The sequence below is a fragment of the Stegostoma tigrinum genome, chromosome 38 (genome assembly GCF_030684315.1).
Source record: "Stegostoma tigrinum isolate sSteTig4 chromosome 38, sSteTig4.hap1, whole genome shotgun sequence".
Lineage (NCBI taxonomy): Eukaryota > Metazoa > Chordata > Chondrichthyes > Orectolobiformes > Stegostomatidae > Stegostoma > Stegostoma tigrinum.
The window spans coordinates 21,912,971-21,980,529 of NC_081391.1; the positions used below are offsets into that span (position 1 = coordinate 21,912,971).

A 67,559-nucleotide genomic window follows, 5' to 3' on the forward strand; every position below is an offset into this window, starting at 1 on the left:
GAGTTTGATGGGGACAGTGCAGAGGGAGCTTTTCTCTGTATCTAACCCCATGCTGTCCCTGCCCTAAGAGAGTTTGATGGGGACAGTGCAGAGTGAGCTTTACTCTGTATCTAACTCTTGACTATCGCACTGTTTTTTTCATCTTGAAAAATATCAGAGAAGGCCAATGTATAGTTGGAGAGACCTGGTCATCTGATGAACCCTCCAGGTATTCCTCTAACCCAAGTGACCTTACTTCTAAAGGTAAAAAATTTCCTCTCAAAGTTTCAAAGCGAGGAATTACTGGACAAAGAACTTTTAAGCAAACTTTTATTCTTCATGTCTGCAAGTTCCCAGAGCTCCTGATCCAAGCAGAACAATTCCTGGCAGGGATGTTTCTGTCTCTGATAACAATTCCACCTTGTCAGCATTTGGAAAGGAGGAAACTGTGAAAGAAAGAAGCTGCGACGACCTGGGGACAAGATTCAGCAAATCGCCTTTCTCCTTGTCAAGATGTCAGCAAAGACCAGCTTCACCTCTTCCCGAGTCATCACATTTGACAGAGATTGTTTCAAAAACTGATCACTCCCAAGTGACACTGAGAAAATGGTGCATATCATACTGACTGCACCCTCTTCTCTTATGTGCATTAATAAAACAGACAAGAACAACAATCCTTGCATGAATATTTGTCCTTCTAGTAAACACAATAACCTTGCCCTTCTTAAGATAGTAATTGAAACGGTTTGGAAATCTGAGGCTACAGAACCAAATTTTGCAATTACTTTCATTTAGATTAGGAAATATGCCCATACCCATTCACACGTGCTGCAGAAATTGCACTAAAATCCAACAACCTTTTTCCCCTTGATTAAGAAAGAAAGGAACATGCCTGATAGTTTTTTGCCAAGGAACTGGATGGTGTAGTGAGTAAGACATTGATTTTTACATTCTGCTCCCTGGTCAGTGATGTGTCGCCTCAGTTCCTTCCTCCTTCTTCTTCCTCCTTAGGCAGCCCCTCATGATCAGGGTAACATCCTTGCAATCTGGTTCTACAGTTGATACATACAATGCATAGTTGGGCAAATGGCAATTGTAATATACAAAGCATATGCATGTCATACAGTCATAGAGCTGTACATCATGGAAACAGACCCTTTAGTCCAACTCATCCACGCTAACTTGATGTGCTAACTTAACCCATTTGCCAGCATTTGGCCCATATCCCTCTAAATTCTTCCTATTCATGTACCCACCCAGATGCCTTTTAAATTTATTTGTGCCAGCCTCCTCCACTTCCTCTGGCAGCTCATTCCAAGCACGTACCACCCTCTGCATGAAAAAAAGTTGCCCCTCAGGTCTCTTTCTCTCCCCCTCACCTTAAAACTATACCCTCTAGTTTTAGACTCCCCTACTCTGGGAAAAAGACCTTGGCTATTCTCCCTATTCATGTCCTCATGATTTTATACACCACTCTAAGGACACCCCTCAGCCTCCGATGCTTCAGGGAAAATAACCCCAGCTTATTCACCCTCTCCCTGTAGCTCAAACTCTCCATTCCCAGGAACATCCTTGTGCATCTTTTCTGAAACCTCTCAAGTTTCACAACACCTTTCCTATAGCAGGGAGAATTGAAAGCAGTATTCCAAAAGTGGCCTGATCAATGTGCAAGTGTAACACTAGTGTTTTAAAAATGGGGAAAGAAGGAAGAAAACAGGGAATTGCAAACAAGTTAGTGTCATCTCAGATGTGGGGAAGATGCTGGACTCTAGACTAAAGGATGCAATAACAGACCACTTAAAAACTACCAAGAAAGCCAACATTAATTATTGAAAGGGAAATCATACTTGACAAACCTGTTTGAAGGAAATCCATTGGATTTTCAGAAAACACTCAGTCAGGTCCCACATATGAGTTTATTGTGCGAAATCAAAGCACAAAGGATTGAGGGTAATATATTGAGAACGGATTGAGAACTGGTTAGCAAACAGGGAACAGAGAATAGGAATAAATGGATCCTTTTCAGGCTGGAAGCAGCATACTGCTCGGATCAGTGCTTTTGGCCCTAGCTAATCTCAAAAATACATCAACAATTTTGACAAGAGAATCAAGTGTTAATTTTGTTGATGATAATGTGGGAGTGTCACTGTTGAGGAGGATTTAAAGTGACTTCAGGGCAATTGATTCCAGTTGATCGAGTGGACAAATACATGGCAAGTGCAGTATGATATAGATAAATATGATATTGTCCATTTCAGTAAGAAAAAACTCAATAGTGGAGCAATATTTCACATGATAGATTGGATAATGTTGATGTACAAAGGAACTTGGGTGTCCTTGTACACTGGTCACTGCTAGCAAGCAAACACAGAGTTCACTGGAGAAACTCTGGTAGCATCTGTGGGGAGAGAAACAGAATTAATGTTTCGGATCCAGAGACCCTTCTTCAGATCAAAGCTTGAATTCTGGAGGAAGTTAATGTATGTAGTACTACAGTAGAGAATGATGACCTAATTTCAGGAAGCCAGGATGTGGAAACAGTTTGGTTAGAGATGAGAATTGATAAAGGCTGGAAGTCAATTGTGGGTGTGATATACAAGCCGCCTAACAGTAACCACACAAAAGAAAGGAGCATTGAGGAATAAATAATGGGAGCTTGTCAGAAAAGCAGGCCGATAATAACTTAATGTACACAAAACCCGGAAACATCGGATCAGCAAAGACAGCCAAGATGAAGAGTTCATAAAATGTTTTTGGGATTGTTTCACGGAGCAACACATCCTGGAGCTGAACAGAGAGGAGGCAATACTGGATCTTATTCTTCTGTAATGCATTCAAGGGGTATAGGTTGTGCTGTCTCAGCCAGCATTCATTGCCCACCCCTAATTACTCTTGACAAGTTCATGTTTGTGAGATGCCTTCTTGAATAACTGTGGTCCATTTAGTGTAGATGCATGCACCATGCTGTTAGGGAAGAAGTTCCAGGATCTTGATCCAATGATAACGAAGATACTTTCCAATGGGATGTGATTAATTAATTAATGGTCTCATGGCAAACAAGCCCCTAGATAACAGCAACCATTTTAACATTCACTATGAGGGAGAGAAGATTGGGTCCAAGACTATTTTATTAAAATTAAATAAGTTTTATTATGAGGGAATGAGACGGTAAGGTAGCAAGATATAGGAACAGTCATTCATCCCATCGGGCTCGCTCCACCATTCAATAGGATCATGACTAATCTGATATTCCTCAAGTCCACCTTTCTACCCTTGATTGCCCGACTGATCATAATAAGAATGGAAACAGAGCCTGGCAGAAGTGAATTGTCAAATTCAATTAAAGGATTGATCAATAGAGATTCAGTAGTAAACATTTAAAGAAGTATTTCAGAATCCACAGAATAGAACAGTCCAAATAAAAAACAACCAAAGAGATGGGCCCATTACCTGTGGCTGCAAAAATAACATGAAACTTAAAGAAAAGTAATATAATTTTATGGATATGTGGCACGTAAGAAGATTCGGTAATATTGAAAAAAGAGCAAAGCTGAGAGAAAGCTCATCAGTAATATAAAAACAAATAGTAAGAGTCTTTATGAATGCCTGAACAAAAGTAATATGTTAACAGAGTGAACATTGGTCCTATAGAAAGTGGATGTATAGAACGAATAATCAAAAATAATGAATGATGAGTTGAACATCAGCCTTCACTATAAAGGATGGAAGTAACGTTCCCGAAGGAGCAATAAATCAAGAAATGGAAGGGCAGGAGAAGCTCAAAAAAAATTGCAGCCACAGAAGAAGTGGCACTAAGCAAATTGTTATCATTGCAGGCTAATAAGTCCCTGGGTCCTAGTGGGCTTCATCCTAGGGTCTTAAAGAAGTGGATTGCGAAACAGTCAATGTATTGGTTTTGTTGTTTTGTTCCCTTAATTTGAGGAACATCCTGTTAGATTGGACACTAGTATACATAACATCTCTATTCTAGAATGGATGGACACAGAAAGGGGGAAACTGCAGATCCATTAGCTTCATACTTGGCAGCAAGTCAAGTTGCTATAGTCTTACCAGACCATAGGACTGCTCTTTCATTAGAGAGACAGGTAGAGGTAATTTAACCTGAGAACCACTACACCACCTGAGGCAAGGGGAGAGGCTGAGAAAGAGAGCCCCTTATAGTAACCTCGGCTATTGAGGGAATTGAACCTATGCTGTTAGCATCACAATGCTTCACATACCAACCATCCAGCTAACTGAACTAAACCAACTTCCTCACAGCAGCTATCACAGGGATGTAGTTAGAAGCATATTATTAACAACATTATACACTTGGGGCAGAAGGTGGTCACGGGAAAGGGGAGGGGGACGTGAGGTGCTGGTGTGGCAAGGTGCTCCTTTCTCTGTTTTTACCCGGCTTCCGCTTTTTCCTTATGACAAGTCTCAAGATGTTTGTTGCCTTCCCAGATGCTCTAAGTTATAAAGAGAACATAAGGATGTTAGAAAGGGATGTAGATAGGTTATGTAAGTGAGGAAAGATTTACCAAATGGAGTATGTGATGGTAAAACATGAAGTCGTCCATTTTGGCCGGAAGAATGAATAAAGATGCAGGTTATCTAAATGATGAGAAACAGCAGAACTCTGAGATGCAGAGAGGCCTGAATGCCCTTGTGCTTAAATCACAAAAGGATAGTTGTGCATGGAGCAAACAATTAGGAAAACTAACAGAACATCTGACTCAACAAAGTGTGAAGCTGGATGAACACAGCAGGCCAAGCAGCATCTCAGTAGCACAAAAGCTGACGTTTCAGGCCGAGACCCTTCATCACTCTGATGAAGGGTCTCGGCCTGAAACGTCAGCTTTTGTGCTCCTGAGATGCTGCTTAGCCTGCTGTGTTCATCCAACTTCACACTTTGTTGTCTTGGATTCTCCAGCATCTGCAGTTCCCATTATCACAGAACATCTGACACTCCTGTTTCTATCTGTCAGCCAGGGCTCCCTGATTGGACCAGGTTAACAGCCCCAATCAGGGAACTTATATTCTATAAGGTCCATCTGGCTGACCTCATTACAATCACTATAGTGACAATCTTACATTTCAGGCCTTTAGTTCTGATCTTACCTACAAGCCAAAACCTCTTTACATAAACCATCGACCCCTTCATAATTCTTTGGTCTTTGTTACAGATTCCATTAAAGTCACAAGTGGTCCAGTCAGCTCACTGATAGATATTATCAGTTAGATTTCACTATAAGAAAAGGAATGGTGGTTGGACTTATAAAACAAAACTTCTGTAATGTGTGTGTGCAAAAATAGTGGCTTTTCAAGATGTGTGGATGAATATTCATTTAGTTCCAAAGGAGAGGTATCTTGGGCTTGAAATGTCAACTCTGATTCTCTGTCCACAGGCACCGCCAGACCTGCTGAGTTTCTGTTTTTATTTAATCTTCTAGCTTCCACAGCATTTCTGATAAGGCTCAACTCAGCCTCTTTTCTAGAGAAAAAAAGCCTCGATTCTGACAATTGCATTCTGAAACAATTGGAAAAATGTTTGAAAATAAGAAAAATTCAGAACTATGAGGAGAAGGCAGGTATATTGGACTAGTTGGATAGTTCTGGCAAACAGCTGAGACAGTTAGGGGTAGGATTTATACAGTTAATGGGGACAGAAGGACTTAGGAATTCAAGTAAATAATTCTTTTGAAGTTTGCAGCATGTATAGTCGGGGTGGTTAAAACAACATCCAGCACAAACGCCATCATTGGTCAGTCCTTTGAGTGTAGGAGCTGGGTCATCATGTTCTCTGGCTATCCACCCGATCTCTGCCTCTCAAATGAGAGGCAAAGAGAGGGTGGACAGCCACAGACTTTTTGCCAGGGCTGAAATGACTATTACAAAGGAGCATAATTTTAAGGTGATTGGAGGAAGGTATAGGGGAGATGTCAGAGGTAGGTTCTTCACACAGAGAGTGGTGGGTGTGTGGAATGCGCGCCTGGCAATGGGAGTGAAGTCAGATAAGTTGAGGACATTTAAGTGACTCTTGGATAGGCGCACGGATGATGGTTTAAAAAGTAAGGCGTGCAGAGTAGTTTGATATTCGGCAAAACATCGTGGGCCAAAAAGACTGTACTGTGCTGCCCCATTTGATGTTCTATGTTGAGGTTGTACAGGACATTGGTTAGGCCTCTTCTAGAATACTGTATTCAGTTCTGGTCACCCTGTTATAAGAAGGATATTATTAGTTGGAGAGGGTTCAGAAGAGTTCACCAGGATGTTGCGTGTATGGAGGGTTTGAGTTCTAAAGAAATACTGGATAGGCTGGGACTTCTTTACACAGGAGCGTAGGAAGTTGACAGGTGATCTTTAAGAGAGTTATGATATCATGAGGAGAGTCGATAGGGTTAATGGTAGGCATCTTTTCCATAGGAAAGAAAGATTTCAAGACTAGGGGGCATGTTCTTAAAGTGAGAGGACAGAAATTTTAGAAAGAAATGAGCAGCAATCTTTGTTACACAGAGGATGGTTCATGTGTAGAATGAACTTCCAGAGGAAGTGGTGGATGCGGGCACCATTGCAATGTTCAAAAGACGTTTGGATAAGTACATGAACAGGAAAGGTTTGGAGGGATATGGGCCAGGAACAGGCAAGTGGGACTAGTTTAGTTTGGGATTATGATCAGCATGGACAGTTTGGACCGAACAGTCTGTTTCTGTGCTGCGTGACTCTATGACTGAATGGCCTTCTTCCCTGCTGAGTAGTCCCATGATGTTATAATACCATCTTAGTATGGTCTTTAAAAAGATTACGCATTTTACCCAAAGATTGAACACAGAACATAGAAAAATACAGCACAGGAACAGGCCCTTTGGCCCATCGTGTCTGTGCTGATCATGATGCCATTCTAAACTAATCTGATATGCCTGCTTATAGACCATATCCCTCTATTCCCTGCCAATTCATGTCCCTGTCTAAATGCCTCTTACAGTGGCAGCATGTTCCAGCCTCCGTCTGTGTAAAACAGTTTCCTTGCACATCTCCTTTAAACTTTTTCTCTCTCTCAGCTTAATCTTAAGTCCCCCAGTATTTGACATTTCTATCCTGGGGAAAATGACTCCAACTATTTGTCCTATCCATGCCTATCGCAATTTTATATACTTCTATCAGACTGTACCTCAGCCTCTGATGTTCTATTGAAAACATCCAAGTTTGTACTTCTGTTACATTTCAGTTCCATCGCAGAGAATTATATTCAGATTAAGAACCTGAAGAATACTTCCACATATGCACTGAGATAGGTCCTGTCATCACCGATACACCTTCAAAAACCTCAGTGCTCATCTTACGAAACAAATCAGTCCCATGGGGTTAATGCCGCATGATTAATCTCCTCTCTCCTGGATGCAATCAATACCAATCATTCCAGCAGTTTATGCAGCTATCAATGAAGTCAACAACTTTCGCTCATAAAAATAGGAGCACAGCTACCTCCGAGTCTGTGGGAAAGGGTGGGGTTGGAGTGCTCTGGGTCTCTTGGCTGGGTAGGGGAGAGAGGACACAGGAGAGGAAATGAGCATTAAGCAAGAAAACAGCGGCAGAGTGGGCTGCATTCAGGCTCTTGTGTCCAGGTTTGTCCTCTTCATCTGCCTTCTTTTCTTTCCCTTTTTCCTCCTTCTCTTTCCTTTTTTCTCAAACTTAGGTGATAAAGAGGTAGGAGGCAGGTTCGATGGGCTCCAGACCAGCATCAATGTCTTCAGAGACAGCGTGGCTACAGAGTTGCTTGGCCAATTAAGCCTGAAGTGACACTCTCGTTTCCGCACGGAGTGGGCCCCTTATGCTGGCATGGCATGGGCTGGGAATCCTGGAGTGGGACACTCTGCGTGGCATGGGCTGGGAATCCAGGAGAGGGACACTCTGAGTGGCGTGTGCTGGGAATCCTGGAGTGGGACACTCTGGGTGGCATGGGCTGGGAATCCAGGAGTGGGACACTCTGGGTGGCGTGGGCTGGGAATCCAGGAGTGGGACACTCTGGGTGGCATGGTCTGGGAATCCAGGAGTGGGACACTCTGAGTGGCGTGGGCTGGGAATCCTGGAGTGGGACACTCTGGGTGGCATGGGCTGGGAAGGCTGGAGTGGGGGAATCTGGGTGGTGTGGGCTAGGAAGGCTGGAGCAGAACACTCTGGGTGGCGTGGGCTGGGAATCCTGGAGTGGGACACTCTGGGTGGCATGGGCTGGGAAGGCTGGAGTGGGGGAACCTGAGTGGAGTGGGCTGGGAATCCTGGAGTGGGACACTCTGGGTGGCATGGGCTGGGAAGGCTGGAGTGGGGGGATCTGGGTGGTGTGGGCTGGGAAGATTGGAGCAGAACATTGGGTGGCGTGGGCTGGGAATCCTGGAGTGGGACACTCTGGGTGGCGTCGGCTGGGAAGGCTGGAAGGGGACACTCTGGGTGGCATGGGCTGAGAAAGCCTGGAGTGGGACTGTGGTGGCTGCACACTGTAGCACCATGGAAGGAAAGGTTGGACTCCCTTTAAGTCATTTTTCTTTTGTTTTATTCTTAGTGAATGTGAATGGCACCAATGTACAGAGACAGTACACAACGTCTCACTGTGTTTTCTATTGAAAACACATGGCAATAAAGGATATTCAATTCAAACAATTGGAGATTGTTACAATACAATTAAATTCTATATTAATGGATGACACATTGCAGTCCCAATCATGAATCTTAAGCTTAAGCAAAGCTGATTGTGAGGGTGGAGCTGGGACTGTTAACTGGTCAATAGAGCCGGCTCATTTTGAACAAAAAAACTGGCATGGAATGATGGGTCTGATGGCCTCTTTCTGCACTGTAATGATTTTGTGAATCTGTGAGTCACTCAAAGTCCACTAGTATGGGCAGTGAGTAAACAGTGGGAGATGTTTAAAGAAACAATTCAAAATGTTCAGCAGACATTAATTAGATTCCATTAAAAACATAAAGTCTGGAAGAAAGATCCATCCGTGGCTTATTACCAAAGATAAGGATAATGTGAAACTAGAATAACAAGGTCACAGTGAATATCAGTAAGCCTGAGCATTGTGAGTATTTTAGAAACCAGCAAGATATTGCACAGATCTCAGAGGGACATTCTGCCTTTAAGGCAGCTGAGTGACATCACAACAAATAGGGTCCTCAGCTTTACTCATAGGGTCATAGAGCACAAGAGCTAGGGAGTTATGTTGAATATGCTCAAGACACTTATTAGATCTCAAGTAGAGTATTGTGTACAATTATGGGTGCCACGTTATAGGAGAGATACGAATACATTGGACAGGGTGCAGAAACAATTTACAGGAAATGTTCCAGGGACGAGAAGGTTGGGACTGTTATCTCTGAAAAGAAAAAGACTGTGAGAAGATTTAATAGAAGTTTTCAAAATCATGATCAGGCTGAATAGAGAGGAAAAGAAAAGGGTCTAGGCCCGAAACGTCAGCTTTTGTGCTGCTAAGATGCTGCTTGGCCTGCTGTGTTCATCCAGCTCCACACTTTGTTATCTCGGTTTCTCCAGCATCTGCATTTCCCCTTATCTCTGAATAGAGAGAAGTTGTTTCTACTTTCAATCATAGAAAGCCTTCAGTATGGGAGCAGGCCATTTGGCCCATCAGGTCCACACCAACCCTCCAAAGAGCATCCCACCCAGACCCAATCCACCTAGTCTGCATGTCCCTGGGCACTATGGCCAATCCACCTAACCTGCACATCTTTGGACTGTGGGAGGAAACTGGGCCACCCAGAGGAAACCCACACAGACACGGGGAGAATGTGCAAACTCAACAGTCACCTGAGAGAGGAATCAATGTCAGGTCCCTGGTGTTGCGAGGCAGCTGTGCTAACCACTGTGTCACCCCTTGGGGAAGGAAAAAGAACAGGAGGGCATACGTTTAAAGTGGTGTGCGAATGAAGGAAGGATGATGTTGAGAAAAAACTTTCTCACACAGTGTATGGTTAGGGTATGGAATGCACTGGCTAGAAATGTGGTGGACAGAGGCTCTATAGAAGCATTCACAAGGGCCATTGGATACTTATTTGGATAGTAGGGATATGGGGAAGAGGCAAGGGAAAATGGCACAAGGTAGTTGAACAGGTGCAGGTACAAAGGGCCAAATGGCCTGCTCCAGTACCATAACAGTAATTCGGCGATGAAGCACTCGCATATATGAGGTTTCCATATTGCACTCTGTACCTTCAGGCAGCTGCTCCAACATAGAAAGGAAAACTTCCACCTTCATTTTCAGAATACAAAGTTTCCACAATTACCTATTTGGCAGGCATTTCATTGTTCATACTAATTACAAGCCAGTAGGAATATTGTATAGAAAATCTTTCACAAGTGCACCTCCACAAATGCAATATCTACTTGGGCAGATCCACGACATGATGTTGATATAGAATATAAACCAGGCTTGGTAGATGACTATTCATGATGCTCTTAGTGAGCTTGTAAATCCAACTAAGAACAAAAATATTCCTGTACACTTACATGTTGATATTTTCACATTGGAGGATTGTCTCTAAATGGAACTCAATCATTTTGTTCACAGCTATACAGAACAGATTATGTCTGATGATGTCCTGCTCAATAAGATCATTATCAGCACCTGGCTAGAACACATTCAATGTGTTCCTGAGCATGTACGTTCTTCCTGGTTGTTCAGAGATGAACTAGGACTCTCTGGAAATATAGTTTACTAATGCAATGAAGTGATTATTCTACCAGCTTTACATCGAGATATAATTCTCTTATACACACAAAGGTCACACAGACATAGAACAGAAGCCCTAAGAGGTTTTCACATGGATTGATACATTGGCCTGGCATTGATGAGGACATCGGTCAACCAATCAAGCTGGTTGAACTTCATTGCCTTCTATAATCAAGGGAACCTCTAAGTCCATTGAAAATTGTTCTGACCCATGGTGCAAATTGTGACTCTGATTTGCCATGTCCATGGATATGGCCACATTCTAGTGACTATTTCACCAAATTGCTTTTTGTGAGACAAATCAAAGATGAAAATATGGAGAGCGATCCGAAGAGATTTACCAGGCTGTTGCTGAGAATGGAAGGTTTGAGTTATAACGAGAGGCTGGATAGGCTGGGACTTTTATTCCACCGGACCATAGGAGGTTGAGCGGTGACACTATGGAGGCTTATAAAATCATGAGCGGTATAGACAGGGTTAATGGTACTTTTCTTTTCCCTGGAATGGGAGATTTCAAAACTAGAAGGCACATTTCTAAGATGAGAGGAGAAAGATTCAAAAAAAGACACGAGAGGTTACTTCTTTTTTTCCACAGAAGGTCATTCACTCGTGGATAGCCATGTTAAACCTCACAAGGTAATGGCTTACCCTGAGCAGCTGTTTTCATGTTCTGGAGGCTGATCCACACAGCTCCTCAACTTCAATTTGTCCCCATGTACCACATTCCATTCAATGTGTGTAATTGACAATAGTTACAAAGTGCAGTCCATGTCAAGAATGCAGCCCAAGGGTGGAAATAATTAAAATTGGAAATTACTGGCAGTGCAAAGAATGTAATTTCTTTTCCTCCACATACATTGCTACAGTCCGATGTGCCTCCAATTATATTTTCAATGCTCCTGTTTTACAATGTGCATTCTTTGTAAGGCACACAACCCAAGGGATTCTACAGTTCACTGCCTCACAGTGTTTATAGCCAAAAGGCCTTCGATATTTCAAATGACATAGGCCTTCCCCCACTGTGACTCTGTACTGACTGCCCCCTCCCCAGGTGCTTAGCTTAAATCAGTGTTTCTCTGCTTTCTGACCAGTGGAAACAGCTTCTCCTTATCCACCTGTAATAAACCAGAATCTTGAATACCTCAATCCTATGTTGGAAACCCACGTCCAGATCTAGGTGCCATACATTAGGAAGGATCTGAAGGCACTGGAGAAACTTCAGGAATGTTTATCAGAATAACATCATTAGAGATTGGAACAGAAGTAGGCCGTTCAGCCCATTGAGTTTGTTCTGTCAATCAATGAGATCATGATCTGATAATCCTCAATAACAAGGTGTAGAGCTGGATGAACACAGCAGGCCAAGCAGTGTCTTAGGAGCGGGAAAGCTGACCCAAGAAGGGTCTAGGCCCGAAACATCAGCTTTCCTGCTCCTAAGATGCTGCTTGGCCTGCTGTGTTCATTCAGCTCTTCATCTTGTTTTCTCAGATTCTCCAGCATCTGCAGTTCCTATTATCTATGATAATCCTCAACTCCACTTTCCTGCCTTTTCCACATAACTCTCAATTTGCTAACTAACTGAAAATCTCTCTATCTCAAAATTGAATGTATTCAGTGACTTAGCCTCCACGACCCTCTGTGGCAAAGTGTTCATGACTGTCTAAGAGAAGAAATTCTTCCTCAGCTCTGTGGGCAACCCCTTATTCTGAGAAATTGTCCTCTGGCATTAGACTCTCCCACAAGGGGAAACAAACTTTCTTCATCTCCCCTATCAAGCCCCTTGAGAATCTTATACTTTTTAGTGAGGTCTCCTCTCAGTTTTCTAAACTCCATTGAGTGCAGACCCAATCCTTTCAAACTCTCTCATAAGAAAATCCCCCAATACCTGGATCAGCCGAGTCAAACTTCTATGAACTGCCCTATGGCTGTTTGTCTTTACTTAGGTAAGGGGCCCAAAACTGTTCTAAGTATTCCAGCTGTGATCCAACTAGTGCCTTGTTCAGTTTTAGCAAGACCTCCTTATTTTTATTCTCCATTCCCTTAGAAACAACACTTCCAGGGATGAAGAACTTTAGCAATAAAGATGGAATGGAGAAGTCTACCTTGTTGGAAAGAAGACTGAGATGAGGTTCTTCTAGAGCTGTTCAAAATCCTGAGGGGTCTGGAGAGAGTAGGAAGTGAAAAACTGTAATGACTCATAAAAGAATCAGGAATAGAAGATCATGGATTTGGTGAAAAAAGCAAAAGTGATACAAGAAAGAATTTTCTCACGTAGAGATAGCAGGAACTGCATTTGCTGGAGAATCTGAAATAACAAGGTGTAGAGCTGGATGAACCCAGCAGGCCAAGCAGCATCAGAGTAGCAGGAAGGCTGACGTTTCAGGCCTAGACCTGAAGAAGGGTCTAGGCCTGAAACATCAGCCTTCCCGCTCCTCTGATGCTGCTTGGCCTTCTCACGTAGAGATTATTTAAGATCCTGAATGCACATCCTGAAAGCATCCTGGGGACAGGATCATTCAGAAGGGACTGGGCTGTTCCCTGAAAAGGAATAAAGTACAGAGTCACAGACAGAAGGCTGGAGAATGGCATGAAGTGAATTGCTCATCTGAAGAGTCAACACAACCGGCCAAGTGGCTTCATTCTGATCTGCATCAATCCTGTATTTCTGTGAAGTAAATCTCTCCTTAACCTTCTCTGTAAGTAGCACCACCTCAGCCTCACTAGTCTTCCTTCGTAACTGAAACCCCTCATCCATTGTTCCATGTTAGTAAAATGTGTCTGTGGCCTCTTTCACGGCCTGATGTCTTTCCGAAAGTGTGTTGCTCAGAACTGGGTGCAAGGTTTTTACTAATCTATCATTTCCTGCTTTAGGACCTACCTCTCTATCAAGACAGAGGAATCATTCTAAAGAAGGGTCATAATGTTAACTCTGTTTCTCTCTCCACTGATGTTGCCAGACCTGTTGAGTTTTTCCAACATTTTCTGCTTTTATTTCAGATTTACACTACCTTAATAATTTACTATTATTGTATATGCATTAGACAGTGTTTAAAACTATTAAGTGAACAGTATTCATCTAGTTCCAATATTCATGTGCTCCAAGCTTCAGCTCAGACTCCTCGCTCTTTCTACAATGCATTTATTTTCCTTGGAATCCACATCCAGGCCAAATACTCAAGCACAGCGGGCCTACATTAGCCATAGAGTCAAAGAGATGTACAGCATGGAAACAGACCCTTTGGTTCAACCCATCCACATTGACCAGATACCCTAAATTAATCCAGCCCCATTTTCCAGCATTTGGCCCAAATCCCTCTAAACCCTTCCTATTCATGTATCCTTCCAGATTCCTTTTAAATGTTGTAACTGTACCAGCCTCCACCACTTCCTCTGGCAGCTCATTCCATACACACACCACCCTCTGCATAAAAAAGTTGCCCTTAGGTCCTTTTTAAATCTTTCCCCCTCACCTTAAATCTATGCCGTCTAGTTTTGGACTCCACTACCCTGGGTTAAGACATTGGCTACTCACCCTATCTATGCTCCTCATGATTTTATAAACTTCTATAAGGTCACTCCTCATCCTCTGGCACTCCAGGGAAATAATGTCCCAGTCTATCACCTCTCCCTGTTGCTCAAAGTCTCCAGTCACAGCAACATCCTTGTAAATATTTTCTGAACCCTTTCAAGTTTAACAACATCCTTCCTATAGCAAGGACAACAGATACAGTTCAATTAAACACTAAGAGCAGCAGGAACGTGCAAATCTCACCCTCCCCAGTTTGAGGCCCTGTTATAAAGCAACTTCATAACTTTTGCACATTGTCTAAATGGACTTGAGCAAGGCCTTGGAGAAGGTCCCAAATGGTCAACTGGTTAGTAAGGTTAGATCACATGGGATTCAGAGAGAATTTTTCTTTTATTTATTCATGGGATGTGGGCATCATTGATTGTACCAGCATTTATTGCCCATCCACAATTGCCCAGAGGGCAGTTAAGAGTCAACCACATTGCTGTGGGTCTGGAGTCACATGTAGGCCAGATCAGGTAAGGATGGCAGATTTCCTGTCATAAAGGACATTACTGAGCCAGGTGGTTTTTTTTCTGACGATTGATCAAGGTTTCTTGGTTATCATTAAACTGTTAATTCCAGGTTATTATTGGAATTCAAATTTCACCACCTGCTGTGGCAGGATTCAAACCCAGATCCCCAGAACATTACCTCGGTCTCTGGATTAATAGTCTAGCAACAACACCACTGGGACATCACCTACACAATTGGATACAAAATTGGCTTGATGGTAGAAGAAAGAGGGTGGAGGTAGAGGGTTGGTATTTGGGCTGGAGAGCTGTGACCAGCAGTGTGCCACAAGAATCGGTGCTGGGCTCCCTGTTGTTTGTTATTTATATAAATGATTTGGATGAGAATGTAGGAGGAATGATTAGGAAGTTTGTGGATGACGCCAAAATTGGTGGTGCAATGGTCTATGAAGAAGGTTGCTAAGAGTACAATGGGACGTTGATCAGATGGGCCAATGGGCAGAGAAGTGGCAGATGGAGTTTAATTTAGATAAAAATGAGGTGTTACGTTATGGTGAGGCTTACATAGGTAATGGTATGGCCTTGGGGAGTGTTGTTGAACGATGGAATCAAGGGATGCAGATTAGAAGTTCCTGGAAAATGGCATCACAGGTGGACAGGGTGGTGAAGAAGACATTTGACACACTTGCTTTCATTGGTCAGAGCATTGAAGTTAGGAGTTGAGAAGAGAAATTGTGGCTGTACAAGACGTTGGTGAGGCCTCTTTTGGAATGTGACGTACAATTCTGGTCACCATCCTATAAGAACGAAGTTGTTAAAAATAAAGGCCACAGAAAATAATTAGGAGGATGTTACTGGGTTTAGAGGGCATGATTTAGACTAGGGGGCATAGGTTAAAGGTGAGTGGAGAAAGATTTAAAAAGGACCTGAGGAGCAACTTTCTCACACAGATGTGGTACATATATGGAACGAACTGACAGAGGAAGTTGTAGAACCAGGTACAATTACAACATTGGAAAGACATTTGGACTGGTATTTTTTTAGAAAAGGTTCAGAGGGATATGGATCAAACTCGGGCAATTGGGACTAGTTCAGTTTTGGAAACCTGATCGATATGGATGAGTTGGGCCGAAGGGTCTGTTTCCATGCTGTATGACTCTATGACACTATAACTCTGTGCATTACCCTTCCTACTCTAAAACCCGCCTCTATCCTAACAGAGAGCAGCTCATTCAACAGGCACCTGTAGGGAGCTGATATAACAAGGTGTGGAGCTGGATGAACACAGCAGGCAAAGCAGCATCAGAGGAGCAGGAAGGCTGGCCTTTTGGGCTTCGACTGAAACATCAGCTTTCCTGCTCCTCTGATGCTGCTTGGCCTGCTGTGTTCATCCAGCTCTACACCTTGTTATCTCAGATTCTCCAGCATCTGCAGTTCCTACTATCTCTGTAGGGAGTTACTGGGATTTGTACCTTCACTAACTCTCCTGATAGTTACCAAACTGCAGTCTCTGTCAGATCTACAGACTCAAAAAGGAAAACAAACCTTATTTGGAGAGCAGCCAGAAGGTTTGATCATTTGACAATTAATGATTTATTTGCGCCTCTGCTGGAAACCAAACTGAATCAGCACTTCGGAGATCCAGAGATTAGAAAGCAGTTACGTTGGGATCCATGTTGAACACATACCAGTAATTAATTCTACATTCACTTTGTGTCTAAGTTCAGAAGAAACGAGAGCTAGAGTAAGCTATTCCACCCAGGAAGCCTGTGCTGTCATTCAGTGAGATCAAGGTTGATGCAATTGTAGCCTCATCTCCATTTTGTTGCCAATCCCTTAAAACTTGTGAGTTATTGCTTCAAGCATGAGGGAGAGAAGTTGCATTCATATATTTCTTGTGGACATTTAATGGAACAGATTGGAGAAAGCAGTTAAAAGACCAGAAGAGGCTTTACTCTGTATCTAACCCCATGCAGTCCCTGTCCATGTGAGTGCTGACGGGGACAGTGTAGAGCAAGCTTTACTCTGTATCTAACCCTATGCTTGCAATGTTTGATGAATCTTTGTTTGGGATGCTCATTTCCAGTAATCAGGGGGTTAATGGTGCTTGGTGAGTAATTTGGTTGGTGCTAACCTTGTCACACATGAACCAGGATTCTGCAGCAGAAGAAGGCAATTAATATTCAATAAACATAAAAACGATTTTCTGTTCAGTGGGAGCAGCTTTGGATTGCTCTGCAGACGCACGGCATTGCAGCTGATTGCCGTGGGTCTTTGTACCATGAGTTAGCATCCCTCCACCGCCAACCTCGCCTTCTCTATTCCCCAAGTTATTGCAGAATTCAGCCCTGACTCTAAACCACCTCTTATTGTCAACCAGCTACTTATCATGTTGTTACTGCACCTGAGAGTGCAGTGTGTAAGGCAGTAAGCTGAGTCATTATTAACAAACAAGAAACTTAGCAGATGAAGGCTTTCCAGATAGACTGTATGTAGAGAGATGCAGTTCTGCTGCAGCGTAGAGGTGTTCGAGCGAGCCAGTGCAGACAGGTTAGAAATGCTACATTTCAGATATACAGCCACCACCAACAGTGTGTAGTCTTAAAGGGGCCCCACATCTTGCTAGGACAATGACAGCTCCCATGGAAAGACTTCTTCCACCTGACTTCCACACCAACCCTGCATTTTGTGGACACAGCAACCCGAGACAAGAAACTCCAGTACCCAGCCTTGGTTGGCACTGCCAGCTCACAGTACAGAGTGCTGCATTGCCAAAGGTGCCATCATTTGGACCAGCCATTGGGTTCTATTGTTCTCTTGGATGGTCAGAAAGGATTGCACTCTAAAGTCTACCTACCAGACTACCCAGTCCAACGTCTCTGAGGGTGGTATGGTGGCTCAGTGGTTAGCCCTGCTGTCTCACAGTGCCAGGGGCCCATGTTCAATCCCAGCTTTGGGCAACTGTCTGTGGTCGAGTTTGCACATTCCACCCAGACTTCCTCCTTGTGCTCTGGTTTCCTTCCCCCTAAAGATGTGCAGGTTAGGGTGGATTGGCCATGTTAAATTACCCACAGCATCCAGTGATGTGCCAGCTAAGTGGATTAGCTGCAGGGTAATAGGGATAGCTGGGGAAAAGGCCTGAGTAAGATGTTCTTCAAAGAGCAGGTGTGGACATGATGGGCTGAATAGCCTGCTTCCAAGCTGTAGGAATTCTATAACTTTTCACTGCTGTTTGTGGGAGCCTGTTGTGCTCATATTGACTGCTACACTTCCTGCAGTACAACAGTGAGTACACTTCAAAAGTACTTGATTGGCTGTAAAGTTCATCAGGACATCTTGAGTTCTCCATGGAAATTTATTTTTGCCGCTGCATTCCTCTACACCATCCCTTCCTGGCTCAATTTCCAACACATTCCCCTTTCTCGGCCAGACCGTGGTAAATCTGTGGAACTCCTTGTCGCAGAGGACTGTGGAGGTCAAGTCATTGAGTGCATTCAAGACAGAGGTAGGTAGGTTCTTGATTAGTAAAAGGATCAATGGTTACAAGGAGAAGGTAGGATAATGGGGTTGAGAAATATATCAGCCATAATGGAATGGCAGAGCTGTGTCAATGGGCTGAACGGTCTAATTCTGCTCCTTTATCTTATGGTCACATCACATTCTCCATTTGGGTGAGCATCAATGGTGAATGGGTGGGGGATGGCAGCACATTTCCTGTAACATAGGCTCAAGTTGATACCATTGCTGCCTGGGGATTGGTTGGTGTTGTGGGTGAGACCAGCATTCAGATCCTCACCGGCACCTTCCACAAAACCATCAAGCTGGCCAGAATTCAAGACAAATTTAATTAATGCAAAACACTGTAGCTGCTGGAGATCTGAAATGAAAACAGAAAGTGCTGAAGAAACTTAGCAGATGTGGCAATTTCCTGTGGGGATAGAAACAGAGTTAACATCTTATAGAGTCACAGAGTCACCCTCTGTGTAAAAAAAAAATTGTTCCTTGTGTCTTTTTTAAAACTCTCTCCTCTCACCTTAAAAATTAGTCCCCTAGTCTTGAAATCCCCCATCCTAGGGAAAGGACAGCAATCACTAACTCTACCTATACCACCCATTACTTTATAAATTTCTATAATGTTGACTCTCAAATTCCTACACTCCAGTGAGAAAAGTCCCAACCTATCCAGCCTTTCTTTATAACTCAAATCTTCCATAACCAGCAACATTCTGGTTAATCTCTTCTGAACCCCCTTCAGCTTAATAATATTCTTCCACAACTTCTTCAGGGTGCTAAAGATTTGAAATATTCAATTTGAGACATTTCCTGTTTCTCTCAGCACACATATTGCTGGAGCTGCTGTGTTTTTCCAGTGCTTCTTCAAGATAAATTTATTAGCTTGACTCAGAGAGGAGCCAGGGAGTGTTACTGTGTTGGAGGTTGAAAGTGTACATCATGTATGTATCATTAAATGTTCACCCCTCCACACGCTCTTGTTGTTTTGATAGGAGACTTTCCTTGACCCAGGGGATTCTGGGATAACCCAGCCTCCATAGCGGCCTCCAGTAACAGAAAGAGGCAGACTGGGAGTGAAGACAGAAAAAGGAATATAGAAACCTGATGATGGGATAGAGAACAGGCCATATTGAATAATGAAGAGCAGTGAAGAGGATGTTCAATGTAGCTCTCACTCTTAACTATTGTGAATCTTCCTGCTTAATGCATACCTCGGAACCAAAAATCTAGATTGGTAAGATTTTGTACATGTGTCAATGAAAAGATAGCTGTTGGTAATGTACATGCAACTGAAGCTCATTTGTTGCCCCAGATACCTGGATGAAGGAGGGAATTCTTATGCACACCATAAATCAAAAAACATTCATTAATATTATCTCTCAGGAGGACAGAACTTGAACATTTCTGAAAAGACAAACATATCACCAAAGTTTTTCATCTTGTACTCATCAGGATAAACACAAGAACACCAAAATTCAAATAATCACAACAATTTTATACTACGGGAGTAACGGATGCTGATTGGTTGGTATTCTGATTGGTTGATCAGAATCAACTTGCGAACAAATCAGCATCTTTTCCTCCCATAGTATAAATTGTTATGAAATTCAACATTCTTGCACTTCTCCTGATGAACGCAAGATAAACAGCTTTGGTAACATGCCTCTTTTTTCAGTAATGTTCATGTTGTGCTGTTCACAACCTCAGGATGTTTCAAATTGATTGAAAATCAATTAAATACTTTTGAAATGTAATAACTGCTGTAATGATGGATGATTTTAAACCGTCATATCTCATAATAACTTCAATTTATCTCCTTTTCCAATTCTCATATCTTCTATTCAGTCTGCTGTTTTTCTGCATTCAGTATCCTTACACAAGAGCAACCTTTATGAAGCAGGTTCATAGTATACAGTATTATGTGAGAACTTGGGATCTAATGTGGAGAAAAAAATATAAAATTTAGCTTTTAATTCTCTGAAGGACAGGCATTTTTTCTTTTAAAAATGGTCAGAAAGTTATTTAGAATGCTGAGTTCAAAACAAAATTTATAAGAAGTCATGTGACTTTAGTTAAATAACCAGCAAGCAACCTGGGCGGGTAATTAATAAGGTGTTAGCTGATTTGAGGTTTACAGCCAGCGGAGACAGAGAAGAAGAGGTGATAAGTAGATTCATGCCAAGGGAAGAGACCACAATAGCAGAGGTGCTGTCGTCAGTGATCCCTAAGCAATTAGAACTGGCCAGAAATCCTAAGAAAAAGTTCTGGAAGCAGAAGGCTGTATGGTGTCAGACAGGGAGGCATCCTCTAAGGTTACTAAAGACATAGGTTTAGGGAACCAATGTTATGTAAATGGTGAGCTAAGTTAGCAGCCTGTTTTAATGGTCTTTAGTGAATAGAGTAACTGAAGAAGGTATCATTCAACAATGATATTTGATGAAAGGAAGCTGAGTGCAGCCATGACAGCTGAGCAAGAAATGCTGTGTGAATGTAGAGCTGACTCCTCACTCAAGTTTGAATGACTGTAACATTATTGCTGGAGTAAAAAGGATGAATCTTTCTTTCTGATGTTTGTAATGAAATTGTTCCAATTGTTCCTGCATGATGTAATATAACTTGTGTTTTACTTTTTGTGTCATAAATTTTTATATTCTCTTGGTAAATTTACATTGGCAGCCTCTTGTGAATGTGTTAAGTGACTCACTACCAAGGTAAAGAAAAGTAAAAACTTATGGTCTATCAAACCAGGTCTCACTCTGCTTTCTGACCTGTCTAGTTTGACCATCAGTTGGGCCCATAGCATTTTGTATTCTTGCTTCCTGATGCTAATCCTACCTCACATGGTAAAGTCTTCTTACTTACAAACCTTTCCAGAGCTGGTCTATTAGCCATTCCATATGTAAGACTCCAAAATGCTTGTCAATGTTGCCACAGAATAAGAAAGGCTTTTTGTCCCATCATGATTCCCAGAATAGTTCCACTTTTCCAGTGTTTTCCCCTAAATTTAGGTTGTCCCAGGGAGATAGAAAGAGCCACTTCTTCAGGTAGAGTGTGTTGGAAATCTGGGCATCTTTCCCCAAAAAAACTACAGAGGCTGGAAGGCCATTAACACAGGTGGAGGCAATGGCCTAGCAGTATTATCACTAGAGTATTAATCCAGGACCCTGATGGGGAGCTGGGCTCAAACTCTGCCATAGCAGATGGTGGAATTTGGATTCAGATAAAAACCTGGAATTACATTTCTAATGATGACCATGAATACTTTGTTGAAAGAAAGAAACAAAGAAACCTACAGCACAGGAACAGGCCCTTTTGCCCTCCAAGCCTGCGCCGATCAAGATCCTGTATCTAACCTGTCATCTATTTTCTAAGGGCCTGTGTCCATTTGCTTCCTGCCCATCCATGTACCTGTCCAAATATATCTTAAAAGATGCTAACGTGTCTGCATCTACCACCTCTGCTGGCAATGCATTCCAGGCACCCACCACCCTCTGTGTAAAGAACTTTCCACGCATATCTCCCTTAAACTTTCCTCCTCTCACTTTGAACTCATGACCCCTAGTAATTGAGTCCACCACTCTGGGAAAAAGCCTGTCTATATCCCTCATGATTTTGTAGACCTCAATCAGGTCCCCCGTCAATTTCCGTCTTTCTAATGAAAATAATCCTAATCTACTCAACCTCTCTTCATAGCTAGCACCCTCCATACCAGGCAACATCCTGGTGAACCTCCTCTGCACCCTCTCCAAAGCATCCACATCCTTTTGGTAATGTGGCAACCAGAACTGCACACAGTACTCCAAATGTGGCCAAACCAAAGTCCTATACAACTGTAACATGACCTGCCAACTCTTGTACTCAATACCGCGTCCAATGAAGGAAAGCATGCCATATGCCTTCTTGACCACCCTATTGACCTGCGTTGTCACCTTCAGGGAACAATGGACCTGAACACCCAGATCTCTCTGTTCATCAGTTTTCACTAGGACTTTTCCATTTACTGTATAGTTCGCTCCTGAATTTGATCTTCCAAAATGCATCACCTCGCATTTGATTGTCAGGAAAAATCCATTTGGTTCGCTATTGTCTTGCAAGATTCTGGCCCAACCTACTTGTGACTCCAGGCATCTCCCTGCGATGCTGGCCTAGCCAGGGAATTTTAAAAATGCAGAGAGATGAAAGGTTGAGGTACAGACAAGTTGGTTCTAACTGAAGTATAGTACAGACTGGAAGGGCTGATGGTCTTATCTAGTTCCTCTGGCCATCCTGACTTTGTTACTTACTTCACTGCTGAGTATATCCAGAAGGGGGCCTTTGTCAGTCAGTTTGAGTGGGGGTTACATGCAGTTTCTGCCTCACCCCCTGAACGGGAGTATGGACTGCATTCAGCGTCTGCTGTTCTGGAATGGTAAATAATTCACATGGCTCGCCAGTCAAATGCAGGGAGTAGTTCAATGATGTTAACTGGCTGAGAGATCGGTGTATTTGTCAGAGTTATACACGTGCACATGGGAGCGTAATTAAGAGATGTGCCTCGCTGCGACTTGGGTCATTGTCTTCCCAACGCCACATTCAGGCTCATATACAGATTAACAGAAACACTGAAGAGGGATGCAGGCAGGAATCTAATTGAGGAGTTCAGGGTGGTTGATACTATTAATGAATTACAGAAGGTTGCAAACAGCTCAAATGGCACCCTGTGCTCAAACAAGAAGGAAACAGTATTCAGAAGCAATGCAAGCCTTTATAACGACTGTGGCCTGAGGAGAGCAGAAAGTTGGAAAGATAAGGGGTGAGCATGCAGGCAAAAGGGAGCAAAGTACATGGGGTGAGGGAGCAACAGGAGATCTTACCCATTCCCACACACCCCATAACACCTCCACTCTGGAAATGGTGTGGGACATGGGGGGGGTTGCTAATTACCATGAAATAAACATGGAGCTGTCTGTACACGCACTGGTGGTGACGCCACTGAGCTCACAGTGTGGTGACATCAGCAGCACCAGCACGGACGCATCCTAAAACCTCTCACCATCGGGTATCATCACTGGCCCCATCTGCACATGCACCACAGCCTGTTTAGTAACTGCTGCAGTGTTGGGAGTATCGGAAACCCCAGGAGTGAGCTATGGACTGGAATCTAATCACAGGGCACAAAGAGATTTACATATAGACCAGAAGTTACCCAGGAGGGAGCTACAAACTGAAATTTAATCGGAGGGCACAGAGAGGTGTACATATAGACCAGGAGTTATCCAGGAGTGAGCTACACACTGGAATCCAATTGCAGATGCGGAGGGGTTTACATATAGACCAGGAGTTATCCAGGAGTGAGCTACACACTGGAATCCAATTGCGGATGCAGCGTGGTTTACATATAGACCAAGAGTTATCCAGGAGTGAGCTACACACTGGAATCCAGTTGCGGATGCAGACTGGTTTACATATAGATAAGGAGTTACCCAGGTGTGAGCTACAGACTGGAAACTAATCACAGGGCACAGAGAGGTTTACATATAGACCAGGAGTTACCCAGGACTGGAATCTAACCAAAGGACTCAGGTATTGAGGCTAGTGTAATATCAGATTATACACAGAATAAGGGCCAACTGTGAATTAATTATTGACTGGATTCTAATCCAAGATTTTGGGTGGTTTAGGTATGGAGTATGGAATACCAAGTGTAAGCTACAGGGTGGAATCTAATTAAGGAGCTCAAGTGGATTTTTATATATACAGGGGGTCTCCAGTTTACAAACATCCAATTTACAGATGTTCCTAATTAAGAACATGATCCCATAGTGTGGTGTAAGTTTAAAGGTCTGGCATATGAGCATTTCCTGTATTCCTGAACAGCTGCTTTACATTGCCATGCACTGTGTTCCAACTTGAGTACAAATCGACTATTGAACCTCCAGGGACTGCCCTTATATAAAGAATAAAAAACACTTGGAAGTGAGTTACAGATTAGAATCTAATCGAGGGATTCAGAGGGTCAAATAGAGAGAAGATACAGGCGCCCAGGAGTGGGTTACAGGCTAGAATCTAATTAAAGGGGCTCAGAAGGGTTTCAGAGTAGAATAAAGATTTATTTTTTTCCAAAATTATTCATTTACAGGATGTTGGCTACGTCCGCATTTATATTCTATCCCTAATTGCCCAGAAGGCAGTTGAGAGTCAGCCACATTGTTGTGGGTCTGGAGCCACATGTAGACCCAGACGAGGTAAGGACAGCAGATACAGGTGTGTTTTTTTCTGATTAGACCATTAATTTCAGATTTGTGTTTCTTTTATTGAATTTAAATTCCATCATCTGCCGCTGTAGGATTTTAATGCCTGAACATTACCTGGGCCTCTGGATAAGACCAGTAAGCCACTACCTCCCCGAAGAGAATTTAGCTTTAGTTCAGACTCAGCATTCAGTGTTTCTAGTTGGCACCTCTCCCCCAGTAACACCGACTGAACATGATACCAATGTTTGAGAGAGGGAACTTAGTGTGTTTGTGAGTCCCACAGTCTGTCTGGATGGTCCCACGGCAACCCTAGGTTTCTTAGCTAATGAGTTGAGAGCTTTGTACATCAGGTTTCGGCCAAATACCCCCAAGTGTGGTTTGAAGCACAACCTCCAGGTCACAGGACTGTGGGTTCACACACTGCATTGCAGAGAACTAAGTACAGAACAAAATGCAGACTGATGTCCCAGTGCACCTATTCTGCTGGTGGCTTTTTGAATGATGTGTTTAATGAGGACCCCAGGTAACAACTTACACTGGCAAAATACTGCAGATGCGGGAGTTCTGAAACAAAAACAGAAATTGCTGGCGAAACTCAGCAGGTGCCGCAGCATTCGTGAAGAGAGAAGGCACAGTTAACATTTTGAGTCCAGTGTGCCTTCTTCAGCTGTGAAATGTTAACTCTGTTTTTCTCTCCGCAGCTGCTACACTTTCTGTATCTGCTTCAGACCTCCGGCAGACCTCTGTTCTCCTTCTCCCTGAGCCCACAGAAGACTTCGTCACGATCCCGTCGCCGTCTTTGGGATCTTGCTGCGCACAGGTTGGCTGGTACATTTGTGACTGCGAGAAAATAACCTCTGTGAAGGGCTTAGAGCCTTCAAAGGTGGTGGAAGAGGCACTAGAGAAATGCAAGGCAGTCTTTTAAAACCTAACAACAGCCTGTGACACAGTTGGACTTGCACGTTGACTGCGGAAAAGGGAAAGGACGATGGTGTCTGTGCAGTCATATTCCCAAAGCAGGGAGGGAGGGTGAAAATTTAAAGACCAGGGAACAAGACGCACAAAACCAAGCCAGATCTGTTTTGGAGTCTCTCAGTTGTCAACATATTGCTGTTTCTCTTGGATGAAATAGGTTGAGAGGAATGGGAGTGGGGGAAGGAGAAGTGACTAGGTTATAAGGATTAGAAAGTGTGAAGCTGGTTGAACACAGCAGGCCAAGCAGCATCTCAGGAGCACAAAAGCTGACGTTTCGGGCCTAGACCATTCATCTGATGAAGGGTCGAGGCCCGAAACGTCAGCTTTTGTGCTCCTCTGATGCTGCTTGGCCTGCTGTGTTCATCCAGCTTCACACTTTGTTATCTTGGATTCTCCAGCATCTGCAGTTCCCATTATCTTGGTAATAAGGATTTGCTGCCTCCCTCTGCATTGTGCAAACTGCAGCAGGTAACAGCTCAACTGCAGTCCTCCCCCTCTCCTAGCCACTCCCCCACCCACTCCATCCTGTTTCTCCATTCACACCTGAGCCCCTGCAGTGAGGGAGAAGGGGGCTGCGCAGCAAACTCTCCATTAAAATCCATCTCCCCTTAAATTCATTTTCAAAAGAAAACTGCAGTTGCCTAGTGTACAAGTTGTAATGTAGTCAGTAATATCTGGCTGCACCATGTACAGCCACTAATTAAATACTTCAGGAACGGATTGGAGTTAAAAATATCAATGTGCTTTATGCACAGCATCCACCACTGGGCCACTGAACCAGTTGCAAAATGTTAATGCTGTCCTCTCTCTCTCTCTCTCTCTCTACGTTCTCCACTGTACATCATTCCCTCTATCTCTACTCGTCTCTCCCACCCCCATTCAGCACCCGTGCTTCCCATTATTAGATAGAGTTGTATAGGTCTGCAACACAGAGAAAGGTTCTTTAAGCACATTGCATCTGCACCAGTAAAAAAACAACCATCTAAATATTCTAATTCCATTCTCCAGCACTTGGACCATAGCCTTGTTTGCCTTGGCATTGCAAATGCATATCTAATATTCAGAGACCGAGAAAAGTATGGTAAGTATACAGATCCTTCGGTCCAACCTGTCCAAGCTGACCAGATATGCTAAATTAATCTAGTCCCTTTGCCAGCATTTGGCCCATATCCCTCCAAATCCCTCCCATTCATGTACCCATCCAGATGCTTTTTAAATGTTGTAATTGTGCCAGCCTCCACTACTTCCTCTGGCAGCTCATTCCATACACACACCACCCTCTGTGTGAAAACATTGCCCCTTAGGTCCCTTTTAAATCTTTCCCCCCACTTAAAACCTACGCCTTGTGGTTTTGGACATCCCTATCATAGGGGAAAGGCCTTGGCTATTTACTCTATCCAAGCCCCTCATGGTTTTATAAATCTCTATAAAGGTCATCCCTCAGCTTCCGATGCTCCAGGGAAAATAACCCCAGCCTATTCAGCCTCTCCCTGTAGCTCAAACCCTCCTACCCTGGCAACATCCTTGTCAATCTTTTCTGAACCCTTTCAAGTTTCACAAAATCTTTGCTAAAGCAGGGAGACAAGAACTGAATGCAGTATTCCAAAAGTGGCCTAACCAATGTCCTGTATAGCTGCAACATGACCTCCCAACTCCTATACTCAAAGCACTGACCAATAAACAATTCTTCATTATCTTATCCACCTGCAACTCCACTTTCAAGGAACTATGAACCTGTATCCTCTTTGTTTGGCAACATTCCCTAGGACCCTACTTTTAAGTGTATATGCCCTGGCCTGATTCCCCTTACCAAAATGCAACACCTCACATTTGTCTAAATTAACCTCCATCTGCCACTCCTTGGCCCATCTGACCACAATCCCATTGTACTCTGATGTAACCTTCTTCACTGTCCACTATACCGCCAATTTTGTTGTCATCTGCAAACTTACAAACCATACCTTATGTGTTCATGTCCAAATTGTTTACATAAATGACAGAAAACAGTGGACCCAGCACCAGAGCAAACCTCAGATCATAAGCCTCCAATCTGAAAAGCAATCCTGCACCACCATGTGCTCTCTCCTACAATTTTGTATCCAAATGGCCAGCTCTCCTGAATTCCATGTGATCTAACCTCGTTAATCAGTCTACCATGTGGAACCTTGTCGAACGCCTCGTTGAAGTCCATATAGACAACGTCCACCACTCTGCCTTCATCAATCTTCTTTGTCACTTCTTCAAAAACTCAATTAAGTTAGTGAGACACGATTTCACCCTTCTTAAATGTTACAAAGATTTCTGGCTCTACCACTCTGACAGGCAGTGAGTTCCAGATTCTCGCCACCCTTCCTCCAGCGCAATCACATCCTTCCTACAGCGTGGTGACTAGAGCCGCAAACAGTTCTCATGTGTGGTGTAACTAATGTTGCATACTGCACCATCATAACCTCCCTGCTCTTGTACTCAGTGCCTCGACTAATAAAGACAAGTATCCTACATGCCTTTATAACTCCCTTATTTACTTGTTGTACTGTCTTCAAGGATATGCACAACGATGTCCCTCTGATCATCTGTACATCCCATCGTCCTACCTTTCCATTGCCTTGTTAGTTCAACAGCAGTCAGGGTGATTAACATGCAGAGAGTTACCAGGCATAGTGAGGGTGTTGCATGATTATTTGGTTAGAAGGGCTATGCAGAGATATAGGAAAAAGGTAGGACACTGGAATTAAGTAATAGAACCAGTGCAGGCTAAGTGTGGCACTTTTTGTGCTGTAGTATTTCTGTGATTTAAGGGGAAGCCAGATAAGAAAGTGGAGGATGGGGAAATGACAGGGATTTGCTGTTGGAGCAGAGAGAGAGGAGGCTGGAGCTGAGTGTTAACATTGCACATTTGCTGATGGATTCTTCCTGTGCTGGAGTTTTGAAGTAATTCTACGACCAGCCCCCACCCCCACCCCTCGATCCCCTATGATGACTGAGGTTGGATCCCCGAAGAGGCAGTGACCACCAAAAATAAGAATCTGATGTGTCAACGGACAGTAACTCCTAGGAGGTGCTTTTCAAATGCAGCTTGAGACCTGCGGTCAGAACAGTAGCCAGTGCCAAGCCCGAAAAGCTGTTGTTGGTGTAATGACTGTCTCACAGCTCCAAGGAGGAGAAAGACATCTTCTGTGAAGTTCATTGGCCTTTCACTCTCAGCTCATTGTTTATCAGAATGATCTATTCGAAACTGATACACTAAAGCTCTGTTATAATTCCACTGTACAAATCTTTGATGTCATCAGGAAGCGAGTCAGCAACTTTGGTGCTCTATTATGGCAAAGGAACAAAACAATTACTTGTCATCTATCCAGAACCTCTAATAACCTCAGGAGAACCCAAAGCACTTCACAGCTGGTGAAATACTCTGAAGTGTTATGACTGTTGTAATGTACGAAAGAAGGCATTCAATCTGTGCAAAGCAAGCTCCCACAAACAGCAGTGTGATGACTCACAGGTTGAAATAACTCCACAAGGGCCAGTATGCCTTTTCAAAAGTCACCTTATAAACAGCCAATGACAATAGCACTGCCTCGTACAGAGTCAGGCACCAGCATGCCAGTAACGCTGACATTTACCTCTTTTATAAGACCATAAGTCATAGGAGCAGAAATTAGGCCATTCGGCCCATCAAGTCTGCTCCGCCATTCAATCATGGCTGATAAGTTCCTCAACCCCATGCTCCTGCTTTGTCCCCGTAACCCTTGATCCCCTTGAACCTATCTATCTCAGTCTTAAATGTACTCAATGACCTGGCCTCCACAGCCTTCTGTGGCAGTGAATTCCATAGATTCACCACTCTCTGGCTGAAGAAGTCTCTCCTTATCTCTGTTCTAAAAGGACTTCCCTCTACTCTAAGGCTGTGCCCTTGCGCCCTGGTCTCTCCTACCAATGGAAACATCTTCCCAACATCCACTTTGTCCAGGCCATTCAGTATTCTGAAAGTTTCAATTAGATCTCCCCCTCTTCCTTCTAAACTCCAATGAGTGTAGTCCCAGAGGCCTCAAATGTTCCTCATATGTTAAGCTTTCCATTCTTGGGACCATTCTCATGAACTTGCTCTGCCAGGGCTCCCTGATTGGACCAGGCTAACAGCCCCAATCAGGGAACTCATATTCTATGAGGTCCAGCTGACTGACCTTTTCTGACAGTTAAATTCTTCACAGTAGAGGCACCTCCACCTGAAAGGGCTTATCTGCGAGACATGCCTCTAACATTAACTCCCTCAGAGCCTCATTGGGAGCGTCGTATTCAGTATTTGTGCTCAGGTCTCTGGGCATGGAAACTCGAGCCAACAACATTCTGGCATAGAGACTGGAGCACTGACCACTAAAACCTTAGCAGGCTGCTGTAACTAAATCCTGGCACAACTTACAACTCTGCCAAAGATTTGGTGCCTGTCGTTCCTAATCGGTGAGTCCATATGTTGTCTGCTGGCAGTCTGCCACCACTGCACCTCATCTGTGTCACTCTGCAGGTGGATTAATATATGTTGGGAGATTTATACTACTTCAGTCGATCAGAGGCCACTTGGGAAGAATTAAAGGATTTTATTACAGGACGCCATGATTGCCTATTAATTTAGCCTCACTGCGTACCAAACATTTCTAGGAATAGAGAAACATTGGAAAAGGAGGCGACATTTCAATCCCTCCAGTCTGTTCTACTATTCAACTAACCCAGGCCTGATCTTAAATCTAGTCCCCACCTTGGCTCTATACGTGCCTTCCTCCACTTGACACAACAGGATATGTATCAAACAGAAACAGAATATTTTCTTCATTCATTCACGGGATGAGAACATCACTGGCCAGGCCAGCATTTATTGCCCATCACTAATTGCCCAGAAGGTAGTTAAGAGTCAACTGTATTGCTGTGGGTCTGGAGTCACATGTAGGCCAGACCAGGTAGGGATGGCAGTTTCCTTCCCTAAAGGACATTTGCAGATTGGTTTTTCCCTGGCAATCCACTCATGGTCATCATTAGGGCAGCACAGTGGCTCAGTGGTTGGCACTGCAGCCTCACAGCGCCAGGGACCCAGGTTCGATTCCAGCCTCGGGTGACTGTCTGTGTGGAGTTTGCACATTCTCCCTGTGTCTGCGTGGGTTTCCTCTGGGTGCTCCAGCTTCCTCCCACAGTCCAAAGATGTGCGCTTCAGGTGGATTGGCCATGCTAAGTTGCCCCATAGTGTTCAGGGGTGAGTCGGTTATAGGGGGATGGGTTTGGGTGGGATGCTTCAAGGGGCGGTGTGGACTTGTTGGGCCAAAGGGTCTGTTTCCACACTGTAGGGAATCTAATCATTATACGCTTAATTTCAGATATTTTATTGAATTGAAATTCCACCACCTGCCATGGCAAGATTTGAACCCAGGTCCCCAAAACATTACCTGGGTCTCTCAATTGACAGTTCAGCAATAATACCACTAATCAGCTGTCTTCCTCAATGGCTCTAAGACTGTCTGCTGTGGTGGAAAGAGTCCAGGATGAGAGAGTATAACCTTATAACCTTGTAGAACTCATTATGTTACAAAAGGTTTGTAATTGTAAATTTCAGTACTGAAATTGATACATATCCTACACTAAAACAAAGACCTGTGGATTTGGAGATCTGAAACAAACAAAAACAGGAATTTCAGGAGAAACTCAGCAGGTCTGGCAGCATCTGTGGAGAGAGAAAACAAAGTTAATGTTTTGAGTCCAGTGACCCTTCTTTAAAACTTCAAGAGTTTATTTCAAGCGGATTGAAATAGTATGTGTCTCTCATCATTAAGACTCACACATTAGATACTTTTCCTATTAATCTTTTGCAACGATGTTATTGCTCATCACTGGAGTAGGAGGGATTTGAGCCTGTGCCTCCTGGTTCAGGAGTAGGGACGCTACCACTATCCGAGACCCAAAGATATTTTCATCAACTTGTTCAGGCATGCTATAATACAACTCTAGAGGAGGTGCTACTTGAACCCAGGCCTCCTGGCCTAAAGGCAGGGACACTATCACTGCACCATACTCTGTTCAGTAAACGGGACCGGAACCAAGGCCTACTTGTAGGATAGGGTATGCATATTATCCGATCTACCACTACCACAGAGTGACAAGAGTCCTGGCTGTAAATGTCTTTCCACTCACATCACAAGTAATGCACAGAAAACAGTTAATCTTTAACTGTCAGTGCCATTTCTCAGATTCTATCCATAAGGCACTTGCGGGCCATAAAATTGCAAAGTGCATTTGAAACATCTCTGGATTGGCAGGCACCTTCCTCCCTTTTCTCTGATTTATGGGCCATCCCAGACTTAGTTCAGTTGCAGGCAGGCATAACAAGCAATTAAGAAGGCAAACGCTTAGTTGGCTTTTGTTACAGAGAGATAACATTTGAAGAATAAAGATGTGCTAGCGCAATGATGGTGAAGCCACACTTGAAATTCTGTGCCCTGTTTTTGGTCTGTTCACCTAATAGAACATAGGATATAGAACATAGAACAATACAGCACAGTACAGGCCCTTTGGCCCATGATGTTGTGCCGACATATTATCCTATTAAGATCGGATAATATGCATACCCTACATTTTACTATTCTCCATGTGCCTGTCCAAGAGTCGCTTAAAAGTCCTTAAAGTATCTGACTCCACTACCACTGCCAGCAGCGTATTCCACGCACCCACCACTGTCTGTGTAAAGAACCTACCTCTGACATCTGTCTTATACCTTCCTCCAATCACCTCAACATTATGCTCCCTAGTAATAGTCATTTCCACCCTGGGAAAATGTCTCTGATTATCTACTCTATCTATACCTCTCAACATCTCGTAAACCTCCACCAAGTCACCTCTCATCCTTCTTCGCTCTAATGAAGAAAGCCCTAGCTCCCTCAACCTTTCCTCATAAGTCCTGCCCTCCATTCCAGGTAGCATCCTGGTAAATCTCCTCTGCACGCTCTCTAAAACTTCCACATCTTTCCTATACTGAGGTGACGAGAACTAAAAACAATATTCCAAGTATGGTCTAACCAGAGTTTTATAAATCACCAGCATAACCTCACAGCTCTTAAACTCATTCCCCTGCCAATGAAAGCCAATACACCATACACCTTCTTTACAACCTTATCAACTTGGGTAGCAACTTTGAGGGATCTATGGACGTGAACCCCATGATCCCTCTGTTCCTCCACACTGCCCAGAATCCTGCCATTAACCCTGTATTCTGCATTCAAATTCAACCTTCCAAAATGAATCACTTCACACTTTTCTGGGTTGAATTCCATCTGCCAATTCTTTGCCCAGCTCTGCATCCTACCAATGCCCCGTTGCAACCTACAACAGCCCTCCATGCTGTCTACAACTCCACCAACCTTCGTGTCATCGGCAAACTTACTAACCCACCCTTCCACTTCCTCCTCCAAGTCATTTATAAAGATCACAAAGAGCAGAGGTCCCAGAGCAAATCCCTGTGGAACATCACTAGTGACCGAGACCCAGGCTGAATACTTTCCCTCCACTACCACCCTCTGTCTTCTATTGGATAGCCGGTTTTGTATCCAGACAGCCAAATTTCCCTGAATCCCATTCCTCCTTACTTTCTGAATAAGCCTTCCACGTGATTATTTGGAAAAACATAGTTTAATTAGAAATGGTCAGCATGGCTTTGTGAGGGGCAGATCATGCCTCACAAGTCTTACTGAATTCTTTGAGGATGTGACAAAACCCATCAATGAAGGTAGAGAAATGGATGCGGTGTATATCAAATGCCTTGCTAAAATCCTTATACACCACATCCAATACTCTACCTTCATTGATGAGTTTTGTCACATCCTCAAAGAATTCACTAAGGCTTGTGAGGCATGATCTGCCCCTCACAAAGCCATGCTGACTATTTCTAATCAAACTATGCTTTTCCAAAAAATCATAAACACTATCTCTCAGAATCCTCTCCAATAATTTGCCCACCACAGAAGTAAAACAGACCAGTCTATAATTTCCTGGGCCATCCCGATTCCCTTTCTTGAACAAGGGAATGACATTTGCCACCCTCTAATCTTCTACTACTACTCCAGTAGACAGTGAGGACGCAAAGATCATCGCCAAAGGGGCAGCAATCCCTTCCCTTGCGTCCCATAGATACCTTGGGTATAAAACGTCTGGCCCAGGGGACTTATCTACCTTAATGATTTTCAAAATTTCTAGCACATCCGCTTTCCTAACATCAACCTGTTTGAGCATATCTGCTTGTTTCATGCTGTCCTCACAAACGTCAAGGTCCCGCCCACTGGTGACTACTGAAGCAAAGTATTCATTAAGGACCTCCCCTACCTCCTCTGACTCGGCGCACAAATTTCCAGCACTACCCCTGATTGGACCTACCCTCACTCTGACCATCCTCTTATTCCTTACATAAGTATAGAAAGCTTTGGGGTTTTCCCTGATACCACCCACCAAGGTTTTCTCACATCCCCTTCTAGCATTTCTAAGTCCATTCTTCAGTTCTTTCCTGGCTACCTTGTAGACCTCTAGAGCCCTGTCCAATCTTGCTTCCTTAAATTAGCATCCTTCGTCCTCTTGACTAGGTGTTCGACATGTCTTGTCATCCAAGGTTCCTTCACCTTACCATCCTTTCCTTGCCTCAATGGGACAAACTCATCCAGTACCATTAGCAACTAATGCTGGAAACAACTTCCATATTTCTATTGTGCATTTCCCTGATAACATCCGATCCCAATTGGTGATCTGTAGTTCTTGCCTAAAAGCATTGTAATTCCCCCTCCCCCTATTAAATGCTTTCCCATACCATCTGCTCCTATCCCTCTCCATGACTATAGTAAAGGTCAGGGAGTTGTGAACACTATCATCAAAATGCTCTCCCACCAAGAAATCTGACACCTGACCTGGTTCGTTGCCAAATAGTGGGTATAAGTTGCCAGAGGGAGTGCAACAAAAGTCCACAAGATGGGGTTTGTACTATAATGAGGAGACTGGAGCTGGTACATTGACTATTTTAGACTATGAATTTTGACAGAGGCTCAACAGCATTGATACTGAGAAAGTGTTTCTCGTGGAAGGGGCATCTAGAACACATTGCAACCCTCTCCAAAAGAAAAGGTTGGCCATTTAAAACTGAAATGAGAAGATATTTCAACATGCAAAGAGGTGTGAATCTTGGGAATCCTGCCAGTGTACTTCAGTCATCAATTGGGGACAGAGATTAGATAGATTCTTGATCCTACTGAGACTGATTCTGGAGCATTGGGCACAGTATTGGACACCTTGCTTGTTTAGGAATGTCAATGCATTGGAGGCAGTTCAGAGAAAGTTTAGCAAACTTATAAATAATACCAAACTAACTTGACCAAACTGAGTTCTGAGGAAGAGTCACTGGACCTGAAATGTTAACTCTGTTTTGTCCTTCACAGATGCTGCCAGACCTGCTGAGTGTTTCCATCAACTTTGTTTTTATTCCTTATTTTATATTTACCAAACTATTTCCTGGTATAGGCTGTGCCTTCTTCTGGGAAAAGGTTGAACAAGGTAGGCCGGATTTTGAAAATTTGCTTGAAGTGTGTATGTTCTCGAGGGGGCTTGAAGAGTGGGTTCTGGACAGAATGCTTCCTCTCCTGGGAGAATCTAGAACTCGGAGACACTGTTTAAAAATCAGATTAAAACAGAAATGAGAACATTGTGATTTTCTCTTGGTCGGGTGAGAATCTTCCGGAAACTGTGGCAGAAGCAGCGCCTTGGAATATTTTTAGAATAGAAGTGGATGGATTTTTGTTGAACAAAAGGTTGAAAGGTTATCAGGAATAGTTAGGAATGCGGATTGAGATTGCAATGAGGTCAGCCATGATCTTATTGAATGGTGTTAGCATGAGTAAGGCCTACTCCTGCTACAAATATTTGTATGGCACTTAAGGGATGTTGCAGGAATGGAGTTGAGGTAGAAAGGTAGCCATGATTTGGGGGTAACAGGTTTGAGGGGCTGAAGGACTTGCTCCTGCCTCTGTTTCTTCTATTCCTAAACTTGTAGTGAGTCTTAAACACATAGTGACCTGTCATTTGCTTTGATATTCTCCTAAGCAAGCCACAGTGAAAGCCACAAGAGTATTTCATGGTCTTCATCAACATGAAAACTTGCTTCCTCCATTGTGCATTGAATCCCATTCCTGCATTAAAATCCCTTCAATCACGTTTTCTCCTCTGACACAGCCATGCAATGGCCCCCATCAAATTCAGAAGGTGCAAAACATGTGCCTGGGACCACAACAAACTGCCCCTCCTTGTCGTTCTTGACCATCAGCAGCCAGTCACATGTTTATCCACATTATTATCCTTTCATCGTCTAGCAGCATGGGGCTGGTTCCATCTCAAACCTTCATCTTTACTGAAAAAGTTTCCTGTAATGTTCCGTTCTTGCCCCTGCACCACTGTGTTCCACCAAGGATCTATCCCTAGCTCCCTCCTGTTGCTGACCTCCATCCTTTCCCCTCAGCAACATCATCTGAAACAGGTCAGTCAAGTCCCACATGTACACTGACTTAAGATCTAAGAGCAGGATTAGGCCATTCAGCCCCTCGGGCCTGCTCCACCATTTCATATGGTCATGGCTGATTTCATCTCTGCCTCAAGTCCACTTTCCTGTTCTCCATAACACTTCAATCTGTTGCTAATTAAAAACCTGTCTACTTCCTCCTTATATTTATTCAGTATCTTGGCATCCACCACCCTCTGACGGAGTGAATTCCACAGACAGCGACCAGTTACAGTATAACACAACTTCTCTTCACCACCAGAGGTTGAATTCTCTCCCACAGAAATCTGTCAGAGCCAGTTTGTTAGATATATTCAAGAGATGGATGGAGCCCATATGGCTAAAGGGATCAAGGGTTATGGGGAGAAAGTGGGAATGGGATGCTACAATTGCAATATCAGCCATGATCCTATTGAATGGTGGTGCAGGCTGGAAGGGCCGAATGGCCTTTTCCTGCACCTATTTTCCATGATTCTACTTTCGTCTGAAATCCGGTCTTGGATGAAGCAAAGTTTCCTTCAAATATTAGAAAAGCCATTGTCTTACGACAAAATCCATTCTCTGCGTACCAAGTCCAGTCCATTCTCTGGCATCTGTTTAAAACTGGACCAGCTTGTTCACAGCCTCAGTACCGTTTTTGACCCAAGGTGAGTTTGTGACCACATATCCACATCAGTTTCCACCTCCATCATATCACCTGACTGCCTCCCACTTCACTGAAACCCTATCCTACCTCTATATTCGACTGTTCCAATGCGCTCTTAGCTAACCCCCTATCTTTTACCTTTTCTAAACTCAAGCTCATTCTAACCTCTGCTGGCCATGTCCTAAGTCACACCAAGTCCCATTTACCATATTAACCTTTGTCATAGACTCACGCAGCACATTTGGCCCATCAAGTCCACATCAACCTATCTACACTGACCCCACTTTCCAGCACTTGGCCCATTTCCTTGAATGTTATGACATTTCAAGAGCCTACTTATCCATGTCCTTTATTGAGGATTCCTACCTCTCCTACTCTCCTTTGTGGTCACTGACATGTTCTGGTTCCTACTTCTATAGCACTTCATTGCGGACTTAGATTCCCTGTCCTGTCCTTTCACTCACCCTTCGCTATCTATCACCGTCTCCACACAAACTCTGTCATCCTTCAAGCATGGCCACTTGTGATTGTCCAACCTTCTCCTGCTCACATTATTGGCAGCTGTGCCTTTATTTCAATCTATTGTAAGTTCTGGAATCTCTCCTTAAACCTCTCCGATTGTCCACCTAACCCAATCTCCTCTTTTACCTCCTTAACACTTGCCCCTGCCCAGCTATTCGTCATATATTCTCAAGTCTCTTCCTTTGCCTCGGTGTTAGATTCGGTGTGATAACTCAGTGTTTGTTAAGTCGTTGGAAGGGATTCTGAGAGACAGGATTTACATGTATTTGGAAAGGCAAGAACTGATTAGGGATAGTCAACATGGCTTTGTGCATGGGAGATCATGTGTCACTAATTCAATTGTGTCATAAGAGGACTTAACGAAAAAGATTGATGATGGCAGGGCAGAAGGCATTGTCTACGTGGACTTTAGTAAAGCCTTTGACAAGGTTTCACATGGTAGACTGGTTAACAAGGTTAGATTAGGAATCCAGGGAGAACTAGCCATTTGGATATAAAATTGCCTTGAAGGTAGGAGACAGAGGATGGTGATGGAGGGTTGTTTCTCAAACCGGAGGCTTGTGGCCAGTGGTGTGCTGCAAGCATCGATGCTGGGTCCACTGCTTTATGCCATTTAGAAAATGATTTGGATGTGAGTACAGGAAGAATGTTGAGTAAGTTTGCAGATAATAACAAAATTGGTGATGTAGTGGAGAGTGAAAAAGCCTACCTCAGAGTACACGACAACCTTGAACAGATGGGCTGATAGACTAAGGAGTGGCAGATGAAGTTTAATTTAGATACATGCGAGGTGTTGCATTTTGGTAAGGGACATTAGGGCAGGAAGTATATAGTTAATGGTAGGGTCCTATGGAGTGTTGCCAAAGAGACCTTTGGATTTAGGTTCATAATTCCTTGAAAGTGGAGTTGCTGGCAGACAGGATAGTGAAAAAGGTATATAGTATGTTTGCCTTTATTGGTCAGTGCATTGAATATAGGAGTTGGGACATGATGTTATCACTGTACAGGATATTGGTTAGGCCACATTTGGAATTCTGTATTCAATTCTAGCCTCCCTGCTATAGGAAGACTGTTATCAAACTTGAAAGGGTTCACACAATATTTAACAGGATGTTACCAGAGTTAGAGGGGTTGAGCTACAGGAAGAAGCTGAACAGGCTGGAGCTATTTTCCCTGGAGCGTCAGAGGCTGAGGAGTGACCTTATAGACGTTTATAAAATCATGAGAAGTATGGATAGGGTGAATAGACAAGGTCTTTTCTCCAGGGTATGGGAGTCCAGAACTACGTTTAAATTAGGTAGGGAAAAAACTGTAAAAGGGACCTCAGGGGCAACTTTTTCATGAGAGGATGATGCATGTATGGAATGAGCTGCCAGAGGAAGTGGTGGAGGCTGGTACAATTGCAACATTTAAAAGGTATCTGCATGGGTATGTGAACAGGAAGGTTGAGAGGGATATGGGCCAAATGCTGGCGAATAGGACTAGATTAATTTAGAATATCTGGGTCAGCATGGACAGATTGGACTGAGGGGTCTGTTTCCATACTGTATGACTTCATACTCACCTTGTGAAGCACCTTATGGTGTTTAACCACCTTAAAGTTTCAATATCACGACTAGTTACCATTGTTTCTATTTGGTCAATGGAGATTGCCTGCCCTCCCCTCTTCAGATGTTCTAATGAAAGGGCATCACTCGTCTGTTCAGATTCATCTTGACCTGCTGAGTATTTGCAACAAATTCAGATTTTATTTGGCACTGTCTCTGTCCTGGGGCTGTATGACTGAGACTGTGCAGAGGCAGTTTACTTGTATCTAACCCCATGCTGTCCCTGTCCTGGGAGTGTTTGATGGGGGACAGTGTAGGGGCAGTTTTACTCTGTATCTAACCTAATGCTGTCCCAATCCTGGGAGTGTTTGATGGGAGTGTTTGACGGGGGACAGTTTTACTCTGCATCTAATCCCGTGTTGTCCCTATCCTGGGAGTATTTGACGGTAGACAGTGTAGAGGAGTCTTTACTCTGTACCCAAACCCATGCTGTCCCTGTCCTGGGAGTGTTTGACTGTGACAAGGAAAGTTACATAATTCAAAATCTAAGTTTGAAAGAAAGCAGCAGCTGAGTTGACAGTTTGACATTTCACAGGGTTAAGGTCAGAGGTAAGTAGCTCCTGCAACATCAGATCCCGTCACAGGTGTCTGACCCCACCTTTGAATAAGGAAAAACATACTATGGCTCTTCGCATCCCTGCTAATCCTTCCCCGAGTGGAAAGTCCCAGCGGAACCAATAAAGACACAGGTGCCTGCTGTTAATTTTCTACTAGGACTTTATTTAGATTTAATCAATGTGGCAACTCTGGTTTATTTGCGGTGTGCAACTTACAGACTGAAGCCACATTTAATCACATTTGCCCTTTAGTAAGCACTGTGTTTGTCACATCAAGTAAATGAACACTCTAACACTGGCCTCAAGATTAATGAGGCTGGAGGAGACTGTTCGCCCTCTATAACTCTCTCACTCGGTTTTCTGCTAACTCACTTTCCCTGCATGTTTTATTTTAAGGAATGCTGCTTCATTAAAAGGGTTAATGCAGTGACATTAAATTTCTAATCTCTTTCCTTCTGAAGGATGCAAAAGAAAAGGTTTACCTCTTCACAGCCGGAACATTGCACGGTACAGCCACCAAAGTTGTTTCCGATTTCCTGTTGTAATGCGAGAATCACTGCAGCTAGTTGTGCAAATCATGGCTCTGCAAATGGAGATGAGGTAAAGCACCCGGCCTTCTGTGTTAGATTTGGGTCTTCTGGACCGAGCGAGAGATATTGACCAAGTCACCAGGGAGAACTCTCTGGCCTTTATTTGAGGAGAGGCCATGTGCTCTCCCAGATGGGCCTCCATTTAACAATGCACCTGAATGAAGCTGACGGGAGCAAATGTTCTGTTGTTCATCCCTTTGCATCCAAATGGCTGTCTTGGGCCTACAAGTGGACAAGAGACCAATGAATAAGGACAACGCCCTCTTTTGCTTTGAGTTAAACAAAAAGACCAAATATTGCTTCACAGTAACGGGAAGAGGTCATTCAATCTCTGGAGCCTGCTCTCCCTATTCAATCAAGATTATAACAATCTCCAACTTAACTCAATTTACCTGCCTTGGTTTCAAATCAATTGATATCATTCCCCAACAAAAATCCTTTCATCTCTTGTGGCTCCTTCCCTTTTCCTTTCCCAAGTGGGACCTGCAGTTGAAATGTCAGAATCTTTCAAGGGACTTCAAATGGTTTCACTGTTAATTTATTCCTTTCAACTTATAAAATTTAATGATTAGTGTCATTAAACAGAGTCTTGGAAACTGCCTAGCGTCCTTCACATGAGAATAAGAGACAGAAAGAGAGGGGATAGAGAATCCTTGCAGTCTTCAGGCTGTGTAAGGAACAGGAAGATGTTGCTCGCTAATTTGTGTTCACCTTACACAACTCAACAAGGCAGTAGTGACGGAAATGCACCCCAGGTCCACAGGAGACAAGACTTTAGAGCTTTTGCAAAACCAATGGCAGATAGTGGATTCAAACAAATACCATTGGCATGCAATCAAGATACCTTAACACGTTTGTCACTCCTTTCAAAAGGTTTTTTTAAGAGATTGCTGTTTGGAATTATAGCCACTAACTCAAACATTGTACATGGTCTTCACTGAGTCATAGTCATGTAGCATGAGAACAGGCCCTTCAGTCCAATCTATTTGAAACAACCAGGTATCACAATCTGACCTAGTCCCATTTGCAAACATTTGGTCCATATCCTTCTAAACCCTTCCTATTCATGTACCCATCCAGATGCCTTTTAAACATTGTAATTGTACCAGCCTCCACCACTTCCTCTGGCAGCTCATTCCGCACACGCACCACCCTTAAGCCGGGAAAGGTACCCATCAGGTCTTTTTTAAGTCTTTCCCCTCTTACCTTAAGTCTGGTTTTGGACTCCCCTACCCTCGGAAAAGACAATGGTTGTTTGTCTTATCCAAGCCTCTCATGATTTAATAACCTCCATAAGGTCATCCCTTCAGCCTCCGCTGCTCCAGGGAAAAAGCACCTGCCCATTTAGCCTCTCCCTTTGGCTTAAACCTTCCAATCTCAGAAACATCCTTGTAAATCTTTTCTGCACCCTCTCAAGTTTAGCAGCATCCAATCTATCAAAGTGCAGCCAGATTGTACTCAGTACTCCAAAAGTGGCCTCACCAATGTCCTTAAAGACCGCAACATGATGTCCCAACTCCTAGGGTCAATGCACTGACCTGCTTCTGAGAAAAGGCATTCAGTGTAGCCATGAGAAATGGTGGAAAAGCACAATCAGAAAATTAAAGTGGTTGCAGGAAGAAGGCTCACACTTAATGACAAGTCTGAATTCTCCAAAGAATTAAACTTTTTGTGGGAGAGTGAGCAAGTTGTCAACAGTGAAGGTATAAGGCGTTGCTGCTCAGAAGAGGTAACTGCCTGATTCTAGCTGTTGAGCTCAAGCATCTAAATTCCTCTTTCTAGGTGAGGCGCGGGCCTCGACAGCGAAACACACGCTAACCCACCAGGAGCTCCATAAGACCATAAGACATAGGAGTGGGAGTAAGGCCATTCGGCCCATCGAGCCCACTCTGCCATTTAAATCATGGCTGATGGGCATTTCAACTCCACTTCCCTGCACTCTCCCTGTAGCCCTTGATTCCTTGTGAGATCAAGAATTTGTCGGTCTCCGCCTTGAAGACATTTAACGTCCTGGCCTCCACTGCGCTCCGTGGCAATGAATTTCACAGGCCCACCACACTCTGGCTAAAGAAATGTATCCTCATTTCCATTCTAAATTTACCCCCTCTAATTCTAAGGCTGTGCCAACAGGTCCTAGTCTCCCCGCCGAACGGGAACAACTTCCCAGCGTCCACCCTTTCTAAGCCATGCATTATCTTGTAAGTTTCTATTAGATCTCTCCTCAACCTTCTAATGAATACAATCCCAGGATCCTTAGCCATTCATCATACGTTGAACCTACCATTCCAGGGATCATCCGTGTGAATCTCCGCTAGACATGCTCCAGCGCCAGTATGTCCTTCCTGAGGCATGAGGCCCAAAATTGGACACAGTAAAGCTCATGTGGCACATTAGCGGTTTCCCTAACTCTGAATTGGGAGGACTGGGTTCGAATACCAACATGCTCCAGGGGTGACTAATAACATCTCAGAACAGGTTGATGAGGAAAATATCCACTCTGGACCACATTAAATCCCTAAAGAACCCACAGATGTAGAAAGTATGGATGGCGGCACACACAAGAATTTGAGTTGATTGGTAAATCTAAATCACCCCACAGAGGTGTCTCCCTGATGTTCTGGACCAATACTCATCCTTCACCCAGTATTATTAAAACTGATTGCCAAGTCATTATCTCATTGCTGTTTGGGGGATCTTCCTATAAAATGCTGCCTTGCATCTCAACAGCAACTACATAGTATGAAGTTTGTAATTGGCTGGAAAGCATCTTGGGACATGAAAGATGCACGTTCTTTATTTAGTTTCAAACATAACCAGAATAAATGTCTTGGGTCATATCTCCATGCCAACATGTTTGCATACAAAACAATAGCAACTGAAGATTATGTAATAATTCATTCAGTGCAGAGCACTGGTGAGATGATCTACAGAGCAGAAAAAGATGTCGTGTAAAGGTCGTATCAGTTATTTCAGACAATATTTGCCACAGGAGCATCAGGATTTATCCCTGTCTCTCTAACAGCTTGAGACAGGATTTGAAAGGGTTATTTGGACACTTGCTTTAAATGCTTACGCGTTTGAGGTGAGGAGGGAGTATGAGGTTCAAATTTAAGATTTTTGTTTTATTCATTCAGGGGATGAGAGTGTCACTAGCTAGGCCCAGCATTTATTGCCCATTCCTAAATGCTGTGGGTCTGGAGTCACATGTAGGCCAGACCAGAGAATGATGGCAGTTTCCTTTTCTGAAGGTCATCAGTGAACCAGGTGGGATTTTCCCGACAATTGACAATGGGTTCACAATCATCATTAGACTCTTAATTCTATTAATTTAAATTGAACTGAAATTCCACCACCTGCCATGATGGGATTCAAACCCGTGTCCCCAGACTATTATCTGGGTTTTTGGATAAAAGCCCAGCAATAATACCACTAGGCCATCACCTCCCCTTTTATTCTCTACCTCTCCACCTACTCAGCTCCACATTGCCACCAGATTGTGGTTACAAACACTATTCTATTCTCCACTCACAGAAGGTGGGCATCGTTGGCTGTGCCAGCATTTATTGCCCATTCCTAGTTGCCCCTTGAGAAGGTGATGGTGATCTGCCTTCCTGAACCGCTGCAGCCCACCTGCTGTAAGTTGGCCACAATGCCCCCAGGGAGAGAATTCCAGGATTGTGACCCAGCAACCCTAAAGGAACGGCGATATATTTCCAAGTCAGGATGGTGAGGCCAATGTAAGGGGAGTTTGCAGGTGGTATTGTTCCAATGTATCTGCTGTGCTTGTCCTTCTAGATGGTAGTGTTCATGAGTTTGGAGCCTTAGTGAGTCTCTACAATGTACCTTGTAGATCTACTACTGAGCTTCGCTGGTGGAGGGAGCAGATGTTTGTGGTTGTGGTGCCAATCAAGCGAGCTGCGTAATCCTGAGGCTAGACAAAGGGAGTGATAAAAGGAAAAGGCAGTGGAAAATTAAAATTATAGATTTAGATTTCAGTAGCTGGGAGCAGGCTCAGTTGGTTGATTGAATGGCCCTTTGCTGCGTTCTGTGCCCTAAGGGATCTAATGATATTTCATCAAAGGGATATGGCCTTGCTCAAAATGCTGGGCTGGATGTCAAGAGTCATCCTTTCAAAGTTCTTCATTGTACATGCATTGCTTCGAGACATTTCCTGACAACATGCTGTAGAACTGCTCAGATGACTTAGTACTCGTACCTCTGAGACCAACTCCATCTGGGCTTTCAAAGGGTATGGTACAAGGGGCTCATGTGTACTACTTCAAAGAAGATCAGAGGGTCTCTCCTTGAGTAGCTGGTCAAGATTAATCCCTCAAACAACATCACTGAGAAGAAATAAAAATGATCTGGTTATTATCATATAACTTTTTGTGGGAACCTGCTGTGCCAAATTGGCAGGAACTCTTAGGTTTGAGCTATTAAGAAAGGCTGGGATTTTTTTTCACTGCAGTGTAGGATGTTGAGAGGTGGCTTGAAGTAAATAAAATAATGAGAGGTATAGATAGAGATAGTGGTAGTTGTCTTTTCCAAAGGGTGGGGAATTTCAAAATTAGCGGGCACGTTTTTAAGGTGAGGGAGACTTAAAAAAAACGTAGGGGCAAATTTTTTATACAGGGGGTGGTTCACATGTGGAATGAACTTCCTGAAGAAGTAGTGGATATGGGTACAATTACAACATTTAAAAAAACATTTGGGTAAGTATATGATTGAGAAAGGTTTAAGGGATCATGGGCCAAGTGCAGACAGGTGGGATTAGTTTAGTTTGGGATTATGTTGGGCATATTCTGGTTGGACCAAAGGGTCTATTTTCATGCTGTATGACTCTATGACAATGGTGAGTGTGTGTTTAAAAAGTTACATTATTGGTTATATAGTGCTTCTGATCTTGATGTGTGAAGGCTGCTATAGAAACACAAGTGCTTTATTCTTTCTAACACATTCTTCCTAACTCTCAAACTAAAAAATAAACCACAAAGACTTGCTCAATCAAAATCCTACTGTGTTATTTCAAAGCTCTGGGCTCTAGCTGTGCTCGAATTATGGGGTCCTCAGTCTTCTCTTTCTTGTGTGCCATCACACATCCTCTCTGACCAGTCTCTAACAAACACAATGAAAGTTCACCAGCGTGTCATTAGTGTATTTCAAACCAAAAACAGAAGATTGCTAGAGCCACACAGCTTGCCCACTGGCATCTGTAGAGAGAATGTGAAGTTAATATTGCAAGTCTCAAAACATTAACTCTTGTTCCTCTTTCCACACATGCTACCAGTCCTGCTGAGTTTCCCCAGTAATGTCTGGTATTGTTTCTGATCTCCAGCATCTACAGTTCTTTGTTTTCTTTGAGTGAATTTCAAATGGTGGGAAGTTATTAACAGCATGCTGTTTCTGCAGAAAATATTCATAGAAAGGTGAAGATAAAATTTACTTGACAATCCTCCCCCATCAACAGATTCTCAAATGGGTCATTTGAGGGTTTATTACTTTCATTTCTTCACTGCTGTCTTCCCAAAATCTTCACTTGTGATCTGCTTTATTCATTAATTTGCCTGCCTGTTTTGAGGGTCTTTGGGTGTTCCATTTGGCCACATTGCAGCCCTGGACTGATATTAATAGGAGCTTTTTATCATTTTCACTGAATGAGTGCTCATTAAACCCTGTTAAATAATAAATTTCTTTCAACAGCCATTCTTCTCCACTATATAAAGAAACACAAATGAACGGGAGTGTCATTTTTTTAATCTGTTTTTAATGAACTGTCCTGCTGTCTCTTGAACCAAAACAAGAAAGGGAAGGAGACGGAGAGAGGGAACAAATAGTTGCATTTGTGTAGTGCCTTTCACAGCCTTAGAACATCCCAAAGTGCTTGACAGTCAATGAGAATGTATGATGTTTATTCATGGTGGTAATACAGTAACATTGCAGCCAATTTGCATACGGCAAACATTAATCTGATTTTGTGATATTGGTTGAGGGATAAATATTTGAAACAAGTTATTGGGGAAGACTCCCCTAAGCTTCAACAAAACAATGGCCATGAGATCTTTTACATCCACCTGAGAGAAGATGCAGGGCCTCAGTTTAATGTCTCTTCAGAAAGGCAGGATCTCCAACAGTGCAGCCCTCTTCAGTGCTGATCCTCCGACATTGCAATACTCACTCTGGAAAGATGTTCAAAAGGGCAGCCATCCCTCAGCATTGACCCTTCAACTGTGTAGCATTACCTCAGTAATGATCCTCAAACAGTGCAGAATCCCCTCAATACTGACCCTCCGACAGTGTGGCACTCCCTAAATACTGACCCTCCGACAGTGCGACACCCCCTCAGCACTGACCCTCTGACAGCGCAGTGTTCCCTCAGTACTGACCCTCCAACAGTGGGGCACTCCATCAGTACTGACCCTCCAACAGCGCAATTCTCCCTCAGTACTGACCCTACGACAATGCGGCACTCCCTCAGTACTGACCCTTCAATAGTGCAGCACTCCCTCAGTGCTGACCCTTCAACTGTGTAGCATTACCTCAGTCCTGACAATCCAACAATGCAGTACTCACTCAGTACTGACCCTCCGATAGTGCGGCACCCCCTCAGCACTGACCCTCCGACAGTGCGGCACCCCCTCAGCACTGACCCTCCGACAGTGCGGCACCCCCTCAGCACTGACCCTCCGACAGTGCGGCACTCCCTCAGTACTGACCCTCCGACAGTGCGGCACTCCCTCAGGACTGACTGACAGTACAGAGCTCCCTCAGTACTGACCCTCCAACAGTGTGGCACTCCTTCAGTTCTGATTGCCCAACAGTGCGGCACTCCCTCAGCACTGACCCTCAGGCAGTGCCCACTCCCTCGGCACTGACCCTCCGACAGTGCGGCACTCCCTCAGCACTGACTCTCTGACAGTACAGCGCTCCCTCAGCACTGACCCTCTAAGATGGAAGAGAAAGAGAAGGGAAGAACTAAAGAAATAAAATAAAAAAATATAGGGTAGAAAGACTGGGATGAGGGAGGGGATAAAAAGAGAGCTGGAATTAAAAAAGAGTGAGGAAGAAGAAAGAGGGCAGGAAGCGAAGAAACGAAAAGGAAAGGGGAAAGTTGAAGGGAAGAGTGAGATGAAGCGAAAGAGAAGAAAATGGCAAGTCATTGTCAAGAATTTGAAGCAAGGTTTCCAAGTGAAGGGACAGCGATGAACTTTCTAGGGTGTGGGGGTTGAAATGGTGGCATGCTGTATTGCGACAGTGAGGCCAGGAAAGATAAGAACAGACTGGCATCTCTGCCTTAGCTGCCTGGCCCTCGGTTATGTACTACAAACGCAGCTTTCAAGTTCACAGCCACATTCCCCGGCAGAGTGAGTAATGATGCTGTAATGATATTGGTCTCTGAGCAGCATTTCAATGAGGCAGCAGCAGTGGCTTGCCGCTGCAGTCTTGCTGCACTCCCGCACTACATCACTGCTGTCACCAAGGTCTATTTCCCTGCAGATAAATGGTGACTGGATCTGGTGTTTCAAAGCCTCGAACACAGCCGTACGGAAAGAAAAATAAAGCTGAAGCACCGTATAAATCTGGTAGGGCCTCAGTTAAAGCAGCCAGTGAAGGCCAGGAAATTATTTTTAACAAGTGCTTCGATTGAGAGCCTTAACAAATAGCCCAAAGCTTTGATCTTGCCATAAAATGTGTTCACAAAGTTTCTACAAGCTAACGGAGAGAGATGAAATTACCGTGAATAAGACGTATCCAGTTGATCAATGTAACAATACGTCCTTGACCAATTGCAAGTTCTCAGTAGCATCATGTGACTGCAGTGGATTTTACACCTCGCACCAAGTTGACCAATCAACATGGGACAGTTGTATGGTATGACTAATTTAGCAACAACCCCACTCATAGATCAAAAACGGGGCAGTGAATCACCGAGAGAGAGGAAAGAAACAACAGATGCAAAACATGGGGCAAATATTTCAGGGTCCCTTTGTGTCCTGATTGTTGATCGTTCTCTTGCTCCCCTTACAGCATTTTCACAGTAAGATGGAATTCACATCCTGGCCACGTGTCGTAATGTGTAAAATGAAAGGAAGACTTGCATTTATATAGCACCTATTCGCAATCTCAGGACATTCCCTGAAAGCACATGGCAGCCAATAATGTGTATTTTTTGCCCCAAAATGCAGCCAATTCACACACCATCGCATCCCAAAAATGCATTGTTGAGATGACAACCAGATGGTCTGTTTTGGGGTACAATTGATGGGTGAATATTGGTCAAGTCACTAAAGAATACCTTCCCTGCAGTTTCAAATAGCACAGGTCAGATGGACCAAATGGCCTCTTTCCATGCTGTGTCCATCTCTGCTTCTCTGATCCTGTGTGGTCAATGCATGAGCTTCAACTAATACAACATGCAGGAATCCAGGGTTAGTAGTGACATAAGTCATTACGGTTCACCTTAGCCCATCTTTGTCCAGTCTGGAAGAAGATTCAGTGTACAAAGACACACAACCACCTTATCTATAGATTGGTTCTGAGCAAATCTTCAACTCTTCTCCCATCAGTTTGAAACCAGACAAGGAGATAGCTTGTCTGTCGCAAGGAGGGATGGAGGACACACTGCAAGATTGACAAGCTCATATGATTATAGAGTCATAGAGTCATGCAACACAGAAACAGATCTTTGTTCCAACCTGTCCATGCCAACCAAGTTTCCCCAACTAAGCTAGTCCCATTTGTTCGCATTTGGCCCATATCCCTCTAAACCTTTCCTATTCATGTACCTGTCCAAATGTCTTTCAAATGTTGGAATTTTACCTGCATCTACGGCTTCCTCTGACAGTCATTTCACTTTCCAACCACCGTCTGTATGAAAATGTTGCCCCTTCTAAATCTTCCTCCTCTCACCTTAAACCTATGCTCCATCATTCAAGAAGATCAAGTATTATAGGAAGGATATAGAGTCATGCAGCACAGAAACAGACCCTTTGATCCAACCAGTCCGTGCCGAACATAATCCCAAACTAAATTAGCCCCACCAGCCTGCTCTTGGCTCATAATCCCCTCAAGCAAGTGCAGATGCAATTTACAGGAACAGTTCCAGGAATGAGAAACATCAGTGATGAGGATAGATTGAAGAAGTTGGGACTGCTATCCTTGGGGTGAAGAAGACTAAGAGGAGATTGGATAGAGCATTTCAAAATCATGACCAGGGCTGGGCAGAGTAGATAGGGAGAAACAGTTCCCACTGGAAATAGAAACAAGAATGAGAGGTCATAGATTTAAAGCGATTTGTAAAAGAAGCAAGGGTGGCAAGGGTGAAGTGAGGGAAAACTTTGTCAAAGCCTAGGTTTTGGACTCCCCTACCCTAGGAAAAAGATCTTTGCTATTCACCTTATCAATGACCCTCATGGTTTTATAAATGTCTATAAGGTTAGTTTGCAATTGGAAGAGTTGACCAAGGTTGACCAACTTTGCAATTGTGCTCAGAAACCAGTGACAGAGCATCTTCCTTAGCTATCTGACTAAGTAACCAGCTGGGCCACTTCAGTAGGCAGCTAAGAATCAACCATTGTTAAAATACCACTTTAAGTGAGAACATGATAGTGAACAAGAATGCAGAACATCCCCCAAGAAGCCCCTCTCAGTCTAGGCTGCATCTGGACTCAGTCTAGATTGTGGATTCGCTTCTTTTCATTTTGTAGTAATTGTTCTGCTGAGCTCAAATCTGCCTCCTGTGACAGGTCTTAAAATAAACTCATTATTATTGTCCATTTACCAGTCATGTGGTGAGGTTAGTAAGTTTATGTGGGTAAATGTAAAACCACAACCACTGGATTCTGGTGCCATATCAAAGTTTGCTACACAAGAGAACAGCACATGGTGTAGAGAGTAACATTTTAGCATGGACAAAGGGTTGGTTCGCCCACAAGAAGCAGGGAATAGGGATAAGTGAAGCAGCATCTTAGGAGCACAAAGATGCTGCTTGGCCTGCTGTGTTCATCCAGCTCCACACTTTGTTATCTCGGATTCTCCACCATCTGCAGTTCCCATTATCTCTAATAGGGATAAGTCAGTCTTTCTCAAGTTGGCTGAAGTAGATGCGGTTGCAGTTACAATGCTTAAAAGACATTTGGATAAGTACATGAATGAGAACTATTTGGAGGGATATGGGTCACATCCAGAACTGGGTTAATTTGGGATGATGATCAGTGAGGACTGGTTGGACTGAAGGAGCTGTTTCTGTGCTGTATGACTCCATGAATCTATGGCTGTCTGGAGCTGGTAGAGTGCCATAGGAGTCAAAGGTGGCTCCTCAACTCCTGCCTGATGAGTACGGAATTGTATCAGGGCAGAACGAGGCCATTTGGTCCATCATGCCTGTGCCACCTTGTTTAAATGAGTTTCTGTACGTAGTGCTAATCCTCTTTTTCCCCATGCACTTGCATTTTTTAAAATCCAGATAATTATCCAGTGCCCTCTTGAACATCTCAATTGAACCTGCCTCCATCACACTTCCAGGCAGTAAGTATTCACTGAGTGAGAACGTTTTCCCTTACTTTATCCTTGCTTCTTTGGTAGATCACTATAAATCCATGCCCTCTCATTCTTATTTTTATTGCCAGCAGGAACATCTTCTCCCCATCCAGCCCTGGTCATGATTTTGAAAGCTTCTATCAAATCTCCTCTCAGCTTTCTTCTCTCTCCAAGGAGAACAGACCCAATGTCTTCAAACTATCCTCCTCGCTGAAGTTTCGCATCCCTGGAACCATTCCTGAAAATTGCTTCTGCACTCTCTCCAATGCATTCATTGTCTTCCTTTTACACATGATCTTCTTGAATGACAGAGTGGCTTTGAAGGGCCAAATAGATTAATCCCACTCCCAGGTTAGTGTCACGGTGGCTCAGTGGTTAGCACTGCTGCCTCACAGCATCAGGGACCCAGGTATGATCCATCCTCAGGTGACTGTCTGTGTAGATTTTCTCCACATGTTGGTGTGGGCTTCCTTCAGGTGCTCTGGGCTCCTCCCACAGTGCAAAGATGTCAAGGTTAGGTGGACTTATATGGTTACAGACTTAGGGTGAGGTCTTCTTTTGGGAAGGATGCCCTTTTGAGGACTGGTGCAGACGGAATGGGTCAAATGGCTTTTTCTGCACGGTCAGTATTCTATGTTTCTAAGGTGTTAGTGAGTTGTCTTCACAAAGCACCACAGTTTTTGCAGTGTAGGGCTCCCACAGTGTTGGGACAGCACTGTGGTTGACACTGCTCAGATCCCAGATTCGATTCACACTCTGGCAATTGTCTGTGTGAAGTTTACACATTCTCCGCATGTCTGCATGGATTTCTTCTGGGTACCCCAGTTTCCTCCCACAGCCCAAAGATATGCAAGTTAGGGTGGGTTAGCCATGCTAAATTGCCCCATGGTGTCCAGGGACGTGCAGGCTGGGTGGGTTAGCCATGAGAAATATGGGGTAGCTTCATGGGATACTCTTTGGAGGGTCAGTGTAGACTCAATGGGCCTGATGGCCTGCTTCCACATTGTAGGGATTCTATGAAGTTCCGTGTTCTATAGTTAGATCAAAAGGGCCACAACTAATGGTCTTTCACACTTCCAATTAAAGTTAAACTGAACAAATCAGCTAGGACTTTGAAGAGCTTCATGGAAACCTTTGTGAATTTTTTCTAAGTTTTATGTAGGATTTAGCAGGAAGATTTCAATTCAAGCCTCAGGAATCCTTGCTCCATGTACATATTCCATCCTCTAACATGGAAAACATTCCAGGATGCCCAACAGGCTTGAAAATAAGTGTTGACTAGGAATGGGGAAGCAGATGTAAGACAGGGAGCAGAGTTAAGATAGAGATAGCGAGGGGGAAAGACAAGCCCCTTAAGACGCTCAACATCGGATGGTGAACCAGGATGGGGGGGTGGGGGTGGGGGTGAGGTGTCAAACTGGTATCCAAGCTTAAAACCTCTTTTCCTGGGGTGGGGATTGGGTTAAAATCAGGACATTCTTTCTGTCAGTGTGAAGGCAAGATGTTTCTGCTTGCAGCCAAGAATCATAGAGTTGTACAGCATGGAAACAGACCCTTCCATCCAACTTGTCTGAATTAATATCCTAAATTAATCCAGTCCCATTTGCCAGCATTTGGCCCATATCCCTCTAAACCTTTCCTAGTCACATACTCATCCAGATGCCTTTTAAATGCTGTAATTGTACCAGCCTCTGCCACATGGGGAGGCAAAGGCCTGTGGTATTATTGCTGGACTGTTAATCCAGAGACCCAGGTAATGTTCTGGGGACCTCAGAGAACTATTGTTCCCTTATAACTCAACCACGCCCATGCAACTACCCCCATGCTTTAGAGCTGTACAGTGTGGAAACAGACCTTTCAGTCCAACTCGCCCATGCTGACCAGATATCCTAAATTATTCTAATTCCAATTTGCCAGCATTTAGCCCATATCCCTCTAAATCTTTCCTGTTCATGTATCATCCAGATGCCTTTTAAATGTTGTCATTGTACCAGTCTCCACCACTTCCTCTGGCAGCTCATCCCATAAATGCATTACCCTCTACGTGAAAAAGTTACCCCTCAGCTCCCTTTTAAATCTTTCTCCTCTCACCTTAAATCAATGCCCCTCTAGTTTAACTTGAAACAGGAACAATGCATACAAACAGAACAACATGTTCCTTTTGCTTGCAGAGGACATGCTGCTGAGCGTGAATTTAAATAGTTTCTAGGCACTGTGACATGCATTGCGAGGCTGACTGATAATCTCAGATTGGTTGGTCATGTAATTCTTAACATGTTGCTCAAAAACGAAGCAACAGCTCCCCTGCTATTTAAATACTGACGAGGAATAATTTGATGCCTATCTCAAAGGATATGGAGACTTCATTTAAACATCTCAACCTAATCTGGCACCCCCAACACTGTAGTGCAAACTGACCACCTGAATTAGAATCAAGTATGCAGTTTGGAACGTGGGGCCACAGTTCTGAGGAAGGGTCAAAGGACCCGAAGCATTCACTCTGATTTTCCAGCAACTTCGGTTTCTGTTTCTGATATATAGCACCCGCAGTTCTTTTGGTTTTCTCACAGTTTTCTATCTCAGAGACAAAGTGTGCAACCCACTAAAGTCTTTGCTGGTAGCTGAGGAAAGATGATCTCTCTAACGCCTGCAGTTAATTAATAAAAACATGCAGCTAATCTTGGAATCGAGCAGTTGAGAAGTTGCCCACTAGCATTGCTCCCCGATCTGCTCAGGAGGAGTTGATTATAACGTGGCTTCTTCCAATTGGTCACTGTGTGGTGGTCTCAGTTTGACCCTCTGCCTTATCCAGGGGTCCCTAGTGAACACACCACCACTACTTCAAATACTTTGCCTTGTCAACTCATCCCCAAACCCTCACCAATACACTGGTTGCGCAAGGATGAATCCTTTTAAGCAGGAGCATGTTGGATCAGTGAGCTGGACTGTGTACAGCGTTTAATCATTTTCTGCACCCACAGGGAGGCTTTTGTGGTTAAATTTAGAAGTTCATAATGAAACTGGCTGTGGACTGTCATAGCAAACTGTGAGGCAAGCATTCAGCAAGGGTTCAGCAATGCTGCACAATCTATTGAGAAATTGAGAACTATGAGCTCCAAAAAAAAGAGTGACTGGGATCACTCTGACACACACCCTTCCCACTGCACCTCTCTCTCCCTCTCTTATTTCCATTCCCTCCTCACGGAAATGAATTAAAGATATGTTAATGTACACCGGGGGTGGGGGTGAGGGTGGGTGGGGGAGGCTGCTTACCATGGCAACAGCATGGAGCTCAAGCCAATTGGCTAGTAATGTGTATCATACAAGGTTAATTGGGGAATGATTTAGTCTACCTGTCTGCACTCGGGTAACTATTGCAGATTTGAGGCAAGCTCCGAGTGACTGGTATATTTAATCCTCAAAACAACTGAAGCATCTTTGTGATCCAAGGTTCAAATGAAGGCAAAAACACAATTTGAAAAACTAGGAAGCTTTTGATCTTCAGCTGCCCAAAAGTGCCTCACATTGTGACATATGAAGAAAGACTGGATCGACTGGGCTTGTACTTGCTGAAATTTAGAAGAATGAGGTGAGATCTCATAGAAACATTTAAAATCCTGATGGGACTGGACAGGCTAGATGCAGGAAGAGTGTTCCCAATGTTAGGGAAATCCAGGCAAGGGGTCACAGTCTAAGAATAAGGGGTAAGCCACTCAGGACTGAGTTGAGGGAGAATTTCTTCACTCAGAGGGTTGTGAACCTGTGGAATTCTCTCCCACAAGAAGCTGTTGGGGTCAGTTCGTTAGATATATTCAAGAGGGAGCTGGGCATGACTCTTGCGGCTAAAGAGATCAAAGGGTATGGAGAAAAAGCAGGAATGGGATACTGAGATGGCATGATCAGCCATGATCACATCGGATGGTGGTACAGGTTCGAAGAGGTGAATGGGCGATTCATCATCATCATAGATTCCCTACCCTTCTCTCACCTACTTTCTATGTTTCTATCTACAAAGTGCTTGGTGAAGTGTCATCAATATTATACTATTAGGAGTCAATTTGTGCACAGCAAGCTTGTGCAGACTGCACTGTGATGAATGACCAGACTATCTGAATTTCACAGAGGAATAACTAATGGCCAGGATCCTTAGAAGAGAGTTCTTCTCTGTATTAGTGGCTGTGAGATCTTTTGAAAAGGGGAAATTAAAGCCTGATCTGACATCGCACCATGACGCAACCTAACACAGAGCTGCAGTCTGAGCCTGTTCCATCCCCTCCTCTGGTTAGAGCGATCTCTATCCCAAATGCTGTGTAATCGTCTAGGGTGTCTCACACCATTGCACTATGGAGCCATTGTCGAAACTGTGAAAGTGACAGGGAGCTCACCATACATGGATAACCAAATGATTGCAAACTTCCATATCTGAGCACTGACCCCAAAACCTGGGCATACTGGAAGGGAAGGGTGAGCAGTTCAGTTCATAGGAGACACTCACCAGAGACAAATTAAAAGCCTTGAATTCCACACTGGCACAAGGATTCTCCTGGAGTTAGCACAGGCTCATTGGTAACATCTGATAAGAGTGGCAGATTGACCACAATGACATTTCGGAAACTCCGCACTGCCGAGGGAAGGTTCAGAGAGAAGCAGATTGATGCCATCTGTCTAAGTGAGTGAAATCTCAGGAGGTGACAGGGGTAGCAAATCTATTGATGGTGACTTATTCCTCCTCTGCCTGCATGTCACCCATCAGATGGCAACAGAGATGCATTTTTATTCTTGGAGATAGAGCCATAGAATCCTGACAGTGTGGAAACAGGACCTTCGGCCCAACAAGTCCACACCAACCCTTGGAGCATCCCACCCAGACCCATCTCCCTATAACCCACCTAATCTACGCATTCCTCAATACTACAGGAGTACCAGGAGGAAACCCACGCAGACACGGGGAGAATGTGCAAACTCCACACAGACAGTTGCCCGTGGGTGGAATAGAACCCAGGTCTCTGGCGCTGTGAGGCTGCAGTGCTAACCACTGAGCCACTGTGCTGCCCCAAACATCCACTGCAGTGTGGAACATGGCCACAGCAGAGCGAGAGACCCGGTTTGTGACATTAAATTGTTTCGTACCAATGACATGAGCTCTGAGATAGGCCCACTCAGATGTCATATTTGCCAGGAGAGTGGCCAAAATGTGAATTAACACGCCAGAGCTGAGGTAGCCCATAAATGGCTCTCAGCTTGTGTCCAATTGTGCCCATTAGCTTCCTGCCAGTCTCACAGTGTGAAGAGGTTCACAACCATTCCAGAATAATCAGAAGTCTCCTGAGCTCATTGATCCCTATCCTAAACACTGCTTCCAACAGCCCGAAAGATTTAAGCTACCCTCCACACTTCATCTCAGTCCCACCTCCAGCCTCCTCATTGCCTTTGGCTAGAAGGAGCACTGACTGATGGAAAGGCTCAGCAAGCTGGTGTTAAAGTGAAACAAAACCTTTTAACGAACGGCCCAGGAACCTCTCATTGAGTGCCATTAAATATGGCAGGACAGGCTGAGAGAATCATAGAATCCCTACATGCAGGGAGTGGCCATTTGGCCCATCGTGTCTACACTAACCCTCTGAAGAACATGCCATCTAGGCACTCCACTATGGAGTCAACGTGAAACTATGAAAGTGACAGGGAGCTCACCATACATGGATAACCAAATGATTGCAAACTTCCATATCTGAGCACTGACTCCAAAACCTGGGCATATTGGAAGGGAAGGATGAGCAGTTCAGTTCATAGGAGACCCTCACCAGAGACAAATTAAAAGCCTTTGAATCCCTGTCACCTCCTGAGTTTTCACTCACTTAGACAGCTGGCACCCCAACCCCACAACCTTATATTCCCCATGGCTAACCCGCCTAACCTGCAGATTCCCAGATACTAGAGAGCCGTTAATGAACTGTACAGAATTCTCAGCTTCATAAATAGGGAATAGAATACGAAAGAAGGGAAGTTATGACGAATATATATCGGATACCATTTAGACCTCAGCTGGTATGTTGCCTATAGTTCTGGGTGACACATCTGGAAGGATGTGAACACATTGAAGAGAGTGTAGAGGTGGCCTAAAGGAATGGTCTCAGGGATGAGAAGCTTCAGTGATGAGGATAGATTGGCAAAATTTTAGACTGTGTAAGAATTAGGGGTAAGCCATCCAAGACTGAGATGAGGAAGTATTTCTTCACTCAGAGGGTTGAGAACCTGTAGAATTCTCTCCCACAGGAAGCTGTTGGGGCCAGTTCATTAAATATATTCAAGAGGGAGCTGGACGTGGCTCTTGCAGTAAAGGGATCAAGTGGTATGGGGAGAGAGCAGGAATGGGATACAGAGATTGCATGATCAGCCATGATCACATTGAATTACGGTGCAGGCTTGAAGGGCCAAATGGCCTACTCCTGCTCCTGTTTTCTATGTTTTTATATTTCCCTTGGTGGCAAAGGAGGCTGAGGGATGATTTGATAGAAGATTTCAAAATCTTGAGGGGTCTGGACAATGTAGACAGAGTAATTGTTCACATTCATAAAAGGGTCAAGAATCAAAGATAGTAAGAACTGCAGATGCTGGAGTCAGAGATAACGCAGTGTGGAGCTGGAGGAACACAACAGGCCAGGCAGCATCAGAGGTGCAGGAGAGGTGACGTTTCAGAACGGTTCTAAAGAAGGGTCCTGACCTGAAATGTCAACTTTCCTGCTCACCTGATGCTGCCTGGCCTGCTATGTTCCTCCAGCTCCATACTGTGTGTTATCCAAGAGTCAGAGAATACCATTTTAAAATGCTTCCTAAAAGAGGCAAACACATGGTGTAAAAATATTTCTCAGGCAAGGAGCAATCAGGATTTGGAATGCAGTGCCTGGAAGTGTGATCAAGACAGAGTCAGCTGGGGCATCCAAAAGGAAAATGAATGATTATTTGAATAGAAGCATTGTGTGGGGTTTCAGGAAAAAGCCAGCAGGTTGACACTAAGTTAAAATGCTTTGGGAGCCAGTGCTGACACAATGGGCCGAATGGATAATTCTGTGCTTTTTTGATTCAGTAAACCACATCAAACCAGAGAGAGTGGGCTGTACCATGCGAACCAACAAGGCAGCTGGGATACCACAGGTCGTCCCAATAACCCTGAGCCAGAGAAAGGAGGCAATGCCAAGCTGTACGTGTGAGAATTAGCTGGCACATCTAGTTGGTATGAATGGGTGGAGTGACGGCTAAGACCCTCATGGCATCTACTAGCAAATGAGGCCCATAAGATATCAGCAGAATTAGGCCATTCAGCCTATCAAGCCTGCTCTACCATTCGATCACATCTGATACGTTTCTTAAACTCGTCCTCCTACCTTTTCCCTGAAACCCTTGATCCCCTTACTAATCAAGGACCTATCCATCTCTGCCTTAAATACACTCAATAATTTGAACTCTACAGTCCTCTGTGGCAATGAGTTCCATAGATTCACCACCCTCTGGCTGAAGAAATTCCTCCCAATCTTAGTTCTTAGTGGTCATCCATGTGGCCTAGGTGCCTACTCTGTGCTGATGGGTGAGATTTCCCAGCAACTGTGAAGGAAAATTTGAATAGTTCCACATCAGGATGGTATGTGTCTTGGAGCGTGAGCCTTTGCATCTACCAACACCATTGGGACTGACCTAGCAGCTAGGAATTGCTTTCCTGACTGCTATCCCAAATACCCACATGAAAATGCGCTGAGCTTTGCATTTTGGTCTGCCCATGGGATGGTTGGCATGGTCCCAGCTAGATGAATATTAGTGGCATTGATTTGGTCTGTAATTATCTATGGAAGGTCAAAAAGCCATCCACAAGCCTTCCTTTGCTGGAATTGATCGGGTTAGGAACAGGATGGTGATAGGGAATTCCATCACACACCCGCCCACCCTATTAAACAGGGGAAGCAATCCCCAGAACATTACCTGGGTCTCTGGATTAACAATCCAATGATAATACCGTTGGATTGTTAATCCAGAGACCCAGGTAATGTTCTGGGGACCCATGTTCAAATCCCACCACTGCAGATGGTGGAATTTGAATTCAATAAAATATCTGGAATTAAGAATCTAATGATGAACGCATTGCCAATTGTTTGGGAAAGAAGCATCTGGTTCACAAGTGTCCTTACCTGGTCTGGCCTACATGTGACTCCAGACCCATAGCAATGGGGTTAACTCTGAACTGCCCTCTGGGCAATTAGGGATGGACAATAAATGCTGCCTAATCAGCGATACTTTCATACGATGAATGAATAAAGGGGAAAAAACCCTTGCTTCCAAACACACTTTGGATAAGGCTATTAAATTATTTATGTGTGCCTGTTTTGTAATTTTGCTCCAGGAAAGTCTGGCTCTAATTTTTGGACTCTGCTTCCTGGCCCTAATTTTATTGTTAAAAAGAGTCACAAATTTGATGTTTTTCATCTTGCACTATTCAGGATAAGGTCATTAGAAACCAAATTTTGAAAAGGGTCACCAATTGCAACATTTGGGTTCTCGTGTGCCTGTTTTGAAGAGTGTAAAATGAAAAACTTCAAATTTGTGACTCTTTTCATTAATGTTTAAGTTCTCTTTAACCAAATAATTATTCCCCAATTACTGAAAATAGGTTCAGTCTATCTGCCCCTCTAGGTCTTCCTGACTATTGCGAATCTTCAAACATAATCCCCTTAATCTTCTAATACAGGTTTTCATCCTGGGCGACACGGTGGCTCAGTGGTTAGCACTGCTACCTCACAACACCAACGAACCACATTTGATCCCAGCCTAGGGTGACTGTCTATGTGGAGATTGCATGTTCCCCTTGTATCTGCATGGGTTTCCCCCCACAGTCCAAATATGTGCAGCTTAGGTGGATTGGCCATGCTAAATTAGTGTCCAGGGATGTATGGGTCATCCATGGAAAATGCAGGATTGCATCTGGGTGGGATGCCCTTCAGAGGGTTAGTGTGGACTCAAAGGGCTGAACAGGCTGCTTCCACATTGTAGATATTTTATGATCCTTTAAAAAGTGCCTTGCTGGAAGAATTATTATTTTCACTTTGGAATGAACGCCTGCATAGATCCACAGACTTATATCCCGGGGAAACTTCACAGTATTCCAGAGAAAACCAGACCATGAGCTAGGGATCAGGTAGTTCTGGATATCTCAGTGTCTTTTATTAAATATTCTTGTGGAAGAAGTTGTGTTAATATCATTGTCACTTATTTTCAAAGAACTGCAAACGTAAGCTGTGTTTATATATAGATATATAAATGATGCTTGTGTAGCTGAAATGATCCAATATATATTCCTTGAGCACCAACACAGTAAAAATAACACTAAAACTGCGATGGTAAGCAAATAATATAACTAAACCAAGGATAAGTTACATTAATAACATAGTCTGGTTGTTTGAGGTGAAACTGGAGTCGAGAATGATTCATTTTATGTGATTTGAAAATGAATTCCCTATTTATTTGGCTTTACTCTTTGCTTGCAGAAGGACATTATTACCAGCTAATTATTCTGCAACCTCATTAGAATCTGTGACCTGAAAGATGTCTCTCTTTAGCAGACAATTGAAAGGAAATAACTTAAAGCACATTAGCATTTGGAGCAAAGAACTCACCACACTGGAGAGAGCAAGTCCTCCTCTAGGTGCAATTTAATTCTCCTAAACCAATACAGGGTCTGAAAGGGTTAATTTATGAGGACATGTTGTATTGTCTAGTATTAGATAGAAGATTAAAGGGTGATCCAATCAGTGTTTAAGATGATTAATTAGAATAATTTGTTGGGGTGGGTAGCAAAAACACAGGTCATAAATTAGAGATACCTGTCTGTCTTTCAGAGGGTGATGTGAAAATCTATAACTCTCTCCCTTAAAATGCCATCAAGGTATTGTGATTTCCAGGATCCAGACAATCATTTAAGAGTTTTGCAGCTGAAATTAATAGATTTTTGTAGGGTGAGGGTTATTGAGTTGCTAGATCTGTTAGCTTAGTCCGGTGAGAGGGCCACACAACACAGATCCTCAATGTGAAGACAGGACTTTGTCCCTGCAAGGACTGTGCGGTTGTCACTCTTAGAGATAGGTCTGTAGCAGGCAGTGTACTCGGTGCCCTTGCCACTCTCAGTGCTTCCTCAAAAAACAGGGGAGGAGGAGCACTGATTCAGCAATGGAGGGGGAGGCAGGACATGATAATCTGAAGTTGGTTCCTCGGCCCATGGTTTACTTGATGCCATGAGAGCCCAGAGTCAAAATGGGGAGGTGATGGCCTAATGGTATTGTCGCTGAACTGTTAAACCAGAGACCCAGATAATGTTCTGGGGCCCTGGGTTCGAATCCCGCCACAGCAGATGGTGGAATTTGAATTCAATAAATATCTGGAATTAAGACCCTAATGATGACCATTGTCAATTGTTGAAAAACCCCATCTGGTTCACTAATGTCCTTCAGGGAAGGAAACTGCCATCCTTACCTGGCCTGGTCTACATGTGACTCCAGACCCACAGCAATGTGGTTGACTCATAACTGCCCTCCAGGCAATTAGGGATGGGCAATAAATGCTGCCTAGCCAGCGATGCCCTCATCCCATGAAGGGATGACGAAAAAAAAGTTGTTGAGGACTTCCAACTCTCACCTGATCAATGTGCCACCACCTCTACTGCCAAATAGAACAAATTAAAGACAGGGATGGTGTTGGTGTTGTCTGGGACATTGGGTGTAAGTTAACTGCAGCACAAGTCCCCAGGAGTAAGTGAGGAGAATTTTTCAGGACCAATTGAGCTTTGTCTTAGTCAATGTCAGGTGACCTCCCATCTCAAAGTCAACAACATGTTGGCTGGAGCAGGTAAAGATAGCATTCACAAAGCGGATTTTTCCTAACAGCTATCAACAACTGTTTCATGATCATCAATAGACTTTAAATTGCAGGTTTTTATTTAATTGCTATGGTGAGATTCAAACCCGTTTTCTTCAGAGTATTACCTGGCTCTCTGGATTACCAGTCTCAGTTCGATACCATTTGGCCATCACCTCTTCACTCAATTTTTGGCATCCTCAGAGTTCGATACACAGAGTCATAGAGTCATACAGCATGAAAACAGACCCTTCGGTCCAACCAGTCCATGCCGAACATAATCCCAAACCAAGCCAGTCCCACCTGCCTACTCCTGGCATATATCCCTCCAAACCTTTCCAATTCATGAACTGATCCAAATATCTTTTCCAATCAATGGTTGTGTAGAGGACAATCAAGATTTACATGTTTTGCTCACTTCAAGCCCCCACTCCCCTCCTTGCTTACTGATAAACTTTGAGAAAGAAGCACCCATGGCTGAGGAATGAAGTAATTCTGTAGCTGAGGAGCCAAGCTGAATGAAAATGTGTTGTTGAGTTCCATCAGCCTATAGAAGGGGCCGGGATGGAGAAATTGTACTGTTTTGGAAAGGGAGAAGGCTATTCAACCAATCCAGCCATTCAATACGATTAATGTCGATCAAACACTTTTATGCCTTTTATTCACCTCATCACTGTACCTTTTTGGTGGTCAGAAATCCATTAATCTCTAAATAAAATGTACTGAAAGATTGAGCTTCCTCAGTTGGTTGGGGTAGAAAATTCCAAATGACTGCAACCTTCAGAATTAAGAAAAAAATCTCCTCATCTCGGACCTAATTGGCTTCATCCTTACTTTTAAATAATTGTTTGGTTGTGGGATCACTTAGACCTGGCAATTATATGCTATATGGTAGCTTCACTAGATATCTATTTCTTCACTCTATTTTTTGCTATTCTTGTCGTTACCAAAGGTGCTACTTAAATGCAAGTTCTTTTTGTTGTTGTGAGTGTTTCTGATCATTAAATTATGTAAATGATGCATTGTGCTATGAATGTTGACTTGGAATCTTTTGGCATATCATTTCAGAGGATTGGAACAAAATCTTTCACTATCCCCTGCTTCTCAGAGCTGGGGAGAGCTATCTTCCAAAATTAGACCAGAAGACTACTAACGTACAAAAACCAAAACAACCGCAGATGCTAAAAATCAGAAAACAAATCAGAAGTTTCTGGAAAAGCTCAACAGATCTGGCCACATCTGTGGAGAGAAATCAGAGTTAACGTTTCGGGTCCAGTGACCCTTTCTCAGTGACCCTTCCTCAGAACTGATGTGACCATTCTGAAGAAGGTTCTCTAGACTCCAAGCATTAACTCTGTTCCTCTCTCCACAGATGCTGTCAGGCCTGCTGAGCTTTCCTAGCAGTTTCTGTCGGCTATTAAAGTAGTCTGCAATGCTGCACCATCTGAGTCCACTCTCTGTGGAACCTTCATCTTGGGAATGATCACGTTTAGGAAGGTCACACAAGGCTTCGCTCATTAAAACATGACAGTTTTAAGTTTATCAAGTGTCATGTGCAGCAGAGCTGAGGAATAGAACACATTCTGTCTGGGTCCTGCTGGCTCAGCAAAGGTTCGTCACTGGAATTGAACCTCCAACATTTTTGGTCTTGTGACTCAGTGACTGATCATGTGATGCGCTTGTTCACCGAGGTCAGTTCAGTGTCCCATCAGATGATTAGCCACTCCTTCTGGCCTCACAGATTCTTAAGCCCTCTCTCAATTAAAGAGTGTGCCTGAACCTATCCAGGCTGCGTAAAGAGTCTTGTATTAGCTCCTGTTTTATTGGAATATGACCTGATGAAAACCTGCATTGTGGAAATCTCTTGCTTCCCCCTTCTGCACACCTCCCCCTCCCCCATATTAAATCAGCAAGAGCATCAAGTCATTGAAATCACTTTCCTCTATGCGGCTCAATGATAACTTAAAACTCCTGGCCACGTTCCAGCTTTCCATTTCTGTGTGAACAGAAGCATCTGAGCTCAGATTCACCAACGTTTAGTCCTGGCTCCCATCCAAACTCACAGAAAGTGATACTTGGCTCCAACTGACGTACCTCTGTTCTTGGAAATATCGCTCGCATCAACTTTGAAAGACTCCCCCAGCACAATAAAAGGGCGATGCCCACTCTGTATGCCGGGTCACACCCTCCTCACCCCCGACCCACAGCCATGACCCCTACCACACAGAGGGTGAGGATGTGGGGTCTGCAAGGCCAGAATGGGAATTCAACCCCACGCTATTGTCACCAAGCCCACCCACACTGACCCTCCAGCTAACTGACCCCCTAAGGATTTGATTTGATTTGATTTATTGGAGTCACATGTACCTCAGTACAGTGAAAAGGTTTGTTTTACCAGCAGTAGGGGCAGATCATAGCAAACAAGCACATACAGAACATAGGGTGCTTAGATAGAGTGAGGCATACAAGGTTACACTGCACAGGAGGTGCACAAAAGCAAGATCAACAATTATTTGAAATTAGAGAGGGACACCATGTTGCCATGACAAAGCACAGTTTTTATCTGGACCGTACAGCCTAGAGATGTGGATATTGATGGGAAAGGCTCCAATTTCCTATATCTTCATTTCCAGGAATCACTCCTTCCTATCTTCCATTGGTATATGTTGGAAGGATTTACACCATAAGATCTCCTTTGTGCTGATGTATACCCAGCTAAAGATGTGACTATGCGCAGCAGATGCTTTACAGCAGATCATAGGCCTCTACCTGTCCAAATGGATATAAGCCTTGTGATAATTCTTTGGCTTTAAAAGGTGGGTTTTGTCCTGTTTTTGATGAAGAAACGTTGAGACAGATGGGCTCTGAGCAGTCTGCTCCAAAGCCAATAAAGTAAACAGCTTGTGAGTCATACAGTCATCCAAATGTACAGCACGGAAACACACCCTCTAGTCCAACTCGTCCATACCGATCAAATATCCTAAATTAATCCAGTCCCAATTGCCAACATTTGGCTCATATCAAATGGCCAAGCAGGTGATGTGCTGTAGCTGTATGATGTGGGAGCTTGTTGTGAACTGCGGTAACCACATCTGCAGCAAAGGTTGACTGCTGGAGGAACTTCGGTTCAGAATTGATGAGCTGAAGTCCGAAAGCTTTGGACATTGTGGCAGACCCAGGAGTGGGAGAGTTGCCTAGACGCTGTGTTTCAGGAGGCTATCACACCTGGTAGATTAAGTACCTAAATGTAATCAGTGGAAAGGGACAGCGGGGTGTGACTGCAAGTGAGGCAGGTAGAGGGAACCTGTATTCAGGAGCAGAGGAGCCTCAGCTCTTGACCTTGTTCAGCAGGTACAAAGTACTTGCTCCCTGTGTAGATGACGATGAAATCATTATCAATTGTCAGAAAAACCCATCTGGTTCACTAATGAGCTTGAGGGAAGGAAATCTCTCATCCTTATCTGGCTTTAGCTACAAGTGACTCCAGGCCCACAGCAATATGGTTGACTTTTAATTGCTATCTGGGCAGTTAGGGATGGGTGATAAATGCTCACCTAGCCAGTGACACCCACATACCATGAGCGAAAAGAAAAAGAGCACAGACCCAGAGTGCCTCAACTGTTTCTCATATGACAAGCCCTTCATTCCCCAGGATCATTCTTGCAAACCTCCTCTGGACACCTGTAAATGCAAGTACATCCTTCCTTAGATACAGGGCCCAAAACTGTTCACAATATTCTAAAGGCAATTGACCAGAGTCTTATACAGCCTCAGCAGCATAACCCAGCCCTTATCTTCTAGCCCTCTTCAAATGAATGCTAACATTGCATTTGTCTTCCTAACTGAACCTTAAGAGAAGCCTGAATCAAAGGAAGAGATGACAGAAGAGCCTCCCATAATTTTGATCTATGAGTCTGAAAGTTGAGGGAACCCCACACCCAATATCCCGGCGTGTTGTGACTAGACCTCCAGCTCTGAATCATGAGTTGATATCAGAAAATACTTCCATCCAATTTGTTTGTCACCTCTCCCTTCATCTATGGTTTGTTACAGTCTCTTAACTAAGACTGAATACCAAACAGCTGGCACAATAAAGGTTATTCTAATTCTAACAAAAACGATTAGATCTATATTAAGACATATCAGACGACTAATCTTTCCACTATTTCACCCTGCTCCTCGTGGAAAGAGACTGAAGATATGACAACAACATTACCAACACCAGTCACTGAGAGACATTGAGGATTCGTGCCAGGTTCACGATATTTTTGGTCTTCTGTTAGAATTTATATTGATAGCCTGCAAGCCTAATTTTGCTTCAGGTCCTCTCAAAGGAAAACTGGAACAGTTATAGCCCAGCAGGAGACTATTCAACCCATCCTGTCCATGCCAGCTCTCTGCAAGAGCAAATCACCAAGTCTTACTCCATTGAAAACCTTGCAATTATTCATTTTGGATCATTATCTGAATCTTTTTTGAAAGCCTCAACTGACCCAGCCTTCAGCACACTCTCAGGAAGCATATCCTCAGTCTCACCACTTGCTGCATGGAAGAGGTCTTCCTCTTGTCTCCATTGCTTGTTTCGCACTTGCCTTAAAATGTTGTCTTCACCCTTTTCACCAATAGAAACAATGTCTCCCTATCTGTTCTCTCTGGGCCTCCCATCATCTTGAACATCTTTATCAATGCTCCCTTAATCTGCTACTGTTCCGGGAGATCAGCTTCGGTGTAACCAATCTAACCATGTGCACGATGTCTCTCATTACTGGAACCATTCTTGTGAATCTTTTTCTGGAGAACTTCATTCACCTACCATCCCAGACTAGATTCAGATGGATCGCCAGAGCTTAAATGATTTAAACCTCTTGGACCAGGTAACCAGGTCAAATGATTTTGACAGGACATGTAAGTGGTTTGGTTTGCAATGATTTAATGTTTTGCCATATTTAGAAGATAATTGCATTTCAGAATCTTTCAAGTTTGTTGTCTAGATACCCTTTTAAAGTGGTTAGTGGGATCTGGGGTTTGTGGGAGCTTGCTATGCACAAATCCTTGCCATCATTTCTTTGTGTTACAACAGCAACGTCATTTCAAAAGGACCTGGTTGGCTGTAAACTGCCTTGAGATGTCCTGAGATGTAAAAGTGTTATTCAATTGCAGTTTCTTACTTTCTGACTAAATCATTGTCATGGAAATGTGTAAGGAAGGAGTCCATTCCACACAGCTTGTACAAAGTAACATTTAAGAAAATGAGTGGTGTGCGATCTTGTTTGGAAATGCCGGATAGCAGTTTTAAGTCTTTCCCCTCTCACGTTAAACCTGTACCATCTTGTTTTGGACTCCCCACCCTGGGGATAAGACCTTGGATAGGGTAAATAGACAAGACTTTTCCCCAGGTTGGGGGAGTCCAAAGCTAGAGGGTATAGATTTAAGGTGAGAGGGGAAAGGTCTAAAAGGGACCTAAGGTGCAACTTTTTCACACAGAGAGTGGTGCATGTTTGGAAGGAGCTGCCAGAGAAAGTGGTGGAGGCTGGTACAATTACAATATTTAAAAGGCATCTGGATGGGCACATGAATAGGAGGGATATGGACCAAATATTGGCAAATGGGACTAGATTAATTTAGGATATCTGGTGGGCAGAGACGAGTTGAACCGAAGGGTCTGTTTCCATGTCGTACAGCTCTATGACTCAATGACTCCACCAGTTACTATTTTTTATTGTCGCCTTGTCATAGGAAAGGGGCGTAAGTGTATATGTCTCTTATAATTGTAGGTACAATTGTAGTGGCCGGTCTCCACTTACAGTCCTTGGCACCTGAGGTATCTTGAGGAAATGTGAATACACAACAGACTGGGAGACTTTGATCCTTGAGCCTGGGTAATCTAGTTGCATTTGTAACGCCTTTGTGTTATTGTAACTTCCATGACTCATGTCCATGTTGTTCAGTAATGTGAGTGAAATCAATGTTTGTTGGTCAGTCTTAAAGGAACATGAAGATGCCCCCAGTAAAAGCAGGGTAGTATTGACAGGGTCATTTGATAGCATGCCTCCGGCAGCGCAATGCTTCCACCTCAAAGGTCACCCACTTCAAGCTACATATCATCATCCAATTCCATCCCTGCCTCAGCTGAGCTGCTGCTGAAACTCTCTACCACA

At 43.7% G+C, this 67,559-nt stretch overlaps 1 long non-coding RNA gene across 1 annotated transcript; it reads right to left on the reverse strand.

Annotated features, from left to right (window-relative positions):
* Nucleotides 1-518: 518 nt before the first annotated feature.
* On the reverse strand, nt 519-47,763 carry LOC125447319 (uncharacterized). Its single transcript, XR_007246536.1, has 3 exons — nt 47,706-47,763; nt 39,865-40,194; nt 519-1,031 (listed from the first exon to the last, which is right to left on the reverse strand). It is a non-coding gene; the product is annotated as an uncharacterized LOC125447319 (long non-coding RNA).
* Between the last annotated feature and the right edge of the window lie 19,796 nt (nt 47,764-67,559).